Raw genomic sequence first — 72089 nt, 5'->3', positions numbered from 1 at the left:
TCAGCTTAATTAAAGTAAACATGGGCCCGGACAGCTATCATGCCGAGCTTCAAGGACCAAGGTCTAAGAGAGCTCTCTGAAGCCATCGCCATCAACACTAAGACAGCTTGTCCTTATGGATCTAAAATCCAGCACTAGATGCAAAGAAAAGAATCAGAAATGTATCCAGTTGGACTTGGGAAGCGGTGGACGATAGTTATTAGATAGATCAATAGAAAGATAAAAAGATATGAGATAGATAGAGAGATAGATAGATAGATAGATAGAGTTTCAAGAAAATGTATGTGAACCCTTTGGAATGATATGGATTTTTGCACAAATTGGTCATAAAATGTGATCTGATCTTTATCTAAGTCACAAAAATAAACAATCATAGTCTGCTTAAACTAATAATACACACAGAATTAAATGTTACCATGTTTTTATTGAACACACCATGTAAACATTCACAGTGCAGGTGGAAAAAGTATGTGAACCCCTAGACTAATGACATCTCCAAGAGCTAATTGGATTGAGGTGTCAGCCAACTGGAGTCCAATCAATGAGATGAGATTGGAGGTGTTGGTTACAGATGCCCTGCCCTATAAAAAACACACACCAGTTCTGGGTTTGCTTTTCACAAGAAGCATTGCCTGATGTAAATGATGCCTCGCACAAAAGAGCTCTCAGAAGAACTACAATTAAGAATTGTTGACTTGCATAAAGATGGAAAGGGTTATAAAAGTATCTCCAAAAGACTTGCTGTTCGTCAGTCCACGGTAAGACAAATTGTCTATAAATGGAGAAAGTTCAGCACTGCTTCTACTCTCCCTAGGAGTGGCCATCCTGTAAAGATGACTGCAAGAGCACAGCGCAGACTGCTCAATGAGGTGAAAAAGAATCCTAGAGTGTCAGCTAAAGACTTACAAAAGTCTCTGGCATATGCTAACATCCCTGTTAGCGAATCTACGATACGTAAAACACTAAACAAGAATGGATTTCATGGGAGGATACCACAGAGGAAGCCACTGCTGTCCAAAAAAAACATTGCTGCACGTTTAGTTTGCACAAGAGCACCTGGATGTTCCACAGCAGTACTGGCAAAATATTCTGTGGACAGATGAAACCAAAGTTGAGTTGTTTGGAAGAAACACACATGTCACGGATGATGTTGCAGATAGCTGGAACTTATGAATAAACATCCGACTGGCTTGATCCCAAACTAAGGAGCATATAGGTGAGCCCTATAAAACCCTAAGAGCTCTCCCTGACTGCTATGCCCATGCAAGGGTCTCAATGGTAGACGATTGCATGCCCACGTACCTAAGACTGTGCGACACCTGAAAACCCTATAATAGTGAGGGGACACGACCACCGGCTCCCTGCACTTAATACGGACAGAGTCAGGGTCACCTAGAATCAAGCCAGCAAGGAAACACAATACATGAAAAGACTTATCTGAGTAAACAGCAGCAGCAGCCTCCAGCAGTGAACACTTCATCCAGGAAGTAGTATAAACCGCAAAGTGAGGCAGTATGGAAGGGAATATAAAGGAAGACGATTAGTCTAAATAGGTGACACCTGGGAGAAGGAAAGGAGATGACAAAGTGAAACCAAAACAAAGAACATCATTCAAGAGGTAGAGAAGGACGTCTGCCAGACCTTCTCACAGAACCTGCGGTGACAGTACCCCTCCCTCTGCGGGTGGACTCCGGACACTCAGAGCCCACCTTCTCAGGATGAGACCTATGGAAAGCCCTGATGAGACGAGTGGCCTTAATGTCCGCCACTGGGACCCACATCCTCTCCTCAGGACCATAACCCTCCCAATGAACGAGGTACTGGAGAAAACCGCGGATAATGCGAGAATCCACAATCCTAGAGACCTGAAATTCAAGATTACCATCAACAACAATCGGAGGATGAGGCAAAGAGGAGGGTACAGTGGGTTGGACATAAGGTTTTAATAGGGACCTGTGAAAAACATTATGGATCTTCCAAGTCTGAGGAAGATCAAGACGGAAGGCAACGGGATTAATGACGGACAAGATCTTGTAAGGCCCAATAAACTTAGGACCCAACTTCCAGGAGGGAACCTTCAGTTTGATATTCTTTGTAGACAACCACACCAGATCACCCACATTCAGGTCCGGACCAGGCACACGTCTCTTATCCTCCACACGCTTATATCTCTCACTCATCCTCTTCAGATTAGCCTGAATCTTTAGCCAAATAAATGACAAAGACGAGGAAAATCTCTCCTCATCAGGTAAACCAGAGGACCCCTCTCCAGAGAATGTCCCAAACTGTGGATGAAACCCATATGCACCAAAAAATAGTGACTTATCAGAAGACTCCTGGCGACGGGTATTTAAATCAAACTCAGCAAGGGACAAAAAAGAATACCAATCCTCCTGATTCTCCGCCACAAAACAGCGCAGATATGTCTCCTGATTCTGATTGACACATTCGGTCTGACCATTCGACTGCAGGTGAAAAGCAGAAGAGAACGACAACCGAATCCCCAAGCGAGAACAGAAGGCCTTCCAGAATCTGGAAACAAATTGCGTGCCCCTATCAGAAACAATGTCTGAAGGAATGCCATGCAATTTAACAATGTGATCAACAAACGCTTGCGCCAACATCTTAGCATTGGGTAACCCAGGAAAGGGAATGAAATGCGCCATTTTGCTAAAACGGTCCACTACCACCAGAATCACAGTCTTCCCCGAGGAACGAGGCAGGTCCGTAATGAAGTCCATGGACAGATGCGTCAAAGGACGGGAAGGAATGGGTAACGGGAGGAGAGAACCCGATGGCCGTGAATGAGGGATCTTGGCACGAGCACAGGTCTCGCAGGCTGCCACAAAACCCTCAACCGTCTTACGAAGAGCCAACCACCAGAATCTCTGAGCAATGAGATCCACTGTGGCTCTACTCCCCGGGTGCCCAGCAAGGACAGTATCGCGGTGCTTCTTAAAAACCTTGTGTCGTAAAGCGAGAGGCACAAACAACCTCCCAGGAGGACAAAGATAAGGAGCCTCTGCCTGGGCTGCCTGAACCTCTGCCTCTAAATCAGGATAAAGAGCTGAGACGACCACCCCTTCAGCCAAAATTGGACCCGGGTCTTCAAAGTTCCCCCCTCCCGGAAAACAACGTGACAGGGCATACGCCTTCACATTTTTAACCCCAGGGCGGAACGTGACAACAAAATTAAACCTAGAAAAGAACAAAGACCATCTGGCGTGTCTCGGGTTCAGACGCTTGGCCGATTCCAAGTAGGCCAGATTCTTATGGTCGGTAAACACGGTAATAGGGTGTCTGGCTCCCTCTAACCAATGGCGCCATTCCTCAAAAGCTAATTTGATGGCCAACAACTCCCTATCTCCAACATCGTAATTTCTCTCTGCAGAGGAGAGTTTCCTTGAGAAAAAGGCACACGGTCGCCATTTGGCAGGAGAGGGACCCTGAGATAAGACCGCACCCACACCCACCTCAGAAGCGTCCACCTCAACAATAATAGGTAGAGAGACATCAGGTTGTACCAAAATGGGAGCGGAAGCAAAACTCTCTTTGATACTAGAAAAGGCTTTAAGCGCATCTACCGACCACGAGGAAAAATCTACCCCCTTTTTAGTCATATCAGTGAGTGGTTTAACAACAGAGGAATAATTCAAAATGAACTTACTGTAATAATTAGCAAAACCCAAAAACCACATCAGCGCCTTCTCATTCTCAGGAAGCTCCCAATCAAGCACAGCGCGGACCTTCTCAGGGTCCATGCGAAAACCAGAGGCGGAGAGGAGAAAACCAAGAAATTGAATCTCCGGAACCGCAAACACACATTTTTCCAGTTTAGCATGCAATTTATTCTCCCGCAGAATCAGCAAGATCGACGTAGGTGGTCCCGATGAGTCTTGAAATCAGGCGAAAAAATCTAAATGTCATCCTAGATACACCAGAACAAATTTCCCCATTAAATGATAAAAAATGCTGTTCACAAAATGTTGGAGGACGGCCTGAGCATTCATCAAACCAAAGGGCATAACCAAATTCTCGAAATGACCCTCAGGGGTATTGAAGGCCGTCTTTCATTCGTCCCCTTCCCTGACCCTGACTAGGTTGTATGCCCCTTTTTAAATCCAACTTAGAAAAAACTTTAGCCCCAACAATCTGGTTAAACAGGTCCTGGATCAGATTAAGCGGATATGGGTCACGAATAGTGATACAGTTCAGCTCCCTGAAATCCAGACAAGGTCTTAAAGAACCATCTTTTTTCTTAACAAATATAAAAACATCGGCAACAGGTGACTTCGAGGGTCGGATGTGTCCCTTTCTCAGGCTCTCAGAGATATAAGTACGCATAATGACTCTTTCAGGTTGGGAGATATTGTATAAACGTGATTTTGTCAGCTTGGCGCCTGGGATGAGATTAGTAGGGCAGTCGTACTCCCGGTGAGGGGGCAACTCCTGGACACCACTCTCGGAAAACACATCCGAAAATTCAGAGAGAAAAGATGGTACAGTCTTGGTGGAAACCTCTGAAAGAGACGCCGTGAGGCAATTCTCTCTGCAAAACTCACTCCAACCATTTATTTGCCTTGCTTGCCAATTAATGGTGGGGTTATGTTTAGTGAGCCAGGGTAGCCCCAACACTAAAGAAGTAGGTAATCCGCTTAGGACGAAACATGACATATCCTCACCCACAGTCAAACGGATATTGTGAACTATGCCCTTTAACGATCTTTGAGAAAGTGGAGCAGAATCGATAGCAAAAACAGGTATATCCTTTTCCAAAGTGCATACCTGGAAACCATTTGTTATTGCAAATTGATTATCAATGAGATTAACAGCTGCTCCACTATCTACAAAAATCTCACAAACAATGTTCTTGCTGTCTAGCGCCACCCTGGCAGGTAGGAGAAAACGGGAACTGCAAGCGAACGGTAAACCTTCAATTTCCGTATCAACCTTGCCAATAGTAGCAAATAGAAAGGTTTTAGAGGGTTTTTTTCTTTTTGTTTTTCTTCTATTACCCTCAGAAAACTCCATGAATCTCCTAGAGGGGCAAACATTAGCCAAATGATTTATACCCCCACAACAGAAACAAACCCTCCTCTGAGAGCTGAATCCTCTACTATCAGAGGTCAAGCAAACCCAGCTGCATTGCCTCCTCCTCAGAGGGGATTGAGAGAGACTGAGACCCCTGCGCACTGAATGAGACAGCCTCACTGTCCTTGGGCTGAATATGACAGGAAAGAGTCGTCTCCTCTCTCTATCTAAGACGCCTGTCAATACGAACAGCTAGAGACATGGCAGATTCTAACGAGGCTGGTCTCTCATGAAAAGCAAATGCATCTTTCAATCTTACCGAAAGACCATGGCAAAATTGACTTCGGAGTGCAGCATCATTCCAACCAGTATCAGCTGCCCATCTCCGAAATTCAGAACAATATATCTCTGTGGACTGTTTACCCTGGCATAAAAAACGCAGTTTAGATTCAGCCAGAGCAATACGATCCAGGTCATCATATATCTGCCCCAGAGCTACAAAAAATTCATCCACCGATCGGAGGGGCCGTGCCCCCACCGGCAGTGAAAAGGCCCAAGACTGAACATTATCCCTGAGCAGCGCGATGATGATCCCCACCCTCTGCTCCTCATCACCAGAGGAATGGGGAAGCAGGCGAAAATGGAGTTTGCAAGCCTCTCTAAAGCGAACAAAATTCTCACTACCCCCGGAGAACGTATCCAGAAGCGAGATCTTAGGCTCGGAACAAACTCCATGAACACCAGCAGAACCAGTCACCTGAAACTGAGACACAGTTTTACGGAGATCTGCTACCTCCAGCGAAAGACTTTGCATGCGGTCAATCAAGGAAGAAACCAAATCCATGCTTACGACGGTTACGGCGGTTTATAATGTCACGGATGAAGTTGCAGATAGCTGGAACTTATGAATAAACGTCCGACTGGCTTGATCCTAAACTAAGGAGCATATAGGTGAGCCCTATAAAACCCTAAGAGCTCTCCCTCAGTCTCTCTCAATCCCCTCTGAGCAGGAGGCCATGCAGCTGAGTTTGCTTGCCTCTGATAGTAGAGGATTCAGCTCTTCGTAAGACGGTTGAGGGTTTTGTGACAGCCTGCGAGACCTGCACTCGTGCCAAGGTCCCTCATTCGCGGCCATCGGGTTCTCTCCTCCCGTTACCCATTCCTTCCCGTCCTTGGACGCATCTGTCCATGGACTTCATTACGGACCTCCCTCGTTCCTTGGGGAAGACTGTGATTCTGGTAGTAGTGGACCGTTTTAGCAAAATGGCGCATTTCATTCCCTTTCCTGGGTTACCCAATGCTAAGACGCTGGCGCAAGCATTTGTTGATCACATTGTCAAATTGCATGGGATTCCTTCAGACATCGTTTCTGATAGGGGCACGCAATTTGTTTCCAGATTCTGGAAGGCCTTCTGTTCTCGCTTGGAGGTTCGGTTGTCGTTCTCTTCTGCTTTTCACCCGCAGTCGAATGGTCAGACCGAACGCGTCAATCAGAATCTGGAGACATATCTGCGCTGTTTTGTGGCGGAGAATCAGGAGGATTGGTATTCTTTTTTGTCCCTTGCTGAGTTTGCTTTAAATAACCGTCGCCATGAGTCCTCTGATAAGTCACCATTTTTTGGTGCATATGGGTTTCATCCGCAGTTTGGGACATTCTCTGGAGAGGGGTCTTCTGGTTTACCTGATGAGGAGAGATTTTCCTCGTCTTTGTCATTTATTTGGCAAAATATTCAGGGTAATCTGAAGAGGATGAGTGAGAGATATAAGCGTGTGGCGGATAAGAGACGTGTGCCTGGTCCGGACCTGAATGTGGGTGATCTGGTGTGGTTATCTACAAAGAATATCAAACTGAAGGTTCCCTCCTGGAAGTTGGGTCCTAAGTTTATTGGGCCTTACAAGATCTTGTCCGTCATTAATCCCGTTGCCTTCCGTCTTGATCTTCCTCAGACTTGGAAGATCCATAATGTTTTTCACAGGTCCCTATAAACCGTATGTCCAACCCACTGTACCCTCCTCTTTGCCTCCTCCTCCGATTGTTGTTGATGGTAATCTTGAATTTCAGGTCTCTAGGATTGTGGATTCTCGCATTATCCGCGGTTCTCTCCAGTACCTCGTTCATTGGGAGGGTTATGGTCCTGAGGAGAGGATGTGGGTCCCAGTGGCGGACATTAAGGCCACTCGTCTCATCAGGGCTTTCCATAGGTCCCATCCTGAGAAGGTGGGCTCTGAGTGTCCGGAGTCCACCCGTAGAGGGAGGAGTACTGTCACCGCCAGCTCTCTGACAAGGTCTGGCAGACGTTCTTCTGTACCTCTTGCATGATGTTCTTTGCTTTGGTTTCACTTTGTCATCTCCTTTCCTTCTCCCAGCTGTCACCTATTTACACTAATTGCCTCCCTTTATATTCCCTCCCATACTGCCTCACTTTGCGGTTTATACTACTTCCTGGATTGAAGTTTTCACTGCTGGAGTCTTCTGCTGCTGCTTGTTCAGATAAGTCCTTTCATGTATTGTGTTTCCTCTCTGGCTTGATTCTAGGTGACCCTGACTCCCTCCGTATTAAGTGCAGGGAGCCGGTGGTCATGTCCCCTCACTATTATAGGGTTTTCAGGTGTCACACAGTCTAAGTACGAGGGCATGCAATCGTCTACCTCTGGGACCCTTGTATGTGCTTAGCAGTCAGGGTGAGCTCTTAGGGTTTTAGAGGGGTCACCTTTATGCTCCTTAGTTTGGGATCAAGCCAGTCGGATGTTTATCCATAACTTTCAACTATCTGCAACATCATCCGTGACACCATGCAAGGGTCTCAATGGTAGACAATTGCATGCCCACGTACCTAAGACTGTGCGACACCTGAAAACCCTATAATAGTGAGGGGACACGACCACTGGCTCCCTGCACTTAATACGGACAGTCAGGGTCACCTAGAATCAAGCCAGCAAGGAAACACAATACATGAAAAGACTTATCTGAGTAAACAGCAGCAGCAGACTCCAGCAGTGAACACTTCATCCAGGGAGTAGTATAAACCGCAAAGTGAGGCAGTATGGGAGGGAATATAAAGGAACACGATTAGTCTAAATAGGTGACACCTGGGAGAAGGAAAGGAGATGACAAAGTGAAACCAAAACAAAGAACATCATGCAAGAGGTAGAGAAGGACGTCTGCCAGACCTTCTCACAGAACTGGAGGTGACAACACAACACTATGTGTGGAGAAAAAGAGGCACAGCACTCCAACATCAAAACCTTATCCCAACTGTGAAGTATGGTGGTGGGGGCCTCATGGTTTGGGGCTGCATTGCTGCATCAGGGCCTGGACAGATTGCTATTGTCGAAGGAAAAATGAATTCCCAAGTTTATCAAGACATTTTGCAGGAGAACTTAAGGCCATCTGTCCACCAGCTGAAGCTCAACAGAAGATGGGTGTTGCAACAGGACAACGACCCAAAGCATAGAAGTAAATCAACAACAGAATGGCTTAAACAGAAGAAAATACGCCTTCTGGAGTGGCCCAGTCAGAGTCCTGACCTCAACCCGATTGAGATGCTGTGGCATGACATCAAGAAATCGATTCACACCAGACATCCCAAGAATATTGCTGAACTGGAACAGTTCTGTAAAGAGGAATGGTCAAGAATTACTCCTGACCGTTGTGCACGTCTGATCTGCAACTGCAGGAAACATTTGGTTGAAGTTATTGCTGCCAAAGGAGGTTCAACCAGTTATTAACCGCCTCCGGACCACCTAATGCACGGATGCGTCCTGGAGGCGGTCAATTCATTCCTCCTGGACGCATCCGTGCGTCATCTGGCGAGACGCGAGATTTCCTGTGAACGCGCGCACACAGGCTCGCGCGTTCACAGGATCGGAAGGTAAGCGAGTGAATCTGCAGCCTGCCAGCGGCGATCATTCGCTGGCAGGCTGTAGATGCGATTTTTTTAACCCCTAACAGGTATATTAGACGCTGTTTTGATAACAGCGTCTAATATACCTGCTACCTGGTCCTCTGGTGGTCCCTTTTGCTTGGATCGACCACCAGAGGACACAGGCAGCTCTGTATAAGTAGCACCAAGCACCACACTACACTACCCCCCCCCCCCCCGTCACTTATTAACCCCTTATGAACCCCTGATCACCCCATATAGACTCCCTGATCACCCCCCTGCCATTGATCACCCCCCTGTCATTGATCACCCCCCTGTAAGGCTCCATTTAGAGGTCCATATTTTTTTTTACGGATCCACGGATACATGGATCGGATCCGCAAAACACATACGGACGTCTGAATGGAGCCTTACAGGGGGGTGATCAATGACAGGGGGGTGATCAGGGAGTCTATATGGGGTGATCACCCCCCTGTAAGGCTCCATTCAGACGTCCGTATGTGTTTTACGGATCCACGCATCCATGGATCTGATCCGCAAAACACATACGGACGTCTGAATGGAGCCTTACAGGGGGGTGATCAATGACAGGGGGGTGATCACCCCATATACACTCCATGATCACCCCCCTGTCATTGATCACCCCCCTGTAAGGCTCCATTCAGACATCCGTATGTGTTTTGCGGATCCACGCATCCATGGATCAGATCCGCAAAACACATACGGACGTCTGATTGGAGCCTTACAGGGGGGTGATCAATGACAGGGGGGTGATCACCCCATATAGACTCCCTGATCACCCCCCTGTCATTGATCACCCCCCTGTCATTGATTACCCCCCTGTAAGGCTCCATTCAGACGTCCGTATGTGTTTTGCGGATCCACGCATCCATGGATCGGATCTGCAAAACACATACGGACGTCTGAATGGAGCCTTACAGGGGGGAGATCAATGACAGGGGGGTGATCACCCCATATAGACTCCCTGATCACCCCCCTGTCATTGATCACCCCCCTGTCATTGATCACCCCCTGTAAGGCTCCATTCAGACGTCCGTATGTGTTTTGCGGATCCACGCATCCATGGATCGGATCCGCAAAACACATACGGACGACTGAATGGAGCCTTACAGGGGGGTGATTAATGACAGGGTGGTGATCACCCCATATAGACTCCCTGATCACCCCCCTGTCATTAATCACACACCTGTAAGGCTCCATTCAGACATTTTTTTGGCACAAGTTAGCGGAAATTGATTTATTTTATTTTATTTTTTGTTTTTGTTTTTTCTTACAAAGTCTCATATTCCACTAACTTGTGTCAAAAAATAAAATCTCACATGAACTCACCATACCCCTCACGGAATCCGTAAAAATGTTGACATTTATATTCCAGACTTCTTCTCACGCTTTAGGGCCCCTAAAATGCCAGGGCAGTATAAATACCCCACATGTGACCCCATTTTGGAAAGAAGACACCCCAAGGTATTCCGTGAGGGGCATATTGAGTCCATTAAAGATTGAAATTTTTGTCCCAAGTTAGAGGAAAGGGAGACTTTGTGAGAAAAAAAAATAAAAAATTAATTTCCGCTAACTTGTGCCCAAATTTTTTTTTTTATATGAACTCGCCATGCCCCTCATTGAATACCTTGGGGTGTCTTCTTTCCAAAATAGGGTCACATGTGGGGTATTTATACTGCCCTGGCATTTTAGGGGCCCTAAAGCGTGAGAAGAAGTCTGGGATCCAAATGTCTAAAAATGCCCTCCTAAAAGGAATTTGGGCCCCTTTGCGCATCTAGGCTGCAAAAAAGTGTCACACATCTGGTATCGCTGTACTCAGGAGAAGTTGGGCAATGTGCTTTGGGGTGTCATTTTACATATACCCATGCTGGGTGAGATAAATATCTTGGTCAAATGCCTACTTTGTATAAAAAAATGGGAAAAGTTGTCTTTTGCCGAGATATTTCTCTCACCCAGCATGGGTATATGTAAAATGACACCCCAAAACACATTGCCTAGAATTCCTAGAATTTTTTATTTTTTGTCACAAGTTAGCGGAAAATGATGATTTTTTATAATTTTTTTTTTCTTACAAAGTCTCATATTCCCCTAACTTGTGACAAAAAAGAAACTTTTCCCATTTTTTTTTATACAAAATTGGCATTTGACCAAGATATTTATCTCACCCAGCATGGTTACATGTAAAATGACACCCCAAAACACATTCCCCAACTTCTCCTGAGTACGGCGATACCACATGTGTGACACTTTTTTGCAGCCTAGGTGGGCAAAGGGGCCCACATTCCAAAGAGCACCTTTCGGATTTCACCGGCTATTTTTTACAGATTTTGATTTCAAACTACTTCGCACGCATTTGGGCCCCTAAAATACCAGGGCAGTATAACTACCCCACAAGTGACCCCATTTTGGAAAGAAGACACCCCAAGGTATTTCATGATGGGCATAGTGAGTTCATGGAAGTTTTTATTTTTTGTCACAAGTTAGTGGAATATGAGACTTTGTAAGGAAAAAAATTAAATACAAAAATTCATCATTTTCCGCTAACTTGTGACAAAAAATAAAAAGTTCTATGAACTCACTATGCCCATCAGCGAATACCTTAGGGTGTCTACTTTCCGAAATGGGGTCATTTGTGGGGTGTTTGTACTGTCTGGGCATTGTAGAACCTCAGGAAACATGACAGGTGCTCAGAAAGTCAGAGCTGCTTCAAAAAGCAGAAATTCACATTTTTGTACCATAGTTTGTAAACGCTATAACTTTTACCCAAACCATTTTTTTTTTACCCAAACATTTTTTTTTATCAAAGACATGTAGAACAATAAATTTAGAGAAAAATTTATATATGGATGTTGTTTTTTTTGTTTTTTTTTACAACTGAAAGTGAAAAAGTTTATTAAATTAAATTTCGATTAATAACAAAAAAAGTAAAAATGTCAGCAGCAATGAAATACCACCAAATGAAAGCTCTATTAGTGAGAAGAAAAGTAGGTACAATTTATTTGGGTGGTAAGTTGCATGACCCAGCAATAAACGGTGAAAGTAGTGTAGTGCAGAAGTGTAAAAAGTGGCCTGGTCATTAAGGGTGTTTAAGCTAGGGGGGCTGAGGTGGCTAAATCCAAGGGTTCACATACTTTTTCCACCTGCACTGTGAATATTTACATGGTGTGTTCAATAAAAACATGGTAACATTTAATTCTTTGTGTGTTATTAGTTTAAGCAGACTGTGATTGTCTATTGTTGTGACTTAGATGAAGATCACAATTTATGACCAATTTGTGCAGAAATCCATATCATTCCAAAGGGTTCACATACTTTTTCTTGCAACTGCAGACAGATAGATAGATAGATAGATAGATAGATAGATAGATAGATAGATAGATATAGAAAGATGGAGACAGATAGAGACATAGATAGTGACATAGATTTGTATGAAGTAATGGATTATCGATTACAGAATACAAAGATTGGTATTTTCCAATGCAGTTCTGCCACCTGCAGGCCTGAATTGGAATATACCAGTAATAGGCCTAGAAGCCTATTACAGGCTCTGGTCTATTACTTCAATGGAACGCCTTCCCCGATCTCAGTCAGGGGGAGGCGTTTCTGACCTGCCTCCACCACAGCATCTGAGGGGGTTGAATGTCTGTGAATGGCATTACCGCATCATAGACGTTAGCTCTGGGTGTCTGCTGTGTCAAAGAGCAGGCACCAAGCAGCTATGGTGCTAGCTCGACATCCCCTTCACATTTACGGTGGGTGCCAGAAATGGGTTAAGAGAGTATATGATCGAATATGAAAGAATTTGTACATGAAGCTCTGATGCTTCCTGCATGTTAATACTTGGTATTACCAATGACATTGTGTCGTTAATCGCCTGAACGATTATTTACTCGTATAAATGAGCCCTAAGACTCCTACATTAAAGGAACTATTTTTATTATTATCTATTGCGTTGTCTTCTCTTCTTCCGGTTATCCAGTGGGTTAGGTCACACAGGACAATACAGGGAGCATTATACTACAGAAGGCATTATGATACAAGGGGCAATACAGATGACATTATAATACGGGGCGGGGGGGGGGGAATTATTATACAGGGACACCAAAGTGGGCATTACAATACAGAGGGCACTACAGGGGGGAATTATACATACAGGCACTATAGATGGCACTTTATAAGTATTGGAACTACAGGGGGCACTATAATACAGGGGGTCAATATAACTATAAATATTGTGTCTACTACAGAGAGCTTTATAAATCTGCAGTGGGGCTCAGCCTTTTCTCGTTGCACCCCTGGAGAGATAGAAGATAGATGTACATACACATGTTCATATCTTTCTCGAGTTGCGGATAATCCAGGATTTCACATAAATTAAGAGCACTGTCAATTATTGTTTTTGCTCCTTGTATCTCTGTTTCTCTCTGAACTTCTCGCTCTCTGACATGATTTGCTCTCGGTATCTGGTCCTCTTGCTGCTCCCTATGGCCTCCTGTGTACACTGCTCGAGGCGCTCTTGTCCTTTGTAATTGGTTCACCCAGTATTATGGACAGGCTGTGGTTGAACTTGATAAGACGTCTTCCCATCACATCCTCAACCAGCCACATGCCCAGGAGCGAGATAACCAACACGGAGGGTCTGCTGACATGTGGCGACTTATTACAGAGGAGTCAAGAAGCTCGGGCCCCACAAGCCACGAGGAGGATTCATAATACAACACAATGTTACATTGATGCAAGAAAGAGACATATTGTAAGCGTGGAGAACGGTGTGAAGACGACTGGAATAAGAGTGGCCCCCGAAATCCCTTAGAGAATCCGTATGATATTCCAGGAAGATTGTAATGTAGGTCACCGCCGTGATTAATACGACCAGTCAGTTGGTATTTTACAGGAAGATTTTATAAGCTAGAGCCGCCGTGTCTACAGCAGCCACGTGAAAAATGGAAAGGTTAGGAGATGAGCCTTTAACAATGTGTTCCGTCTGCACAGCACTGCGAACAATGAATGTGAAAATGATCTCGGGTGAAATATTGGAATATTTTGTGATATTTTTGCAGCCGTCATAAATGATTGAAAAATATAATATAGTGGAAGAAGTCACAAGTCCACCCAGCTCAGCCTGTTCTCCTACCATGTTGATCCAGAAGAAGCAGAAGACAAATTTCCACATCAGTCCTTCAGAATAGATCAACCATGTCCATGGATCTCCATGGATCCAGCACGCCGCACTTGTAATATTATACCTCCCCAAAATGGCTACCGGTTTCACAGGCATAATATTTAGTAGCTTTTAGGCCTCATGCACACAACCGTTTTTTTTGCGGTCCGCAAAACGGATTTCCGTTGTTCCGTGATCCGTGACCGTTTTTTCTTCCGTGGGTCTTCCTTAATTTTTGGAGGATCCACGGACATGAAAAGTGAAAAAAAAAAACGAAGTCAAGTTTGCATTGAAAATGATAGGAAAAACGGACACGGATCACGGACGCAGATGACTATCTTGTGTGCATCCGTGATTTTTCACGGACCCATTGACTTGAATGGGTCCGTGAACCGTTGTCCGTGAAAAAAATAGGACAGGTCTTATTTTTTTCACGGACTGGAAAAACGGATCACGGACGCGGAAGCCAAACTGTGCATTTTGCGATTTTTCCACGGACCCATTGAAAGTCAATGGGTCCGCGAAAAAAAACGGAACAACGGCCGCGGATGCACACAACGGTCGTGTGCATGAGGCCTCAGACACATAAAATCTTATCTGTATAACAGTGCAGTTATACACTGCGTGCAGAATTATTAGGCAAATGAGTATTTTGACCACATCATCCTCTTTATGCATGTTGTCTTACTCCAAGCTGTATAGGCTCGAAAGCCTACTACCAATTAAGCATATTAGGTGATGTGCATCTCTGTAATGAGAAGGGGTGTGGTCTAATGACATCAACACCCTATATCAGGTGTGCATAATTATTAGGCAACTTCCTTTCCTTTGGCAAAATGGGTCAAAAGAAGGACTTGACAGGCTCAGAAAAGTCAAAAATAGTGAGATATCTTGCAGAGGGATGCAGCACTCTTAAAATTGCAAAGCTTCTGAAGCGTGATCATCGAACAATCAAGCGTTTCATTCAAAATAGTCAACAGGGTCGCAAGAAGCGTGTGGAAAAACCAAGGCGCAAAATAACTGCCCATGAACTGAGAAAAGTCAAGCGTGCAGCTGCCAAGATGCCACTTGCCACCAGTTTGGCCATATTTCAGAGCTGCAACATCACTGGAGTGCCCAAAAGCACAAGGTGTGCAATACTCAGAGACATGGACAAGGTAAGAAAGGCTGAAAGACGACCACCACTGAACAAGACACACAAGCTGAAACGTCAAAACTGGGCCAAGAAATATCTCAAGACTGATTTTTCTAAGGTTTTATGGACTGATGAAATGAGAGTGAGTCTTGATGGGCCAGATGGATGGGCCCGTGGCTGGATTGGTAAAGGGCAGAGAGCTCCAGTCCGACTCAGACGCCAGCAAGGTGGAGGTGGAGTACTGGTTTGGGCTGGTATCATCAAAGATGAGCTTGTGGGGCCTTTTCGGGTTGAGGATGGAGTCAAGCTCAACTCCCAGTCCTACTGCTAGTTTCTGGAAGACACCTTCTTCAAGCAGTGGTACAGGAAGAAGTCTGCATCCTTCAAGAAAAACATGATTTTCATGCAGGACAATGCTCCATCACACGCGTCCAAGTACTTCACATCGTGGCTGGCAAGAAAGGGTATAAAAGAAGAAAATCTAATGATATGGCCTCCTTGTTCACCTGATCTGAACCCCATTGAGAACCTGTGGTCCATCATCAAATGTGAGATTTACAAGGAGGGAAAACAGTACACCTCTCTGAACAGTGTCTGGGAGGCTGTGGTTGCTGCTGCACACAATGTTGATGGTGAACAGATCAAAACACTGACAGAATCCATGGATGGCAGGCTTTTGAGTGTCCTTGCAAAGAAAGGTGGCTATATTGGTCACTGATTTGTTTTTGTTTTGTTTTTGAATGTCAGAAATGTATATTTGTGAATGTTGAGATGTTATATTGGTTGCACTGGTAAAAATAGTTAATTGAAATGGGTATATATTTGTTTTTTGTTAAGTTGCCTAATAATTATGCACAGTAATAGTCACCTGCACACACAGATATCCCCCTAAAATAGCTAAAACTAAAAACAAACTAAAAACTACTTCCAAAAATATTCAGCTTTGATATTAATGAGTTTTTTGGGTTCATTGAGAACATGGTTGTTGTTCAATAATAAAATTAATCCTCAAAAATACAACTTGCCTAATAATTCTGCACTCCCTGTATAATGTAGCGGTAAGGCGATATTCACACTACAGTGAAAAAATGGTAATGAAAAAACCGACTCACTGTCAGTTTTTCATGGCAATTTTGCATCAGTGTCTGCATCCATTTTCTCTCTCTCTTTATCCGTTTTTAATGGACGTTTTGCGGACATTAACCCCATGCCATTTTTTTTTGCAAATCTGACATGTGTCACTCTATGTGGTGATAACTTTAAAGCGCTTTTACTTATCCACGCCATTCTGAGATAGTTTTCTCGTCACATATTGTACTTTATGACAGTGGTAAATTTGAGTAAAAATATTTCATTTAGAATTTTCAAAATTTCTATTTCTCTGCTTTTAAAACAGATGGTGATACCTCCTAAAATAGTTATTACTTTATATTTCCCTATATGTCTACTTCATGTTTGGATTATTTTGTAAATTACATTTTCTTTTTTTGGAGACGTTAGAAGGCTTAGAAGTTTAAAAGCAAATCTTGAAATTTTTCCGAAAATTTCCAAAACCCACTTTTTCAGGACCAGCTCAGGTCTGAAGTCACTTTGTGAGGCTTACATAATAGAAACCATCCATAAATGGCCCCATTTTAGAAACTACTAAACTTCAAAACGGATTTTACAAACTTTCTTAACCCTTTAGGTGTTCCAAGAATTAAGGAAAAATGTAGATGAAATTTCAGAATTTCCCTTTTTTGGCAGATTTTCCATTTGAATAAAAAAAAATCTGCTAACAAAGCAAGGGTTAACAGCTAAACAAAACTGAATATTTATTGCCCTGATTCTGTAGTTTACAGAAACACCCAATATGTGGTCGTAAACTGCTGTACGGGCACACGGCAGGGCGCAGAAGGAAAGGAGCGCATATGGTTTTTGAAGGGCAAATTTCACTGGGATCATTTTTAGCTGCCATGTCACATTTGAAGACCCCCTGATGCACCCCTATAGTAGAAACTCCCAATAAATAACCCCATTTTGAAAACTATGGGATAAGGTGGCAGTTTTGGTGGTACTATTTTAGGGTTCATAGGATTTTTGGTTGCTTTATATTATACTTTTTGTGAGACAAGGTAACAAAAAATAGCTGTTTTGGCACCGTTTTTATTTTTTGTTATTTACAATGTACATCTGACAGGTTAGGTTAGATCATGTGGTATTTTTATAGACCAGGTTGTTATGGACGCGACAATACCAAATACTGACCGCGGCAGTGTGAGGGTTAATGGCCGGCATCGGTGTTTTCACTGATGCCGTTGCATACAGCAGGGGTCCGGCTATCAGTGACTGCCGAACCCCTGCCGCTGATCAGGGGGGGCACAGCTCCTGCACCTGCCCGATCAGCCTGCCGTACATGTACGGCGCTGGTCCTTAAGGGGTTAACAAGGATGTAGTTCATTAGCTTTTTTTTAACAAACACAACCCCTGCAGAGCACTCAGTATACCTAATGTCCCCCAACAGTGCCCTCTGGGCATCAAATGCTCCCCTTAGTGCCCCCCAGTATGAATAATATCCCTCAGTGGCCTCAGTATATATAATGCTCCTCTTAGTGTCCCCAGTATAGTTAATGACAATCTTAGTGGCCCCCAGTATATATAATGCTCCTCTTTGTGGTCCCCAGCATAGTTAACACTCCTCTTAGTGGCCCCAGTATATATAATGCTCTTCTTAGTGGCCCCCACTAAGAATGGGAATGGTTGGTGATATTAACTTCCTGTTTGTGGCACATTAGTATATGTGAGGGGGGAAACTTTTCAAGATGGGTAATGACCATGGCGACCATTTTGAAGTCGGCCATTTTGAATCCAACTTTTGTTTTTTCAATAGGAAGAGGGTCATGTGACACATCAAACTTATTGGGAATTTCACACGAAAAACAATGGTGTGCTTGGTTTTAACGTAACTTTATTCTTTCATGAGTTATTTACAAGTTTCTCTTTGTTTACAGCCATTGACATGTCGCCGAGGTTAACACGTGAGGAGCGGATAGAAATTGTGTTGATGTCTGGTGAACGCAGTAACCGGGTCATTGCAGCAGATTTCAATGCAGGACACCCTACGAGACCACCCATCTCCCATGCTACAGTTAGCAAACTGCTTGCTAAGTTTCGTGAAACTGGTTCAGTGTTGGATTTGCCAAAATGTGGACGCATGAAATCTGTCTCTAATGAAGAAACATCAGTGGCTGTCCTAGCTTCATTCAGCAAGAGCCCACAGCGTAGCACTCGCCGCATGTCACTGGAGAGTGGCATTAGTCGAACATCCCTTCGGCGGATATTAGCTACTCACAAATGGCACCCTTACAAACTCCAGCTACTGCAGCATCTCAACCAGGATGACCCAGATCGGCGCACCGAATTTGCAGAATGGGCAAAACAAAAATTGGAACAGGACCCTCAGTTTACGCAGAAGATTTTGTTCAGTGATGAGGCAAACTTTTATGTGAATTGTGAAGTTAACAAACAAAACCACCGCTATTGGTCTGACACTAACCCACATTGGATAGATCCCTCCAAGACTGTTGGAACAAAAAAAATGATAGTATAGTGTGGTATATGGGGTACAAAGATAGTGGGGCCATTCTTCATCAATGGAAACCTCAAGGCCACTGGATATGCGAAATTGCTACATGATGATGTGTTTCCCTCTTTATGCACTGAAGCTGGCACGTTCCCCGAGTTTTTCCAGCAAGATGGTGCACCACCACATTATGGGTGTCAGGTCTGAGCATTCCTAGATGAACAGTTTCCTGGAAAGTGGATTGGTCGTCGTGGGCCAGTTGAATGTCCCCCAAGGTCTCCCGATCTGACCCCTTTAGACTTTTATCTTTGGGGTCATCTGAAGGCAATTGTCTATGCTGTGAAGATACGAGATGTGCAGCACCTGAAACTACGGATACTGGAAGCCTGTGCTAGCATTTCTCCTGTGGTGTTGCTATCAGTGTGTGAAGAGTGGGAGAAGAGGGTTGCATTAACAATCCAACACAATGAGCAGCACATTGAACACATTTTATAAGTGGTCAGAAACTTGTAAATAACTCATGAAAGAATAAAGTTACGTTAAAACCAAGAACACTATTGTTTTTCTTGTGAAATTCCCAATAAGTTTGATGTGTCACATGACCCTCTTCCTATTGAAAAAACAAAAGTTGGATTCAAAATGGCCAACTTCAAAATGGCCGCTATGGTCACCACCCATCTTGAAATGTTCCCCCCCTCACATATACTAATGTGTCACAAACAGGAAGTTAATATCACCAACCATTCCCATTTTATTAAGGTCTATCCATATAAATGGCCCACCCTGTACATTGCTCCTCTTAGTAGCCTGCAGTATGGTTAATGTTCCTCGTAGTGGCACCAGTATATATACTTCTTCTCTTAGTGGCCTGCAGAATAGTTAATGCTCTTCTTAGTGGCCCATACTATAGTGCCAACCCCCCCCCTGCAGAATAGTTAATACTCACTTCATCCTCTTGCACGTGCTGGAGCACACACTCCTCACTGGGGACAACAGGACCCAGCACGATCATGTGACGTCATCACACTGGGAGTGTCGGGTCCTGCTGCCTCTAATAAGAAGCTAATGTCCCTGCACATGCAACTGGATGAGATATTATTTTTATTTTAACCCCTAAAAGGCCCTTTTGTCACAGTGTGCCCTTTTTTAACACCGGTTAGACAGGTGCACTCTTGTGTAAACGGCCTCTAAAACTGGTCCCATTTATTTGTGAAAATTATCAAAAATAGGACATGTCATATTTTCTCATCACCGCTATTCAAAGACCATGTGAACAGCCCCATGGTCTTCAGTTAGTTCTAAAAATGGCTTTGTGACCGCCGTTACTTTAATGCCCATCACATGGCCAATGTGTGAAAGTAGTTTGAACCTGATACCTGCCGTACAGAGGGTCTGGGGTTCAATTCCCAAAAGAGACCTGTAGTCATTTGGTTAGTAAAGGTTATGACAGAAAAATGGACCTGTTACTTTTATGCTTTTCTTCCATAATCAAAATGTACATTTTTTTTTCTATCATAACCTGTAAAATAATGTGTGTCGGGAGAGAAGCCTCACTTGTGTTCTTTATAGGGTGATTCGTTTGTTACAATGTATTGTGTCCGACTAGTGATATAGATGTAGCGCCCTGGAGCAAGGGTATTTTGGACTACTGACGCTTGTGGGCATTTACCCTTATTGCTACTATGCAAAGCCATCAACTCATTACTTTATTGAACTTTAAAGGGTTAACTTGCACTGTGACTTTTGCTGTTTCGTGTTACTGAACTGCGTTTTATATGTTTATTATAGTATATCCTGTTCATTCGCATTGTTATTATGTTTATATAGCTGCACTGCACTGGAATAAGGGTTAATGCAGCTAAGGCTACTTTCACACTGGCGTTTTTGCTGGATCCGTCATGGATCAGCAAAAACGCTTCCGTTACTGATAATACAACCATCTGTATCTGGTTGTATTATCTTTAACATTGCCAAGACGGATCCGTCATGAACTCCATTGATCCGTTTTCTATTGTGTAAGAGAAAACGGATCTGTCCCCATTAATTTACATTGTGTGCCAGGGCGGATCCATCTTGCTCCGCATCTCATGACGGACAGGAAAACGCTGCTTGCAGCGTTATTCTGTCTGCGGTGGGGACGCAACCAAACGGAACGGGATGCATTTTGGTGCATTCTGTTTTGTTCAGTTCAGTTTTGTCCCCATTGACAATGAATAGGTACAAAACGGAAACGTTTTCCCCCTGCTATTGAGATCCTAAGACGGATCTCAATAGCGGAAAGCGCAAATGTGAAAGTAGCCTAATACTGAGAGATTTTATGACGTTCTACACACTGATCTTCTGACTGTCTGGTTTAGCGTTGTTGTTTATGTTTGGAAAAGCTACTTAGTCATTACCATAGGCTTGCATTGAACTCTATACAAGTCTATGACAGAAATTGCAAAACAATGCTTCTGTTTAGGCTGTATTTCTCAACTCCTCCCACTAGAAGGTTCTAATTGAGTTAGAAATTATATATAAAGAGAGCCTTCAGAGCCTCTAGATATCTGAAGATAGGTACCAGTGTTTAATAGGAGAGACTCTGCATGAGTTACAAGAAGAAGACACTGAGATGGGGATGCTGAGCCACAGATGCTGGGTCACCAGCCCTGTGATCAGGGAGCCAGCCAAACGACCGAGCTGCAGACCCTGGGCCACCATCCTATGGCCAGGGCTGAGAGAGAGAGTGCTCAAGCCTTTCCTCAGCACAAAACCTTCTTCTGCCAGGGAAGAGACTGGAGAAACCAACTCAGTCCAGTAAAGAAGCACACTGGTTCACTGCAGACCCTGACTCTCTGAACTTTTTTCTCTTTGGGGTGCACCGTGCCTTACCATCACTTCTGGAGAGCAGCAACACACGATGATACCTCAACAGTGTCTGGGGGCCCCAGCGTAGTGTTGGGGGCCACCAGATATAGATTGTGATGAATCACATGATCTTATCTGACTTGGCAGCAGCCTCCTGGCACTAGTTGCTACAGTTTAGTCTACTCTCATCACCAGTAATGTCCCATTTAGAACAAATGAAAGAATATTTTGTAACTTTTTTTCTATAAAAAAAATCTCCAGGCTTTGGGTGTGGACTTGGGCATGTATTGGCTTATGTTCTACTAAAGCATATGAACCTATGGGGGAATCTCAGTTACACTAAAGCAACCACAGAGGATCTCTAAAGGCTAAAGGAAAAGTGGAGGTCACTGAGAAGACCTCGGTCAGGGTTGATGTTCCTCAACATTGAGCCCTAGATGTCACATAGTAGAGGCTATAGCTCCATCTGCCCGACTACTCCTTCCAGGGTTAACTTGGGTAACAGTTAACAGGATCCTTTGTCCAAGCATGTCTGCTAGAGCGTGGAAATTGGTAAGTGAACAGGCTGTATGAAACAAGCGCTTGTGAAACGGCCTCCAGTCTCTCTATTTTTCCCTGGAAAAGTTCAATCGAAATTATTAATATCCTACCCGCATGAGATCAGCAGGAATGTGTATCACATCAAGACTATGGGGTCAGAGCGGGAAGCACACAATGTCTCCCTTCACTTGTAGGTTGTAGTTCTCATAAAACAGAAGAAAGGAGGAAATCACAAAAGAAGAAGATGGTCTGATAGAAAAGGACGTGGAAATGCGGGTTCTGGGCGTGAGGAACTGAAATGGTTAATAAAGGGGGAATTTATCAAATTGGTGCAAAGTAATCACCAAGCATCAATCAACTGTTGTCTCACCCCCACTTTCTCATTGATTGTAAGCTCTTGTGAGCAGGGCCATCACTCCTAGTGTATCACATGCACAGGGTGAGTCAAAAGTCGCAGGACACCCTTTTATTTCAGAAATGAAAGGGGAAATGAAATATAAGAATACCCCAGCCAGTAAAAGGTGATTTGGCATATCTTTTAGTCTATGTCTGGGACACGGCCGCCATCTTGAAAGCTGCCATATTGGATCAAGGGCAAATTTTTCCAATGGTAAGGCGGTAATGCAGCCTATCAAAGAAAACCTATATTTTCTCAGAAATCGATTGCCTCAGTCAGGTTTACAATATCTCTTGTGGTTCAAAGGTCAACACAGAAAGTTCAAATGTCAAACTTCTGTATTCAGTACCAGAGACCACACATTGAACATTTCAAATAGATGCGCATCACAGGGAACATTCCCGGTTGTTGTTGCAACTTTCTTTGCTGATAACTTTTGAACCACAAGAGATATTGCAAATCTGATTGGGGCAATTGATCTCTGAGAAAATCATTTCAAATCTGATTGGGGCAATTGATCTCTGAGAAAATTTTGGTCTTCTTTGAAATGTTACATTACCCATTTTCCCATTGGAAAAATTTGATCCAATTTGCTTTCCAGATGGCGGCCATAATCCAGACTAAGCCTAATATACAGCAGGCCCCTCACCCATTACTTACTGGGTTATTCAGATATTTAATTTTCCCTTTCATTTCTGAAATAAAAGGGGGTCCTAAGACTTTTGACCCTGTATATTAGCCTGTAAGTTTGCGATGTCTTTTGATTTATACATGTACCCTCTGAATTGTAAAGCGCTGGGGGAGGATGCGATGCCTCATGGAGGCTGGAGCCCCTATGGCTCATAAATCAAACTCGAATGGTTTCCATGTACGATCACTAGGCTGGTTTCACACATAGGGGGAGATTTATCAAGCATTTTACGCCACTTTTGTAGCTTAACCCCTTCCTGACATTTTTGCATTTTCATTTTTTACTCCCTACCTTCCTGGAGCCATCATTTTTCTTTTTCATTTTTCAGTTCACATAGCCGTATGAGGGCTCGTTTTTTGCGATATCGTTTGCACTTTCCAATGGCACAATTTAATATTGCATATGATGTAGTGGGAAGCTGGAACAAAAAAAATCCAAATGGGGTGCAATTGGAAACAAAAATGCTAATCTGGGTGTGTCTTTTTTACAGGGTTTCCTATGCGGTAATACTGACCTGTGCCCCTTCATTCTCTGGGTCAGTACAATTATAATGATAGTTTTTCTTGTGTTTTAATACTGAGAAAAATGGGAAAACCTTGGAAAAAATGTATTTTTCTTTGCATCGCCATATTCTGACCCCATAACTTTTTTATATTTAAGAAGCTGTGGGAGGGCTGTTTTTCAGGGCCATATGCTTTTTTTATTGATATAATTGTAGAGTGTACATGTTTTTTTTAATCACATTTAATTTTTGGGGGAGGTGAAGCAATGAAAAAATACAAATATAAATCATATATACAAAAATAATAGATAATAAATAATATATAATAAAAATATAAATACGGTAAGTTTATATTTCAATAGAATGGGTGTTTTGGGATGCAGCTGTGCCTATGATCTTCATTTCTTTTTTCTATTGTTTATCGATTATTATTTTTATTATTGGGAAAGGGTTGAATTTTTATATATATTTTTTTCAAACTTTTTTTACTTTTACTTTCACTTACATTAAGTCCCCTTAGGGAACTTGAACATGCGATGTTGGATCCCTTCTCTCATTGACTGCAATCAGTTTCCATTGCAGTCTATGGAAGATTTGCTATGTTCCTATGGAGCCCGTGTAAAACATCCATGCGCCAGGTATGGTTTCCCCAAGCCGACTCGAGGCTGCCACAGCGAATGAATGGCTTCCCCGATCTCTGCGCGAGGGTGCCGCTCCAGTCCTGTGCTAAGCCGCTTCAGATTCTGTGATCACAATTGACCACGGCATTTTAGGGCTTAAATGTCTGTGATCGGCATTGTCGCCGATCATAGACATAAGCTCCGGGTGTCTGCTGTGTAAAACAATATCAATATCAGAATAGCAGGTGTCGGACAGTCGGGGCCAGAACTCCACAGCTCCGTCCACTGTGTAGTGGATGGAGCTGGTAACTGCAGCGCCTCTCCCATTGAGATGAATGGTAACCAGCTCCATCCACTACACAGGGGACTGAGGTGTAGTCCCAGCACCGACTTCCAGTGCTGATGCTACCACAAATCTGCTGATTGGCAGAGGAGATATTGATGGCCTATCTTAAGAATGGCCTATCAATGATAAAATCCTGGACAACCCCTTTAAGACTCAATGCAGACAGCACATGCATTACTCCTTATTATGGGTCTCTCCCTATTTTGCACGTGTGTATAATATTGTCCCATGAACACGCAGTGGATTTATGGATCTGACTAACAGCCCTGTTCATTAACTCTTGAATACCCACGTACAAATGTCTTTGATCAATATGATGCTTTTTTCACCGAGCTGCAATCGGCATTCACATAATCCACAATTACAGGGAGTGCAGAATTATTAGGCAAATGAGTATTTTGACCACATCATCCTCTTTATGCATGTTGTCTTACTCCAAGCTGTATAGGCTCGAAAGCCTACTACCAATTAAGCATATTAGGTGATGTGCATCTCTGTAATGAGAAGGGGTGTGGTCTAATGACATCAACACCCTATATTAGGTGTGCATAATTATTAGGCAACTTCCTTTCCTTTGGCAAAATGGGTCAAAAGAAGGACTTGACAGGCTCAGAAAAGTCAAAAATAGTGAGATATCTTGCAGAGGGATGCAGCACTCTTAAAATTGAAAAGCTTCTGAAGCGTGATCATCGAACAATCAAGCGTTTCATTCAAAATAGTCAACAGGGTCGCAAGAAGCGTGTGGAAAAACCAAGGCGCAAAATAACTGCCCATGAACTGAGAAAAGTCAAGCGTGCAGCTGCCAAGATGCCACTTGCCACCAGTTTGGCCATATTTCAGAGCTGCAACATCACTGGAGTGCCCAAAAGCACAAGGTGTGCAATACTCAGAGACAAGGCCAAGGTAAGAAAGGCTGAAAGACGACCACCACTGAACAAGACACACAAGCTGAAACGTCAAGACTGGGCCAAGAAATATCTCAAGACTGATTTTTCTAAGGTTTTATGGACTGATGAAATGAGAGTGAGTCTTGATGGGCCAGATGGATGGGCCCGTGGCTGGATTGGTAAAGGGCAGAGAGCTCCAGTCCGACTCAGACGCCAGCAAGGTGGAGGGGGAGTACTGGTTTGGGCTGGTATAATCAAAGATAAGCTTGTGGGGCCTTTTCGGGTTGAGGATGGAGTCAAGCTCAACTCCCAGTCCTACTGCCAGTTTCTGGAAGACACCTTCTTCAAGCAGTGGTACAGGAAGAAGTCTGCATCCTTCAAGAAAAACATGATTTTCATGCAGGACAATGCTCCATCACACGCGTCCAAGTACTCCACAGCGTGGCTGGCAAGAAAGGGTATAAAAGAAGAAAATCTAATGACATGGCCTCCTTGTTCACCTGATCTGAACCCCATTGAGAACCTGTGGTCCCTCATCAAATGTGAGATTTACAAGGAGGGAAAACAGTACACCTCTCTGAACAGTGTCTGGGAGGCTGTGGTTGCTGCTGCACGCAATGTTGATGGTGAACAGATCAAAACACTGACAGAATCCATGGATGGCAGGCTTTTGAGTGTCCTTGCAAAGAAAGGTGGCTATATTGGTCACTGATTTGTTTTTGTTTTGTTTTTGAATGTCAGAAATGTATATTTGTGAATGTTGAGATGTTATATTGGTTTCACTGGTAAAAATAAATAATTGAAATGGGTATATATTTGTTTTTTGTTAAGTTGCCTAATAATTATGCACAGTAATAGTCACCTGCACACACAGATATCCCCCTAAAATAGCTAAAACTAAAAACAAACTAAAAACTACTTCCAAAAATATTCAGCTTTGATATTAATGAGTTTTTTGGGTTCATTGAGAACATGGTTGTTGTTCAATAATAAAATTAATCCTCAAAAATACAACTTGCCTAATAATTCTGCACTCCCTGTAAAATGATAAACACGTGTCACCGCCAGTTCTGTGAGAAGGTCTGTTAGACGTTCTTCTCTACCTCTTGCATGACGTTCTTTGTTTTGGTTTCACTTTGTCATCTCCTTTCCTTCTCCCAGCTGTCACCTATTTACACAAATTGTCTCCCTTTATATTCCCTCCCATACTGCCTCACTTTGCGGTTTATACTTCTTCCTGGATGAGTTGTTCACTGCTGGAGGCTGCTACTGCTGAATCCTCAGATAAGTCTTTTTTCTTTATTTGTGTTTCCTTGCTGGCTTGATTCTAGGTGACCCTGACTCCATCCGTCTTAAATGCAGGGAGCCGGTGGTCGTGTCCCCTCAATATTATAGGGTTTTCAGGTGTCACACAGTATAAGGTACGTGGGCATGCAATCGTCTACCATAAAGACCTTTGCATGGGCATAGCAGTCAGGGAGAGCTCTAGGGGTTTTATAGGGCTCACCCATATGCTCCTTAGTTTGTGATCAAGCCAGTCGGATGTTTATTTATAAGTTCCAGCTTTCTGCAACACCATCCGTGACATTACGATGATAAGATCCATCACCTGCTTGTTGATGGTTTCCAAGTTGGAGATATTTTTTTTTTATTATGTTGAATAATTTAGTAACAAGGAAATTATAAATTTGTGAACATGGCAAAAAATAGTAAAGATGTATTATAATGATACTGGATGAGCTGACAACATAACCACATGACCAAAGTAGTCAGCTGTCATGTACCATGGCCAGAAAGTGGAAATCTATTTCTGTATTTGCATTGAATCCTTATCATCTTTTCCTGAATTCTTAAGACGCTCCATACGTTTAATGTCTCAGAACTTTCTTTATGGGGATTTTCTTCAGAACTGGAAAAAAATGTCGCAAGATTAGATGAATCTACAAAGATGTCAAAATTATTCCAGAGAGTAAAAGGTAGATAAAAGACGCCGGGAACACAGAGACCAGAGCCATACAGAGTCTCGAGTCACTAATGTAATGAATGAATAGGGGGACGATCATCAAAGTGCTGACTGATGTGTGGAGATGAGAGCCGAGGAGGAGGAGGCCGCGTGGTGATTTCTATAGGTGGCATTTCTTCAAGGGGAACCATCACCTCTCCTCATATATCACTACTTACATTCCTCATATTATAACAATTCTGGAGCATTTATTCTTATGACTCTATGTTGGCCGGTTCCTCTATTATTCCTATCAGAAGCTCATAAATGAATTACTAGCAGTCTGCAATAAAAGCCCAGCGGGGTGTTACCATTTGTGGGCGTGTCCCTACACACTCTCACACTATCCAAACAGTGCTCCCAGTGTGCAAGGAGGGACACACCCACAACTGGTAACACCCAGTCGGATCTTTATTGCAGACTGCTGGCAATTCCTTCATACTGTAAACTTCTAGGAGGAATAATAAAGTATTTACAAATGGTCCATAAGACCAATAATCGCCCTATTATTTCATGTGCCAATTACTAAAACATAACGTTTAATAAATCTATTATTAAAAGTATGCAAAAGAAAAATGAGAAATATTTAAAACTATCAGCTGTGTCGCATGGTTTTTATATATCTCATTATCACTATATGTAGCTTTTCCAGTACCGCCAGCTATTAGAGCAGGGAGCCGGTATCTGCGCGCTGATTGACGGCTCACTGCCGGCTATTCCTGCGCTGTAGAGCTTCTTATCTCATTCTACATACTCAGTGAATACCTATGTGCACACACTGTGTAAATACTCTCAAACACTGCCCCCCGACATGTTTCACCAGTTACTCTGAGGTCTTCAGGGGAATTGGGCAGAGTATGTTTGAAGGGGGCGGTGATGACTCTATAAACCCTCCGCTGATGACATCATTGGTTTGGCTAGTGAATCGCTAGTCTCAGTATTGCCATGTAGGCATTAGACTTCAACTAGACGGGCTCCAGCCTATCCCCTCCTCTTTTGACCTGGCTGTGACGCTACGCACGCCTCCTATTGCTTCTATGCGCTACTGCACATGAGCGCGGACTTAGTCTTCATATCGCCAGCATATGTCCTCTGCGCATGTCAGAGGACTTAGTCTCTCATCCCCATGGTTCGGCCGGACTCTCATCACATATTGTGGAACTTAGTCTCTTTTCCGTCTCTCAACTGTGTTCTTTGCGCATGTCCTAGCGCTTCATTTCCTACTAGTCTATTTTATGGAGAAGAGGGATTACTTGGATCTATTTTTTTCTCTATTTATTTTATTTAAGGTTCATTAAATTATTTTAGCTACTAGATATCCCCTTATTTAACCCCTTAAGGACTCAGTCCTATTTCACCTTAAGGACTTGGCCATTTTTTGCAAATCTGACCAGTGTCACTTTAAGTGCTGATAACTTTAAAACGCTTTGACTTATCCAGGCCGTTCTGAGACTTTTTTTTTTATCACATATTGTACTTCATGACACTGCTAAAATTCAGTCAAAAAAGAAAAATTTTTTGCATAAAAAAATACCATATTTACCAACATTTTTGAAAAATTTGCAAATTTTAAAGTTTCAGTTTCTCTACTTCTGTAATACATAGTAATACCCCCAAAAATTGTGATGACTTTACATTCCCCATATGTCTACTTCATGTTTTTAGCATTTTGGGAATGCTATTTTATTTTTTGGGGATGTTACAAGGCTTAGAAGTTTAGAAGCAAATCTTGAAATTTTTCAGAAATTTACAAAAACCAAATTTTTAGGGACCACTACAGCTCTGAAGTCACTTTGCGAGGCTTACATAATAGAAACCACCAAAAAATGACCCCATTCTATAAACTACACCCCTCAAGGTATTCAAAACTGATTTTACAAACTTTGTTAACCCTTTAGGTGTTGCGCAAGAGTTATTGGCAAATGGGGATGAAATTTGAGAATTTCATTTTTTTGCCTAATTTGGAAAAAAAACGATTTGATACATATGCAAATTAACCTGAGATGAGTCCTGTACGTGAGATGAGTCAGGGACAGGACTCATCTCAGGTTAATTTGCATATGTATCAAATCGGGTTTTCTGACACAATAAAAGCACACAGAGCTATGGGGACTGGATATTGCGGATGTGCTAGCGGCCATCTAGCAACCCATGTCCTCAGCTCTATACCCAAAATCCCGGTGACAGGTTCCCTTTAATAGCATTTGGCCGCATTTCTTCTTGATAGTATTCATCATATATGTTGCATCATGTTCATAAATTATTTAGGTTATTAAGATGATCATATTTCTTTCACCCTTGATTCTTAGATATAAATTAATCTCACTGTTAATACTGTCCTTCATTGATAATCTTCTCAAATTAATGATTTGGACCTTCTCACGGTGATTCTTGCAGCCTATCTTTCTTATATTATCTCTATTTTACATGATTCATATAATATTTGTAATTTTGTTATTATCATTATTACTCTTGATCATGATTGTTTGTAATCATGATCCTGTCGGAGAATTACTACAGCATTCTTATTACTTTTATCTCTTATTTTATTATTTTTAATCTTTTGATTCTTGATCCTAATTATTTGCCCTTTCCTATACAGATCATAAGAAAATATCCTGACATTATAGGGCGCTACATGGGAGAGACATTTTTAGGGGGGGAGGGGAAGGATTAATTGTTATTTAAGGTGATACCCCTACCATCAGTTATACTTATTCTTTCTCTTTAATCTGTAGTAGTATTTCCATCTGTATACCTCCTATTTTAGACACTAGAGTCGGAGGAATGACACATATGTGAATCCTTCATTAAGTCCCAACAGAGATCGGCTTTTAAGGCGATATATCTATTTTGTTTCTTCTTCTTGTAACTTTCTGTCAATGTCTCCTTGTCTACGACCCATTTTCATTTTCTTAATGCCCCAAAACTTCAGATTTTAGTATCGCCTCGATGTTTATCCTGAAAGTGTCTTGCAAGGGCTGTATCAGAGATTGTATTCATACAGTTCAGGCTACTTTCACATTAGCGTTTTTTTGCGGATCTGTCATGGATCTGCAAAAACACTTCCGTTACAATAATACAACCGCATGTATTCGTCATGAACGGATCCGGTTGTATTACGGATGGAGTAGAGTTAACACACTTGCTTTATGAGACGTGTTATCTAAACTAAATGCCTTAAGCAAACACCTGCAATTGCTTTTCAATGGCTTTTGTCTCAAGGTAATGCGATGAGTTAAGAAATTTGAGGTAAGAGTTTGTGTGTTAACCCTGCTACATCTGTACGTCTTCTATAGCCATGACGGATCCGTCATGAACACCATTGAAAAGTCAATGGAGGACGGATCCGTTTTCTATTGTGTCAGAGAAAACGGATCCGTCCCCATTGACTTACATTGTGTGCCAGGACGGATCCGTCTTGCTCCGGACAGAAAAGCGCAGCAGGTGTCCGCCTCCAGAGCGGAATGGAGACAGAACGGAGGCAAACGGATGCATTCTGAGCCTTTTCCATTCAGAATGCATTAGGGCAAAACTGATCCGTTTTGGACCGCGTGTGAGAGCCCTGAACGGATCTCACAAACGGAAAGCCAAAAAGCCAGTGTGAAAGTAGCCTTAAATGTTTTGAGATGCGTCTTCTCAATTGTTGCATGGTCTTTCCTATATAGAGCTTAGGACATCCACACTCAATAGCATAGATCACTCCTGTGGATTTACAATTATTGTACTCCTTAATCTGATACTTTTTTATTATCCACTGGATCGGTAAAATCTTTCTTGGGGACCATCTTGTTGCAGAATATACAGTCTTTACAGGGGTATGAGCCCCTCATAGATAGCCACGTGGTTTTCTGCTGTTTTCGATTCTGCTGATAGTGAATATGTACTAGACTTTCTTTAAGATTTTTGCCCCTTTTATATGCGATTGTTGGATTAGTGGAAATGACTTCTTTTAGATCATCAACATGTGCCATACGATGTATGTTCCAATACATCGTATTATTTTCTTATCTTCTCTTACTTGCTTTTGATTCTGTAATAAAGTGGTTCTTTCAATGTTTTTAGCTCTATTATATGCCTTGTGCAGGACCTTTTTAGGATAGCCTCTGGCTCTAAATCTTCCATACAAGAGCATACTGTCCTCCTCTAAACCTTCTTTAGTGGAGCAGTTTCTTCTTGCTCGTAGGTATTGGCCTATCGGAATACCTTTCTTCAAAGCTGGTGGATGATAGCTCTCCCAATGGAGAAGATTATTAGTTGAAGTGGCCTTCCTGTATACTTCTGGCTTGATACTCCCGTCAGGCTCAAGGGCAATCTTCAGGTCTAGGAAATTTAGATTTTTCTTATGTATTTCAGCAGTAAACTTAAAGATGACCTTTCACCCATTATTACAATGTGAACTAACTATACAGACATGGAGAGCGGCGCCCGGTGATCTCACTGCACTTACTATTATCCCCGGGCGCCGCTCCGTTCTCCCGCTATGCCCTCCGGTATTTTCGTTCACAAAGTTATGGTAGGCGGAGTCTGCCCTTGTTCTTCTGTAGCGCTGGCCAATCGCATTGCAGAGCTCACAGCCTGGGAGAAAAGAACCTCCCAGGCTGTGAGCACTGCGCTGCGATTGGCCAGCGCTAGAGCAGAACAAGGGCAGACTCCGCCTACCATAACTTAGTGACTGAAATCTCCGCCTTCTATAACTTAGTGAGCGGAGATACCGGAGGGCATAGCGGGAGAACGGAGCGGCGCCCGGGGATAATAGTAAGTGCAGTGAGATCCCCGGGCGCCGCTCTCCATGTCTGTATAGTTAGTTCACATTGTCATAATGGGTGAAAGGTCCTCTTTAAGACCTATCGTGTTCTTATAGAGTGTGTCCACAAACTGAAGAAAGTGTTTCTCAGTGCTTTCCCATAAAATCTAAATATCATCAATGTATCGTCTCCAAAATAATACGTGTTTGGTGAAATCAATGTGTTTGTCCGTGAAAACTAATAATCTCTCCTCCCACCGCCCTAAAAACAAATTAGCAAAACTCAGTGATCTGTAAATAATAATTACCATTAAAAATAAAGTAATTATGTGTAAGCAAAAATTGTAAACGTGACAAAATAAAATTCATTGTGTTTGTAATAATGTGTCCCCTTAGTGCTCAAAAATATTGGATTGCTTCTAATCCGAGATCGTGCTGAATGCTTGTGTACCACGCTTCTACATCAAGAGTGGCGGTCATAGTCGTTTCATTTACCTGTACACCCTGGAGCCTGACGAGGGTATGCTTAGTATCTTTCAAATAGGAAGATAACCCGGGCACAAATGGGGATATCAGCTGGTCTACATAGCTACTGATCCCCTCGCATAAACTCGGATTCCCTGACACAATTGGTCGTCCTGGGATGGGAATTCTTTTTTTGTGAACTTTCGGATGTCTTGGGTTATAAAGTATTTTATATTCTTCTTTTGTTATTAGCGTGGGACCCGCACCTATTACACAATGAGGGCATATCCTCTCGATATGACCCCATTGTCTGAGATGGGAATACCCCTTTAAATTGCTTATGTAATGCAAGTTTTCTAGCGAATAACTTTACATCTTTGACCCACGTAAAACAGTCAAAGTATGTTGCTGGTGTGAACGACTAGCCCTTTCGTATGAGGGTTTCATGTTCTGGTTTGAGAGTAATTTTGGATAGATTCATTATCTGCGTCTCCATATCTGTTGATCAGCAGCTATGTTCTCTGCCGATATCCCCACTTGTCTCTGTCCCGCAATTGAATTCCGGGCACTAAAAAATGCGTCATTGGTACTGTGGTGGCATTGGGTTGTAGTAAGCTGCGAGAATGAGAGGATGATGAACAGGAGGGCGGTGACTGTGACGGTAGCTGTTCGCCTTCTCCCTGCTGTACTCTCAATTCTCCTTGTTTTTTCAATTGATCTGACTGACACTTTGCATTGCTATTTAGATTGTTATTTGGATTATAAGTGTTTATAAGAGTTTATTTTTAGCTTTACGCTTTGTTCCGACTTTCTGATTGGATGCACTCCCCTCTTATTCCGATACTTCGGACTCTGATATTAGTATACTGGGTACGATTTCTTGTATAGTTATTTGGGAATCTAGTCCCTGTATTTTTTATGTAAATGCATCCTGTCTCAAAGTCCCTTTTATCTCTGTTAGGCCTCTTTCACACTTGCGTTGTCCGGATCCGTCGTGTACTCCACTTGCCGGAATTACACTCCGGATCCGGAAAAACGCAAGTGTACTGAAAGCATTTGAAGACGGAACCGTCTTCAAAATGCGTTCAGTGTTACTATGGCAGCCAGGACGCTATTAAAGTCCTGGTTGCCATAGTAGGAGCGGGGAGCGGGGGAGCAGTATACTTACAGTCCGTGCGGCTCCCGGGGCGCTCCAGAATGACGTCAGAGCGCCCCATGCGCATGGATGACGTGTCCAATGCGATCACATGATCCATGCGCTTGGGGCGCTCTGACGTCACTCTGGAGCGCCCGGGGAGCCGCACGGACAGTAAGTACACTGCTCCCCCGCTCCCCGCTACACTTTACCATGGCAAACAGGACTTTAGCGTCCCGGCAGCCATGGTAACCACTCTGAAAAAGCTAAATGTCGGCTCCGGCAATGCGCCAAAACGACGTTTAGCTTAAGGCCGGATCCGGATCAATGCCTTTCAATGGGCATTAATTCCGGATCCGGCCTTGCAGCAAGTCTTCAGGATTTTTGGCCGGAGCAAAAAGCGCAGCATGCTGCGGTATTTTCTCCGGCCAAAAAATGTTCCGTTCCGAAAATGAAGACATCCTGATGCATCCTGAACGGATTACTCTCCATTCAGAATGCATTAGGATAATCCTGATCAGGATTCTTCCGGCATAGAGCCCCGACGACGGAACTCTATGCCGGAAGACAAGAACGCAGGTGTGAAAGAGCCCTTAGGCTACTTTCACACTAGCGTTTTTGCTGGATCTGGCAGGGTTCAGCAAAAACGCTTCCGTTACTGATAATACAACCGTCTGCATCCGTTATGAACCGATCCAGTTGTATTATCTGTAACATTGCCAAGACAAATCCGTCATGAACTCCATTGAAAGTCAATGTGGGACAGATCCGTTTTCTATTGTGGCAGAGAAAACGGATCCATCCCCATTGACTTACATTGGGGGTCATGACGGATCCGTCTTGCTTCGCATACCAGGACGGAAAGCAAAATACAACATGTTGCGGTATGGGAACGCAACTAAACGGAACGGAATGCATTTTGGAGCATTCCGTTGTGTTCAATTCAGTTTCGTCCCCATTGTCAATGAAACGTTTTTTTCCGGTATTGAGCCCCTATGACAGATCTCAATACAGGAAAACCTAAACGCTAGTGTGAAAGTAGCCTTATATTTGCGATGCTTTCTCTCTCTGATTTCACTTTGTAGATTTTCTATATTTTTCTAGAGTTTGCTTTTAAGGCTTCCGAACTCTGTTTAAGTGCGAAATCTCTGTATGTCGTTAATCTCTTTTTCTAGCTGCGTAGAGACTTTCACTAATATTCTTTTTCGTATTCTAACAAGTACGCCTGCGTCCGCAAGGAGCTCTCTGTCAATAGTGCTTCCCAACCTCTTAGAAAATAAGGGTCTTCTCAATGTGAATTGGTGTTATACGTATTCGCATGCCCCTATACGCTATATTTTGTTATAAATAGGTCTCAAGACTCGGAAGGTACCCAGAGGGGCGTCACTCTTGCAGGAAGGAGCCCAGGAACCCCCCCCCCCCCCCCCCAATGTGTCCCCCCTCCCCTCCTCATCAGCTTAAAGGGGTTTGTTACACATATAGATGGGCTGCTCCGGAGAACGCAGTACCAGACGCAACCTGTGACCAAGAGTGGCGCTGCTTCTGTCCTGTAATCTCAAACATGTCCTTTAATGGGTTACGATACCATCATATTAAGGTGACTGGGGTCCATAAAAAGAGTCTGTGGAGTTTGACATGGAAAAAGATGACACAGCAAAGTTCTGACCTCGACTGACCTTGACTACGAGATAGGAAGAGATGTAGCAGAGTTGTGTTTGTCAGTGCCCGTACTCCAAGTCTCTGTACAGCACCCTCACAGTACACATGCATGACCCTTACAGCAATGACATAGTACTAACAGCGGTGTACTTTCAATGGAGGCATACCATGCAACTGCTACGGGGGTCGGAGAAAAGAGGGGCCCGGCACTGAACTACTTCTTTCTATTCCCGACAAGAAAACGCTGCGTTTTCATGTAGCCTAGGGGAAAATCAGTACAAAGAGATTATTACAGCTTCCATTCTAGTAAGTTGTAACTGTATTAACTCCTATGCACAGAGCTCCCCCTAGTGGTGGCTGCAGGCAGTCAGGTTTGTAATAGAAGGGCAGCAGGAGATTTATCAGTGTATTTGTGGCAGTTCTCTCGGGTAAACACAATGAGAAATATGGGGTTCAGGATGAGCCCCATTTTTTGAAGCACCTGTTTCCCTTTTTATGACATAGAAGTCGGATAAAGTGGGAGAGGTGGAGAGTGACTTTTATTATAATTTTTTAAAATCAAAATTTCTTTCGCTTATTAAGAAATAACGTAAATTTGTTTGAAATCTGGGCTGTTGCCCTTTGCGTTGTCTGGGAGCGCATGCGTACTGGGAAACTGGGTGAGGCAGGAGGAGCCACACTATGTTTTGCTATGGAGCCCTATGAGATCTGTGTACATCCCTGATAGTACACCTATAGGACCTTCAGACATAAAGCACCCACACAGGACCCCCACAGTACACATACAACACCCACACAGCAATGAAACAGTACTCATATAGGATCCTCATATCGCACATATAGGGCCCACACAGGACCCCCACAGTACACATACAACACCCACACAGCAATGAAACAGTACTCATATAGGACCCTCATATCGCACATATAGGGCCCACACAGGACCCCCACAGTACACATACAACACCCACACAGCAATGAAACAGTACTCATATAGGATCCTCATATCGCACATATAGGGCCCACACAGGACCCCCACAGTACACATACAACACCCACACAGCAATGAAACAGTACTCATATAGGACCCTCACATCACACATATAGGGCCCACACAGGACCCCCACAGTACACATACAACACCCACACAGCAATGAAACAGTACTCATATAGTACCTACATAGAACCATTACACCACACAGGACCACCACTCACAGATACCACCAATACAATTGACCCACATGTAGCACCTATAGAGGATCTTCCCAGCACACATACCGCACTGACATGCTTTGCATTCATCACCAGAGGATCTATCAAAAACATGGCAGCCCCGACTCCACCCAGCAAGTGGATGAGGACCGTATCTTATGAAGCCTCATAGCAAAGGCCACCACTTTCTATCATCTTCCATTGAACATCTACCAGCCCAGTGATGTCACATCAGGCAACAATCATTTCGATAAAAATGTATGAGTTAACACAAAGGAGAAGATTCCTGTCAGCGAGCGGATACAAGAATAGTTTCCCTTTCATCTGTCACTTTCTTATTCCTTATGATCATGTTAAGGGACATGAAAATTGCCCACCGCACATCACTGACAATGTTTGACCAGATAAAGGTGGCTTTTATGTCACAGTCTGTCACCTCTGGGAACATTTCTCAGCCCTGGGATACTGAAGGTGGAATATTACTTATCTTGAGCCATGGGAATGAGAGATCGGCATCAAGTGCATTCTTCTACGTTGGTTACATCTTTTAGAATCTCATTTTGTGTTTTTGGTTCCTCTACCTTTCTCTGGTGAGATCCCTCAGGGTTGGATCTCTGTTCACCTTCTGCATGAAGCCCACTCCAAAGCCCAATACCCTAGTTCCTATCTGCCTCTTTGACTCCCCTTCCCGGGTCCTACTTGATGTTGGGTGTTGTTGGTGTTAATGTTGGATATTTGGACAACTTCTGCGCGAGAACTAATCTTCAATTAATTTGTTTGTTTCTTCTTTAGTGTTTCTGGTCCTATTGTGTCTCCACCAACTTTCTCTGTCGAGATCTCCCAGGGTTGGATTTTGGGCCACCTTCAATCTGCATGAAGAATGAATACAGCACCCTTTTTCCTATTTATCATATTAAAATAATAAGAATTGGTATTGATACTTCTGTCAAATGTCAAAAAAATTTTAATATCACAATGTTTATTTCAGACAGTGAATGCTATAAGAAAAAAATCCAATGGCCAGAACTTTCCTAAAAAATGGGGAGAAGAAATTATCAAAGCATCATCTTGAACCCAAGGTAGCAATAAAAACTACAACTAATCTTCAAAAAAAAAAAAAGTAATGAAAGAAAAAAAAAGTTATGTATCAGAAGATGGTGACACATTCAATAAAAAAGTTTTTGATTTTTTTTAAAGTAGAAAAACATTTAAACAAATATTAATTTATTATTGGCATAATTTATAGTGACCGAAAGAATAAAGTTCTTACGTCATTTTTACTGCACCATGGACACTTCAGATATAAAACCCAAACTACAATTATGGAACTGCATTTTTTTTTTATTCCATCCCACAAATATTTTTACTTAGAGATCCTCAAAAGATTATAGATGATTCCATTAAAAATGCAAATTGTCTTGTAAAAAAAAAAAAAAAAAATTATATATGACCACGTTGCGCATTAAAAAATTAAGGCTCTTTGAGGGCAGGGAAAAAAAAGCTGCCTTAAAAATTGGCTTCATCATTAGGGAGTTAAATAGTTTTCATTTGCTACAGTCACCGCAGGCACAATGGTGACTGGAGTGAAGGGACAGAGATGTGAACCACAGTAGAATAGCAAATACGTAATAATCCTAAATGGTAGGACATTTAGGCCCCGCCCAGGAGGAACCTCAAATATGTATAGAAGTGCATTTTTTATGAAAATTAGCATGAAACCTGCCCGTTTTCAATCTAATTACTAAGGGCAATCCCTGAAAAAACTGGACTTTATACAAGTATGCAAAAATGTTCTGCACTTCAGTTACTACTGCAGTAAATTCATTCCGAGTCCAGTCATAAATCACGCCAGCGGCAGTTCCCTCATCCTTCCTATTATAACTGCATTACTTATATCTCCATTGTTTTCAGTTATAGTGGAGAGAACCGATAAGAAATACATTTATAAACCTTGCCCTGGAGTTTCTCATTACCCAAGTTACAAAGTCTATGTAAATGTCCTTCTCTGGCAGCTGCGCTTCACCAAAACGTGGCCCATAAATAACAAACCCCATCAATGCAAATTTGATAATATTCCCATTTACCAACATTAGATTCTGTAAAGTATAATTTAAGCAATGTGTTTGCAACATTTTATGTAGTGTAGTTGAAAGCTTCCCTGCAATATGCTGTTCATTTACATTTCAATTTGATATAATGTATTCCGTTACTAAAAATGATGCCGTTCATAGAGACTTGTCAATAGGGGATGAATGGTTCGCTTAATCTATTCCAAACATTAGGCAAATGGGAAGGAAGGAAGTGCGGGCGTAAGAAGGACATCCTGAGAAATTTCATGGGAATTAGAGCAAACTATTGCAGATTCCAAATCATCCCAACAACAGTCTAGGGCCACAGCGGCTGCAGAAATGTAGAGTCCAAAATACACCTGTTCCAGCTCCCTGTATTACCCATAGGTCTGTGATGGCTAACCACCGGCTGTGGTAAAACTACAACTCCCAATATGTACACTTGCTTGGCTGTTCTCAGAACTCCATAGAAATGAATGGAGCATGCTGGGAGTTGTAGTTTTCACCACAGCTGGAGTGCCGGAGGTTAACCATCACTGCGCCCAGGTAATCAATTTCCCCTGCTGAATCAATGGAAATAGAAAAGTGTTGGCCCTCTTGCACCACCTATTGGCAGTTAACCCATAAGTCAATGTCTTCCTCCTGCTGATGAGGTCCAAAATCCTGAAACAGATCTGTCCATAGGTGGTTGTCTCATGGTCAAGTAAGTCGAGACAGCCTTCTTCATTACCTTCTGCAATTGCATTGCTCCAAATCTCGGACAGTGCACTCAGGTAGAAAGCCATGATCAGTTATGCTAGTAATAATTGCATGCACAGACATGGGCGCCGTGTACAGTGCTAAATATCTCTCAATACCTTTATAATGTGGAGATAAGCACCCGAGCAGTAAAATAACTCTAGAAGGAGATTATTCAGCCCATTACAGTTCAGGAATGTATCCAGAGATTTGACTCAAACTTATGAGAGCAAATCCATACAAAGTTTCCATAAAATTGTGCATAGTACCTCCTGCATCATCATGTATCTCCTGTATCGTCCTGTATCTCCTGTATCTCCTGTATCGTCCTGTATCATCATGTATCTCCTGTATCGTCCTGTATCATCATGTATCTCCTGTATCGTCCTGTATCATCATGTATCTCCTCTATCGTCTTGTATCTCCTCTATCGTCTTGTATCTCCTGTATCGTCATGTATCTTCTGTATCATCATGTATCTCCTCTATTGTCTTGTATCATCATGTATCTCCTGTCTCATCTTATTTCTTCTGTATCTCCTGTATCATCCTGTATCGTCCTGTATCTCCTGTATCTCCTCTATCGTCATGTATCTTCTGTATCTCCTCTATCGTCATGTATCTTCTGTATCATCCTGTATCGTCCTGTATCTCCTGTATCTCCTCTATCGTCATGTATCTTCTGTATCTCCTCTATCGTCATGTATCTTCTGTATCATCATGTATCTCCTGTATCTCCTGTATCATCATGTATCTGCTCTATAGTCTTGTATCTCCTGTATCATCATGTATCTGCTCTATAGTCTTGTATCTCCTGTATCATCATGTATCTGCTCTATAGTCTTGTATCTCTTGTATCGTCCTGTATCATCCTGGAACTCCTGTATCGTCTTGTATCTCATGTATCTCCTCTATCATCCTGTATCTCCTGTATCGTCCTGTATCATCCTGTATCTCCTGTATCTTCTCTATCATCCTGTATCTCCTGTATCTCCTGTATCTCCTGTATCATCATGTATCTCATGTATCATCATGTATCTCCTCTATCATCCTGTATCTCCTGTATCATCATGTATCTCCTCTATCGTCATGTATCTCCTCTATCATCCTGTATCTCCTGTATCACCATGTATCTCCTGTATCATCCTGTATCTCCTGTATCATCATGTATCTCATGTATCTCATGTATCATCCTGTATCTCCTGTATCATCATGTATCTCTTGTATCGTCCTGTATCATCCTGGAACTCCTGTATCTCCTCTATCATCCTGTATCTCCTGTATCTCCTGTATCATCATGTATCTCCTGTCTCATCTTATTTCTCCTGTATCTCCTGTATCTCCTCTATCATCATGTATCTCCTGTCTCATCTTATTTCTCCTGTATCTCCTATATCATCATGTATCTCCTGTATCTCCTGTATTATTATGTATCGTCTGGGTTATAATATTTTTCCTGTATCACCATGTATCTCCTTTATTATCATGTATCTCTTGTATTACACTGTATCTCCTGTATCATACTATATCCTCTGTATCATCATGTATCTTAGTAAAGATAGGGTTAGTGAGTTCAGGTTAGTAGGTTCGGTAGAGTTAGGGTTCGTCCACATGATCAGGTTTCTGGATGCAGTTTTGGAAGTCAATATCAGGAGTGGATCAAAAAGGATAGAGAGTATAAAGGACAGACACAAGTCCTCTTTTTTGAATTCACTCCTGGTTTTGGCTTCCAAAACTGCCCCAGGAAAGCTGACCGTGTGGTCGTGCCCCTAAGGTTGATGTTAGTGGGATTAGTATTAGTAGGCGTAGGATGATTAGTAAGGGTTAAAGGATTAGGGGTAGTGGGTTAGGATTTGACACAAGAACGGGCTGTTATCAACCCGATTGGTGTCCAGTATCTGGGGAACAGACCGCCAAGATGAACTGCTTTAGGGTGGTCCCACCACCTGAGAAGGTTGTCCACATCCGACAAAGCTCCAGACTGGAGGTAAATGGAACAATAAGACTTTACTGAATTATTACAATTTGAAAATGTTCCCATTTTCTATCGCTGCAGATTTTCATAAAATCCAGGTTCTCCAAAGCCGAGTGTAAAACCCATAAAACAACCACTTGTACTAAAGCCATCAAAAGCCAAGCAAGAGTGACCACCGAGATTTATGGTCCCATTAAGGTCTCCTACCAGTGTGAAGAAGGGTCATTTACCAACCGCGAGAAAACATTAGTAGACTAAGTAGAGAAATGCATCAGCGTGCCAGCCTAATGCATTTCATGGTCTGGGTCCATATCACAATCATATGTCACCCGGTGCCCAGCGCTGTGCAGTGAAGAGGGCACCAGAGCAATGGATGCTGCCAGAGGAGCCCCCAAAATAGTGCAGAGGTGGACTGTGATCTATGTATGTTCTATATGGGGGGGGGGATGATATAATAGTACATTGTCCTTACAGCAGATCTATACAAGTCCAATCTTTGATTACACGTCTGTACTCCATTCACATCCAGAGCAGCACTCAAAAGGATTTCTAATGCCACACAGAGTCCATAGGCTCTGGTCCCCTGTTTTCCATTGTGGGGTATTGTATTATGCAAAATGTCTTCTCTAGTTACATCCAGAGCTGCATTAAGAAGTTTGGATGGCTGCCATTACTGGCGGAACTAAGCGCCAAAGTTACGTAGAGGCCAAGCAAATTGCCGGTCTTAATAAAAGAACCCCCCCTGCATATGTTTGGACTAAAAGTTGCAATGGAAAGCAGACACGTGAGGCCCTGCAACCTGCTGGCCAACAAGAAGCGAGCAGAATTCCAAATGCAGCTCTGGAGGTGATTGGAGCACAAGACATATGGTAACTCAATGACCACTACAGTCCAAGTGATTTATACATGGAATTCCCATCGATGTAACCAGAACATAGAAACACAAAGCCCTCCAGTCTGTTCTGCACGCAGTCTATTGCCTTATGAGGACGGGACTCCGCTTTCCTGAAGGTGTGTGTATGAGGTTGCACTTTGAGACGTTACCGTTCCTAAGGGTTAATTCGCACAAGGCAGAAATTTCTGCATATCGTCCCATTCATTGGAATGGCTCTTTCAGAAATCCACGTATTTGCCTTCAAAACAACCCCATTCAGATGCAACAAATCTTCCATGTGTGACTCTACCCCTAATGGTGCAGCATTCAGCTAGAGCAGGGATGCATGCGGCCCTCCAGCTGTTGCAAAACTACAACTCCCAGCATGCCTGGGCAGCTTACAGCTATTAGGGCATGTCGAGAGCTGTAGTTTTGCAACAGCTGGAGGGCCGCAGGTTGAGCATCCCTGAGCTAGAGGAAGTGGCTTCTTGTGATGACCACTTACATCTCCACAGAGAGAAGACTTGAGCTCCTGGAGAAGAATTCACATTACTGACAGCAAGCAGTATCTGAGGCGCGTGGTGAGAGCTGTGGAGGTCGGATATACTGTACATACGTCCAGCATTTCCTGTAGGTGCCCATCCCCATTGACTGGATATAACCATGCACAGCCGAGCCACGCAGAAAATACTAGCTAAGCGAGGAGAGGATTGACTACATGACTATGTCAGTGCTGGGACTTCCTGCTGGGAGAGAGGGAGAGAGAGCTTCTTCCTTGGCTGCCTTAGCACAAAGCTGTTCAAACAACTATCCAAACACTGTGAAATGCACTAAAAGTTCAGCACTGCACACAAGTATTCTTTTCTTTTCTTGCTGTCTTTTTGACTATAACACCTTAAAAAACTTGACAAATTTTTTCCTTGTGGTCGAATCCTGCCATTGAACCTGATCAACCATAATCACCATCACCGGCCCCATGTTCTACCATCGCCACAGTTGACTTGACCCCTGATCATCCTCCCTTGGGTCTTCATTCAACTAGATTTACATTTTAGGACCTGAAAGCTTGGAAAGCCTTGACCCTAGTGCTAATGAATCAATTAGATCACAAGTGGATAATGTAGCAGCCAATTTTCAGAATCCATGAGGCTGAGGTTCATTGTGGCAGCACGGTCAACTGGCCTTCCAGAAGCATCTTTAACAAGAATTGATCTTGAAGGTTGTTTCTAAGGTTGTCTCCTTAGATGTTATTCCAGTTGACCTCTTCTTACAATTTGGTACAGTAGGTCCAGCAGGTCAACTGAGCAAGAATCTAGCATCTACTAAGCGTTGTTATCGCACTTTACATTTCAGGAGCAGCTAAGAACAGAAGGCTTTGATTGAATCCATTGAATCAAATCAGTGGCATGATGAATGGAGAAGACTTTCAGAATTCAAAAGGTTGAGAGTCAACCAGCATTCCAGCAGGGTCTTCAACAAGCATGGATCTTGAAGAATCTTCTAGCCTGTAGGTTTTTTCTAAGGTTGCCTCCTTAGATCTTGCTCCAGTTGACCTATTCTAAGAATCTGGTTTGTCCAGCAGGTCAACTAAGTAAGAAAGTAGCATCTACTAAGTAATGTTATCACACTACCCAATTTCCATTTCAGAACAGGGCAGGCATAGAAGACTTTGACCAAAGTAATAATATATTCATAGAATCACATCCAAAGTGGAGAACCTAAGAGTCGAAACAATGACCTAATAAATGGAGAAGACTTTCAGAATTCAAAAGGTTAAGAGTCAATCAGCCTATCAGCAGGGTCTTCAACAAGCATGGATCCTCTAGAGCCTCCTACCCTGTGGGTTCTTTCTAAGGTTTTCTCCTTGTTGCCAGTTGAGCTTTTTGGAGAACCAAGATGGCCACCGTGCTACTTAATAAAGGAACTAGCATCTGTGAAGCACTTCCATTGCTTCCTGTCTTTGAGAGATATTCAAGGGCTTGTCAAAAAAGTTTAGCAGATCCACAACACCATATATTAAGAGTTAAGCCTCTGTGAAGTCAATCTCTTAGCAGCTGAGGGAACGTGGAGGTTATTTAGGATCCGGATCTTGTATTTTGAACCCTTCTATGTTTCTGAGCCGCCCGTTCCATTGAGTGGGATTGTGTGAGGATTCCTCTCTAATCTCTGATCACATTTCTCTAATAGATAGGATTATGTCCTGATGTAAACGCGGCATCTGCCCAATGACGCTATCGATTTTGTGATGTCACACATCGACTTATGGAAGATCATCAGGACCTCAATGTGGATCTCATTAAAAGGGTCGAGGCAAATTTTTTTATGTATGTAACACTCTGGAGTAAATCTCTCTCAACACCAGCAATTTCTTTCTGTTTCATTAGATGAAGTGTATTGACCCTTGGCTGCACTGAAATAAGAAGAAAGCTCCACTATGACTAATTATGGGCGTAATACAGATACATTTTAGGGTCTGACTCAGATTTTCCATTGATTTAAACTTAGATCCCCAGGAGAACCATGCATGTTAAAAAAAATGCATCTTTTATAACATGAATGCATAGTGAGTCCACTCCAGTAGAATGCATATCATGTCAGACCAAATAGAACTCCCAGTGAGTGCAATCCAGTAGAATGCCTATCAGGACAGATCCCATATAGTGCATAGTCAGTCTACTTCAGTAGAATGCCTATCAAGACAGATCCAATAGAATGCATAGTGAGTCCGCTCCAGTAGAATGCAGATCATGTCAGACCCAATACAACTCATAGTGAGTGTGATCCAGTAGAATGCTTTTCAAGACAGACCCAATAGAATGCATAGTGAGACCGCTCCAGTAGAATGCCTATCAAGACAGATCCAATAGAATGCACAGTGAGTCCGCTCCAGTAGAATGCCTATCATGTCAGACCCAATACATCTCATAATGAGTGTGATCCAGTAGAATAAATGTGGGGAATTGGGTCAGCACAACCTGTATGTGGTGCACATCACTATGGCGAAATACATATACAAACGAAAAATACAAATGTGATCGCACTCTACATCCAGCAATTTGCCTCCATGCTGGATGAGGCATTGGTGTACATTTTGGCCAAAGCGTAATAAGCCACTCACCACGTCAAGGTCGCCTCTATTTGAGTGGTCCCTAACACTAGTTCCTACCTGTTTGTGGGCCATGACAGCCACACAAAATCCAGGGAATGCAGGTCAGCGTGCACGCCAAGCACACTCTGCTTTTAACCCCGTCCGGTGCCATTACAGCTTTCATCGGATGCAGGGATGCAAGTACCAACATGCACGCTGAGCCCACCATATACTTCTCCTGGGGCCAAATGGCTACTGGTAGGTTCTATATAAGCAGACTCATTCCCTGGATTTTGTGTGGCTGTCATGGCCCATAAACAGGTAGGAACTAGTGTTAGGGACCACTCAAATAGAGGCGACCTTGACGTGGTGAGTGGCTTATTACGCTTTGGCCAAAATGTACACCAATGCCTCATCCAGCATGGAGGCAAATTGCTGGATGCAGAGTGCTATCACATTTGTATTTTTCGTTTGTATATGTATTTCGCCATAGTGATGTGCACCACATACAGGTTGTGCTGACCCAATTCCCCACATTTTATCTTTGTAGTATATATTGGAGGCGTGGCGATCTCCTTGGAGTCAAGCACACCTGACCAGTCAATCTGTCCTGGAGGCTGGTTTTAAAGTCAGTATAAAACTGAGTCTGCTTATATAGAACCTACCAGTAGCCATTTGGCTCCAGGAGAAGTATATGGTGGGCTCAGCGTGCATGTTGGTACTTGCATCCCTGGATCCGATGAAAGCTGTAATGGCACCGGACGGGGTTAAAAGCAGAGTGTGCTTGGCGTGCACGCTGACCTGCATTCCCTGGATTTTGTGTGGCTGTCATGGCCCATAAACAGGTAGGAACTAGTGTTAGGGACCACTCAAATAGAGGCGACCTTGACGTGGTGAGTGGCTTACTACGCTTTGGCCAAAATGTACACCAATGTCTCATCCAGCATGGAGGCAAATTGCTGGATGTAGAGTGCGATCACATTTGTATTTTTCGTTTGATCCAGTAGAATGCCTGGCAGTACAGATCCAGTAGAGTGCACAGTGAGTCTGCTCCAGTAGAATGCCTATCAAGACAGATCCAGTAGTGCATAGTAAGTCCGCTCCAGTAGAATGCATATCATGTCAGACCTAATACAACTCATAGTGAGTGCGATCCAGTAGAATGCCTATCAAGACAGACCCAGTAGAATGCATAATGAGTCCATTCAAGTAGAATGCCTATCATGTCAGACCCAGTAGAATGCATAGTGAGTCTGCTCCAGTAGAATGCCTATCAAGGCAGATCCAGTAGAGTGCATAGTGAGTCCACTTCAGTAGAATGCATAATGAGTCCTCTCCAGTAGAAAGCTTTACAAATTAGTCTAAATTAGGTAACCATCATGAAAGAAGAACATTTCTGGGATTTGACTGGAGAGCGTTGCAGGTGTTGCCTACATATTTATCTTTAAGTGAACCCTTTCACCGCCAAGAATGTCACAAATGGTTACATCACATGGCAGAGGCAGGTAGAATAGTTCTGGTGTGGGTAGTACTGAACCAGAGGACTGACCTCAGATGACTAATGGATTCCGACTGGTTTACAAGTCGATCCCAAAGGCCCTGAAGAAGACAACCATGTTTGAAGCAAATCTGACACGGATTTGGTGCTCCATCCTCAACATGCAGAGGTCTGGACATAGCAGAACATGTCCATGTGCCAAAGCAATCTCAGCCTGACGTGAACCTCGGTCCTGGCGGGTTATTTAAAGGAGAATTACCATGTAACATGTTCCCTCCATACTTGCTCCTTGTTCCTGCTCATATGTTACTGCTCCTGTTCCTGATCTTGGCCTTTTTTCCTACTATTGTATAACAGGTAATATTTCCTTTGATCAATTCATTACATGCAGTTACGTGGGCTCACACAGTAGTCACCCAGGCAGAAACAGAAGTGGTTGCTAGGGAACCAGAGCTGAAATACTGTAAGATTAAGATTCAATAAAAGTATATACTAAGTATATGATGTGTATCCAGTGACTGGTGAAGCACAGGCCCAGCACGTCTGCGGTATGAATCAGGTGACAGCGGAGGAGTCCGGAAAGTTCCATATACATTACATAATTAATCCCTGAATATAGAAAGAAGAAACACACATTTAGATAATTGCCTCCACTCGCTGCCTAATGATCATTACCGGGATGGATTTCCTACAGAATCTCCATAGCCTTTTACACAAATTAAACGCCGCAGATTGGACTTTTTTTTTTTTTTCTCTCTGAGACATTTACTCTGTGGACGGGAAAGTGTCTGGTGCCGGGCATTTCTGGGACCGGCAGATCTGTAATGATCAAAGACGGTAGGAAAATGATTAATTTAGACAAGAGCTGGAGCTGATCTATGAAGGGAGACTGTGGAAAATGTATATGAGAACAATCACATGTAGCAGAGTCTACACGGTGACACCGCCACCACCGGAATTCCTCTGCAACCCTGTTTTATACTTTGAATCCTACATTATATCAGAGAGTTGTGTCTAGTGTCAAACTCAGCTCTGCTACACCGACAAGCCCCCCCCCTCTGATAAGTAATGTATGTGCACAGTGACTCCACCAGCAGAATAGTGAGTGCAGCTCTGGAGTAAAATGCAGGATGTAACTAAGGATCAGTACAGGATAAGTTATGTAATGTATGTACACAGTGACTCCACCAGCAGAATAGTGAGTGCAGCTCTGGAGTATAATACAGGATGTAACTCAGGATCAGTACAGGATAAGTAATGTATGTACACAGTGACTGCACCAGCAGAATAGTGAGTGCAGCTCTGGGGTATAATACAGGATGTAAATCAGGATCAGTACAGGATAAGTAATGTAATGTATGTACACAGTGACTCCACCAGCAGAATAGTGAGTGCAGCTCTGGAGTATAATACAGGATGTAACTCAGGATCAGTACAGGATAAGTAATGTAATGAATGTACACAGTGACTCCACCAGCAGAATAGTGAGTGCAGCTCTGGAGTATAATACAGGATGTAACTCAGGATCAGTAAAGGATAAGTAATGTAATGCATGTACACAGTGACTGCACCGGCAGAATAGTGAGTGCAGCTCTGGAGTATAATACAGAAGAATCTATAGCAGGCATGCCCATCCTGCGGCCATCCAGCTGTTGCAAAACTACAGCTCCTAGCATGCCTTAATAGCTGTAGGCTTTTCACTTATGTTGGGAGTTGCAGTTTGGCAACAGCTGGAGGGCCGCAGGTTGGGCATCTCTGACCTATAGTAATGTTAAATATTTAGATGTAATTTAATTTTAAGACTTAACTTATCTTAAAAATGAGTATTAATAGTAGATGTGCCTTTTGTAGGATTTACTTTGTAATAGATGGGCAATTAATTACATGAGATTACAAATTATGAGTAAATTCCCCTCCGTGTGTCCAGACCCTTAATCAATTGCATATATATGGCATTAAGAAAAAATTCTGATCAGAACTGCTGTAGGTAATGAGGGAGGATGCATGGATAATGAGATGTCGGGTCCCTGTTGTTTCTACGGTTTTGTTCCTGACACAGACCTACGCTGAGAAGCAATGAGTAGATCTGTGAGAATGTGAACGCTCAGCATTCTCCGCAGTCATATTTCCCCCGTATATAAGACAATGAAGGCTGAAATGCTGAAATACGGCTCTGTAATAGGAAATTTTCAGGAAGGCGAAATGTCTGCAAGAGAGTTTTCACATAATCACTTTTCTGTAGTGCTGAGCCTGGATGTGCAGCATAGAAATGCATCCCTGTATCCCCTGCATCACTCGTATCTGCTAATCCTCATAGACCAAGGACTGGTTGCTGGTCCTGACTGGAGGTAATCCGGACATGGCCTTCCAGCCTCTCAGCCGAGCTCCACCCTTACATAATGCTGCCATATACTGCAGTCGAGCTCCTTTTAATATGTTTCCATTTGCTGGCCAAGAACATTATCTTCACCAGGGTAAATTCAGAAATTCATGATAACCTTCTTAGTTATGGTAATTCAGCGGGATTGCTTGTGTGGTACCCTGGAGTAGGGCCACTACCATTTCAACACCTAGCTACTGTTTCTAATTAGTGATGAGCGGCAGGGGCAATATTCAAAGTCGCGATTTTTCCGCGAATATTTGGTAGAATATTCGTCATATGTTTGCGAATCTGAGATTATTTTCTTGATCGTGAAAAATCGGCAATGTAATATTCGCGTAATGCGCGCGAAATACAGGCGTGGGTCACTATAGCTACATTTTTCAAGCTGCTAGAAGTTTCCTGAGACTGGAGAAAATAATTGGCACGGCAGAACATTACAATCGCTTTATATGCAGATAGAGTGCTCCAGTATATTCGCGATTGTGAAATCGGCACTAATGATGCGAATATTTTGGCGCAATACGTGATAACTTCACATTTTAATAGGTCTGACTACTTATTAGTGATTGGTGCACTAAGTATTGTTGTGAACTTGTGACATCACTATGTATGTATGGACAGCAGAACCTATCAGCTACACTATATCACTATCTAACCTACACTGACTATCTGCCACTAACTAACTAACTAACTAACTATCTAATGTAATGACACAGGAAAGCGTAGAGCACAGCAATAACACTGCTCTCTCTCTCAGATCTGCAAAATACTGCATACAAGGGCGGCTGGGGAGGTTCTTATATAGTAAGGGGTAGGCAACTTTCCTATTGGTTGCTAGGGATGTTGCTAAGCTCTGACAAAGACATTGCAGCCCTCTCATTGGCCCACAAGCAAAAAGGGAGGTTACTGATGAAAAGAAAATCTAGAATATTAGAAATTCCGAATATATATAGCTACAGTTGTGTTCAAAATTATTCAACCCCCACTGAAATTGAGTGTTTTGCCCAGTTTGACATTGATTTTGATCATTTCAGTCATCTTGTAAGTCAGACAAATATAACATTTATAATGAAATAACCACAAATGTCTTTTCTGTGCTCACATCATTATCAGTTTTATTCAACCCCCAAGTGACATTCAATCTTAGTACTTAGTACAACATCCTTTTCCAGTTATAACAGCTTTTAAACGTGAAGCATAGCTTGACACAAGTGTCTTGCAGCGATCTACGGGTATCTTCGCCCATTCTTCATGGGCAAAAGCCTCCAGTTCAGTCACGTTCTTAGGCTTGCGCGCTGCAACTGCTTTCTTTAAGTCCCACCAGAGGTTCTCAATCGGATTTAAGTCTGGTGACTGCGATGGCCACTTCAAAATGTTCCAGCCTTTAATCTGCAGCCATGCTCTAGTGGACTTGGAGGTATGCTTGGGATCATTGTCCTGTTGAAAGGTCCAACGTCTCCCAAGCCTCAGGTTTGTGACGGACTGCATCACATTTTCATCCAATATCTCCTGGTACTGAAGAGAATTCATGGTACCTTGCACACGCTGAAGCTTCCCTGTACCTGTAGAAGCAAAACAGCCCCAAAGCATGATTGACCCCCCCGCCATGCTTCACAGTAGGCAAGGTGTTCTTTTCTTCATAGGCCTTGTTCTTCCTCCTCCAAACATAGCGCTGATCCATGGGCCCACAGTTCTAATTTTGTTTCATCAGTCCACAGAACACTTTTGTGGTTTGTCCACATGACTTTTGGCATACTGCAGTCGACTCTTCTTATTCTTTGGAGACAGCAAGGGGGTGCGCCTGGGAGTTCTGGCATGGAGGCCTTCATTACGCAGTGTGCACCCTATTGTCTGAGCTGAAACTTCAGGACCCACATCTGACAAATCTTTTTTCAGTTCCTCAGCAGTCACACAGGGACTTTTCTCCACTTTGCGCTTCAGGTAGCGCACAGCAGTCGAAGTCAGCATCTTCTTTCTGCCACGACCAGGTAGCGTTTCAACAGTGCCCTTTGCCTTGAATTTGCGAATGATGCTTCCTATGGTGTCTCTTGGTATGTTTAACATCTTTGCAATCTTCTTATAGCCATTGCCCTTCCTGTGAAGAGAAATCACCTCTTCTCTTGTCTTCCTGGACCATTCTCTTGACTTCACCATGTTTGTAAACACACCAGTAAATGTCTAGAAGGAGCTGAGTATCACAGTCCTTTTACATCGGCCTAATTGGTGCTTATTATGCTTGATTGCTGCTCCTTGACATCCACAGGTGTTTTCAATACCTGATCGAAAACACTTGAATGAACCTCTGTTCTTGAGAGTGGTAGTCTTTAAGGGGTTGAATAATTGTGTCAATGAAGAAATCACAAAAAAAACATTTAATACTGTATTACAAAAACAATTGATGTCATTTTAGTTGCATTTGGTTCTTTAAAAAGTCCTTGAAAGATTTCATTCTGAACACAATTACAAATGTACACTAAATTCCCTAAAACCCTTTACAGCATTGGGGGTTGAATAATTTTGAGCACAACTGTATATTCTAAATATTCGCGAATTATCGAAGTGCCAATATTCACGATTAATATTCGCTATTCAAATATTCGCGACTATTTCAAATGTCTAGCAGAGAATGCCATCTTTGTATTCTTTTCCAGGTCCTCTCATACTGTGCCTTGGTGATGTGCTTATGCAGCGTTATGTGACATGTAATGTGCATGGTTTTACAGCAGGTGGCATGTGCTCTGGCGAAGCCTTAGGCAAGAATGGAACTAACCATTCAATTCTTTTCTCCCCTTTGGGCAAAAGTTGGCCAGTCCCGCTTCCCGCCAAGGGAGGGGTTGCCGAGGAAGTAGTTAGTTGGAGGTAGACTGTGAAAAAGACCAGACAGCATAGTGCAGTGAGGAAGTATTTCTCCCTCCTGCTACAAGAGCCCCGGGAAGCAGCTTGGAGAGCAACCCAACTCCTTGAATTTGCAAGGGGGTCAACGGCCAATGGCACCCCAATCAACAGTATCAGAACCTCTAGAACAGGCATGGCCAACCTGAGGCTCTCCAGCTGTTGTAAAACTGCAACTCCCACCATGACCTGCTGTAGGCTGATAGCTGTAGGTAGCCTGGGCATGATGGGAGTTGTAGTTTTGCAACAGCTGGAGAGCCTCAGGTTGGCCATCCCTGCTCTAGAAAGTCCAGTAACCAGCCTAAAGCCTGAGATTAGCACAGCAGAGAGAGCACTAAGGCCTGCCACCATATTGCATCCTGCTGTAACCAAGTGAAGGAGAATTGCACTAAACCCTTTGAAATCAATTTTATTGTCAAACACGATTGAAACGTTCAGGACTTCACTTTATTCTTCAACTTAATCTCTGCAATGGAGACTGACCCCCAGAAAGCAACAGCCTGAAAGTAGGACCACCGTGACACAAACATTAGCCACAGTACACCACTCACATCCTAGACTCCGGGACTACTCCACCTGAGGAGGCAGCTCGCTGCACTTGCAGTCCTATGTAAAACAAAACAGCGTAGTTTCAGAATTCTGCAGCTACCTTAACTCTGCTACATCTTATTAAATACCTCATGATACTGATAAGGCAATTTCATACTGGCTCATTCTGTGTTTCCTAAGCAGAAAAACCCTTTAGACCCTTGGACCAGATTAGTGGATCGCCAGAAGACTGAGGAATCAAGAACTGCTGCAGTTAACAAAAAATAGATCTTCTCAACCAAAAGATATGAGGTGCTTTATCCATCCACAAAACAGAGCTTCTTTGAGTTAGAAGTTGGGGTTTCTCAAAAGATGGTAAAAACGTTTGGCTAATGTGATACTATCATGAAGATCTGGTGGGATGTAGTAAATCATGCGATGTGGTCATGGAGATCTAATGTGATCAGGAAGACCTAATATGATGTTATCTGGAAGATGTAATGTGATGTCACCAGCAAAATAGGATGTCATTGAGAAGATATAAAGTGATGTATTCTTGAAGAGTTAATATAATGTAGTCATGAAGATCTGATGTGATCTGGGAGGTATAATGCAATGTGATCAGGAAAACGTAATTTCATGTAGTTATGATTGATGACCTAATTTGATGTAATCAGGAAAATCCAATGTTATGTGGAAATGAAGATCTAATGTGATGTGGTCCATGAGGGTTTAATGTGATGTCATCATAAAGAACTAATGTTATGTGATCTGGAAGACCTAATGTGATGTGGTCACGAAGCTCTAATGTAATGTCGTCATGAAAAACTAATGTGATGTGGTCATGAGGATCTAATGTGATGTAATCATGAAGATCTAATGTCATGTGATTGGGGAGATCTATTGTGGTGCGATCAGGAAGATCTAATGTCATGTGGGTATGAAGACTTAATGTGATGTGGTCATGGAGATCAAATGTTGTGTGGTCGGAAAGATCTAAGGTGATGCAATCAGGAAGACCTAATGTGATGTGGTCATGGAGATCTAATGTTGTGTGGTCGGAAAGATCTAAGGTGATGCAATCAGGAAGACCTAATGTGATGTGGTCATGGAGATCTAATGTTGTGTGGTCGGAAAGATCTAAGGTGATGCAATCAGGAAGACCTAATGTGATGTGGTCATGGAGATCTAATGTTGTGTGGTCGGAAAGATCTAAGGTGATGCAATCAGGAAGACCTAATGTGATGTGGTCATGGAGATCTAATGTTGTGTGGTCGGAAAGATCTAAGGTGATGCAATCAGGAAGACCTAATGTGATGTGGTCATGGAGATCTAATGTTGTGTGGTCGGAAAGATCTAAGGTGATGCAATCAGGAAGACCTAATGTGATGTGGTCATGGAGATCTAATGTTGTGTGTGTGGTTGGAAAGATCTAAGGTGATGCAATCAGGAAGACCTAATGTGATGTGGTCATGGAGATCTAATGTTGTGTGGTCGGAAAGATCTAAGGTGATGCAATCAGGAAGACCTAATGTGATGTGGTCATGGAGATCTAATGTTGTGTGGTCGGAAAGATCTAATGTGATGTGGTCATGAATATCTAATGCGATGTGGTAATAATGATCTAGTGTGATATAGTCATTAGAGATGAGCGAATCGAATTCCACGAAATTAAATTCGATCCGAATTTCAGGATATATTAGATTCGCCTCAAAACTGAATTTTCTTGTGCTTCGTGGTAGCAAATTGATTTAACTTGAAATAGTGTAAAAAATAAATAAATCATACTTATCTCCTCCATTTGCCCGCGATGGGGTGCCAGGCGCCATCTTGATTGAAGATCTCGGACGAAATCCCGTGAGTGGCGGCGACCAGCCCGTCGCAAGCAAATGGAGGATATAAGTTAGATTTAATATTTTTTTTAATGTTAATTGTGCACTGTTTTTACACTAAGATGCCGCGGTCATGTATGAATGTGGCATCTGAGGGGTACAATGACTAGGGGCGGCGCTATTGCACATAGCGAATTATTTTGTAAAGCTGAATCGAACTTTTCATAAATTCGCTCACCTCTAATAGTCATGATGATCTAGTGATGTGGTGATGAGAATCTAAATCTCATGCAATCTGGAAGACCTAATGTGGTACTGAAGATGTAATATCATGCAATATGGAAGATGTAATATGATGTCACCAGGAAAATCTAATTTGAAGAGGTCATGAAGATACTATGAAATGTACTCTGAAAAGAACGCCAAAGACATACTGATAGGGAGCTCAGATCGTGAGCCCCATTGGGGACAGTGTGCTGCTAATGTCTGTAAAGCGCTGCAGAATATAGTAGCGCCATATAAGTGCATAAAATAAATAAATGAACTAATGTGATAAGTTCACGAGGATCTAATGTGGTGGGTTTGGAAGGTCTAACGTCATGTGGTCGTAAAGATCTAAGGTGATGCAATCAGGGAGATCTAATGTGAAGTGGTCATTGTGATATATTGTGACGGTCTTGGTGAGTTGTATTGATCCATAAGTTGCAGGTGAGTTCTCTAAGGTTACTTTCACACTTGCGGCAGAGGATTTCGGCAGGCAGCTCCGTCGCTGGAACTGAATGCCGGATCCGGGAATCTGGACGCAAACGTATGCATTCGCGAGACGGATCCAGATGCGGATCCGTCTAACAAATGCATTGCAATACCGGATCCGTCTTTCCGGTTGTCAACCAGAAAAACAGATCTGGTATTTATTTATTTTTCCACAGATTTAATGGTCTGCGCATGCGCGGACTGAAAGAACGGATCCGTTTTGTCGGAACACTTGGGGCATTAATGCATTTCAATGGAAATTAATGCCGGATACGGGATTCCGGCAAGTGTTCAGGATTTTTGGCCGGAGAAAAAACTACAGCATGCGGCGGTATTTTCTCCGGCCAAAAAAACGTAAGAGGGACTGAACTGATGAATCCTGAACGGATTGCTCTCCATTCAGAATTCATTAGGGTACAACTTTTTTCCGGTATTGAGCCCCTAGGACGGAACTCAATACCGGAAAACAAAAACGCTAGTGTGAAAGTACCCGAAGAGTCCCGAAGAAATGTCAGTTGTATTGAGTTCTGTCCATGGTGCTGAAATTGGGGACCAGCTAAGCTCCGCTGATGATCAGATCCCCTATAGTGATGAATACCCTGCGCAGCAGCAGCCGGTATGTGACGGACTACACTGAGAATACGCCTCAGACACATGAGCCATAAGTACATTACATACATCAAAAGCGACATCTCACCCCAAACAGCAGCTGAGATAATATCACAAGTGGCAGTCATGACCCGTCTTAGTGGAGATACAATAGACCTCAGACTGCTCTTCAGCTCTCTTTGCTTTACTCTCTGCTTTACGGAGGTGAACATTAAGTCGCTTTATTGCTCATTCGGCCTCAATAAAAACTCCATCCCTTATTTTGACTCACTGCCTCCATTTATATTGCAGTTCTCTTCTCAATGAGGAAAAGTCAAGTGCAGATAAAAGCGAAGTGTCTGGAGAAGAACCAGGGGAGCAGTCGAGTCCTTGGGTCTAATTTAGAGTCTCATTGACTATTTTTCTCTCCGTCTATAGCAGCTGTAGTAAACCTCAACTTTTTGGACAATGTCCCCAAAAATGTCTCTAGCTCTAAAAAAAAAAAGGTGACCAATGTCCCTCAAAAGTGATGATTGCAGACCGTGCTGCCTATGGGCACCGTGTCTGTACCCTCTGGAGACATGGCATGTACCCCCTGGTCTATATATACATAGGTTAAAAAAGGATGTATGCAATTTATTAGGGCTCGTAAATGGAGATCTTTATGGCTAACCCTTCACAATCGGTAGTGCATAGTAGTGTTGAGCGCAAATATTCAAATCGCAAATTTTAATCGCGAATATCGCCAATTCGAGAATTTGCGAATATTTAGAATATAGTGCTATGTATTCGTATTCACGAATATTCTAATCACGAATTTGTAGCAAATTTATTGCAAATTTATCGGCAACATCCCTAGCAACCAATAGGAAAGTTGCCTATAGTAGTGTTGATTGAAAATTTTCGTATCGCAAATTTTCCCGATTGGCGATTTTCACAATCAAGAAAATAATGAATGGAGATCACGAATTCTCGATTTCGCGAATATATGACGAATATTTGCCCAAATATTCGCAAAATATCGCAAATTCGAATATTGCCCCTGCCGCTCATCACTGGTGCATAGGAACTCTTCACCAAAAAAATCTAGTAACCCTCCAAAAAAGTGGATATGAATCCAAATCCAAACCCATGCCAACCCTAAGGGACCTTGGAGATGACTCGACTTACATTGTGGAAATCTGCATCTACTATATTAGGTATCATCCATAGCACAGTGGGAGTCACTCTCTGCTGTTGCGCAAAGCGTGTACAGTATGTAACTTTTTGCGGGCACTAAATGGCGGTATGGCTTGGATACTGTATGCTGATACCGTACTGTACTACACTGTACTGTGTTACTGTCACGGATGGTGTTGCAGAAAGCTGGAACTTATAAATAAACATCCGACTGGCTTGATCCAAAACTAAGGAGCATATGGGTGAGCCCTATAAAACCCCTAGAGCTCTCCCTGACTGCTATGCCCATGCTAAGATCTTTATGGTAGACGATTGTATGCCCACGTACCTTATACTGTGTGACACCTGAAAACCCTATAATAGTGAGGGGACACGACCACCGGCTCCCTGCACATAATATGGACGGAAAACGTATCTTAGCTTGTCACTGTGGGGTGATCAAGCTGGTAGACGATCATAAGGCGCATTACCACGACCCGGTACAGGATACAATAAAGTTTATTTTGAGACAACGCGTTTCGGGGTCTCGACGGCCCCTTTATCAAGTCTGTGTCACCCTAGTTTTTTGTGCAGCTGGGTGTGTACTGCCTGGTTTCTTCTAAAAAAGGCGCATGTCCGTACCTTAGTTTTGTTCTTGTTACACTTTGAGTGAGAGCAGCGGTTCACCACTACAGTCCTATGTGTGGCACGTGTAGAAAGGGCGCGCAGGCAAAAAAAAAAAAAAAAAAAAAAAAAAAAAAAAGGACTGTAGTGGTGAACCGCTGCTCTCACTCAAAGTGTAACAAGAACAAAACTAAGGTAGAAGAAACCAGGCAGTACACACCCAGCTGCACAAAAAACTAGGGTGACACAGACTTGATAAAGGGGCCGTCGAGACCCCGAAACGCGTTGTCTCAAAATAAACTTTATTGTATCCTGTACCGGGTCGTGGTAATGCGCCTTATGATCGTCTACCAGCTTGATCACCCCACAGTGACAAGCTAAGATACGTTTTCCAATATATACCCGAGTGGCGACTTGGCCTTCGTCCCAAGGGGCTTCTTGACGCATCTGGCAGCACTGACCTGCACCTTTTATACTTCACTGCTCACCTACAATACGGTTGCACTTAACTTCGGTGCAACCATAACAGGTGAGTCTATCGCATCCACCAGCTCTCTGAAAGAAGCTGTTGCACCTCGACTTACTTACCCTATGAGCGCCTTTCTCACCCTTTGGCTGTTACCTTATAATATGGACGGAGTCAGGGTCACCTACAATCAAGCCAGCAAGAAACACAAATAAAGGAAACAGACTTATCTGAGGAATCAGGAGAAGCAGCCTCCAGCAGTTAACACAATCCAGGAAGAAGTATAAACCGCAAAGTGAGGCAGTATGGGAGGGAATATAAAGGGAGACAATCAGTGCAAATAGGTGACAGCTGGGAGAAGGAAAGGAGATGACAAAGTGAAACCAAAACAAAGAACATCATACAACAGGTAGAGAAGAACGTCTGCCAGATCTTCTCACAGAGCTGGCGGTGACAGTTACTGGAGCACTAAATGGCGGTAATATTTTTGAATGATGGTATTATTGAGGCTTCTACATGGGGGTATTGTTTTAAAGCAGATGGAAAACAGGAAGATAAACAATCTTAAAACTATCTAATAAATTGGAGTTGGTTAAAGAACCTACAGCAATGAGGGCGTAAAAGCTTCTTGGGACAACTGGTTGTTGCACTAGGCTGACATTCATGAGTGCAAATATCTGAAAATAGAGTGAAAAGCTGTTCAAGAATTGGGGAAATAATTAACAGAAATGAGGCACGCTTCAGTCAAAAAAAGTACATGGTGCCCCCCTCCCCCATAAAATATAATACAGCAAAACAGAATTTTCCGTTATTGTCCGGGGCCGGTTCTAATTCTTACATATAACGGTATCCCACCTGCCCGGCCTCCCCTGAGAGGAGGATCCTGCATCATTTCATTCTAATCAAATCTGACAGTTACACTGCATTTGTCTGCCTCTATGGTGTCGGGGAAATAACTAGTAGATGCCAGTCACAATCTCACATAGAGATGCAGAGTCCGAGCTGTCATGTCCAATCGTCAGCAACACTAATCATATTGTAGAAGAAGGGAAAGCTCAATGCTATGTTTGCCGTCACAAGGCTGAGAGATGAACAAAAAAGAACACGAGAATATAAACTCATATGGTAAAGACAGGTCCAAATACCATTGTCACATCTCTTCAGTGCTGGGGAAGGCGCTCAATGGGGGAAGGAAAATTACCAATGCTCTGACCATATATTCTGGCTTACAAATTTGGTTGCCATTTTTAAAGTTTATTTACCCAAAACCCACAGAATTCTTCTGCAGCACATTTATCAAAGTACTCATTATATGCTGGAATTAAACTGCAGTTCTATTCCCAACCTCGTGTACAAGAAAGACACAATTATGCTATATCTACAAGAATATAACTACTATAATACTGCCTCCTATGTACAGGAATATAACTGCTATAGTACAAGAATATAACTACTATAATACTGCCTCATATGTACAAGAATATAACTACTAAAATACTGCTCCTAGGTACAAGAATATAACTACTATAATACTGCATCCTATGTACAAGAATATAACTGCTATAGTACTGCTCCTATGTACAAGAATATAACTACTATAATACTGCTCCTATGTACAAGAATATAACTACTATAATACTGCTCCTATGTACAAGAATATAACTACTATAATACTACTCCTATTTGCAAGAATATAACTACTATAATACTGCTCCTATGTACAAGAATATAACTACTATAATACTGCCTCCTATGTACAAGAATATAACTACTATAATACTGCTCCTATGTACAAGAATATATCTACTATAATACTGCCTCCTCTGTACAAGAATATAACTGCTATAATACTGCCTCCTATGTACAAGAATATAACTGCTATAATACTGCCTCCTCTGTACAAGAATATAACTACTATAATACTGCTCCGATGTACAAGAATATAACTACTATAATACTGCCTCCTATGTACAAAAATATAACCACTATAATACTGAATCCCATGGACACGAATATAACTACTATAATACTGCCCCTATGTACAAGAATATAATTTCTATAATAATGCTCCTATGTATAAGAATATAACTACTATAATACTGCCTCCTATGTACAAGAATATAACTACTATAATACTGCCTCCTATGTACAAGAATATAACTACTATAATACTGCTCCTGTGTACAAAAATATAACTACTATAATACTGCCTCCTATGTACAAGAATATAACTACTATAATACTGCCTCCTATGTACAAGAATATAACTACTATAATACCGCTCCTGTGTACAAGAATATAACTACTATAATACTGCCTCCTATGTGCAAGAATATAACTGCTATAATACTGCTCCTATATACAAGAATATAACTACTATAATACTGCCTCCTATGTACAAGAATATAACTACTATAATACTGCCTCATATGTACAAGAATATAACTACTATAATACTGCCTCATATGTACAATAATATAACTACTATAATACTGCTCCTATGTACAAGAATATAACTACTATAATACTGCTCCTATGTACAAGAATATAACTACTATAATACTGCTCCTATATACAAGAATATAACTACTATAATACTGCTCCTATATACAAGAATATAACTACTATAATACTGCTCCTGTGTACAAGAATATAACTACTATAATACTGCCTCCTATGTACAAGAATATAACTACTATAATACTGCCTCCTATGTACAAGAATATAACTACTATAATACTGCCTCCTATGTACAAGAATATAACTACTATAATACTGCTCCTATGTACAAGAATATAACTACTATAATACTGCTCCTATGTACAAGAAGATAACTACTATAATACTGCTCCTATTTACAAGAATATAACTACTATAATACTGCTCCTATGTACAAGAATATAACTACTATAATACTGCTCCTATGTACAAGACTATAACTACTATAATACTGCTGCTATGTACAAGAATATAACTACTATAATACTGCTCCTATTTACAAGAATATACTATAATACTGCTTAGGTGACTACATTTCTAGGTTAGGGTAGGTGTAAGTTGGTGGGGTTCGCTGTTGGCGGTTAATTTCGGTGTTTAGCTTTAATATGACTTAGTTACGATATAATAATCCTATTGAACATTTTCTTTTATGACATTGTTATTTCCAGTGCTGGATGTATGGATCGGCCTCTTGATCGTTTCCTCCTTGTTCTCGTCCTCATCTTGGTAATTACGTTGTGTCATTGAATAATAGCTGAAATGTAAATGACACTTTTTCAGTAATTGGTTTTAAAATTAATGTCGGAATATCAATTAATCTGGGCAGTAATTGATGTCCCCCCCGGCTGCTCCGTCTAATGTTTAACATTTATAACCAATTACTGTTTGTCGTAGCCCCCGACTCCTAATATCAATTCATGGACAGCACTAGGTGATATCTGATCGTGTACCGAGCACTGAATATTCTGCCGGGCAGTCTGTCCCAATCTTCATAAGCCAATGACTGGCAGCCTGAGGATATTTAAGGCACCTTCTCCGGTAGGAAAGTGCCTGAGTAATATTGTGTTTGTTTCTGTTGTCTGACCATGTACTGACCTCTGCCTGTTTTCCGTTTTGACCCTGTGCTGCTTGCTTTGACATGAGACCTGTTTCATGTATTTGCAGGTAAACTGCCTGCCCTTGACCTGTTACCATATTGCATGTTCTCTGCCTGCCCTGACCTTGGCCTGTTACTGACTATAAGTTTGCCTAATCCCACCAGTGTTTTGGGTCAGCTGTCAACCACACCGGGACTACTCCAGGAGGTATCGGTCTGGTGGCTCCCCTGCAGTAAAGTGCCGATCCGTGCACAGAGGTAAAAGTGTGAATACCAAGAGACATCCAGGATAACCCCCTAAGGAATTGCCCAAAGTCAAACTGGTTGGTTGACACAGTGTTTCCACACCGACTGCCGTAACACTGTGCAGGGAACTGTAGTACTCCTTTTCTAATTTATGGGGTTGTGCTGCAATTCTTTGCATAGCTGAGTGACCATGTCCCACTGTAAACTATATAAGATGGGTGACTCTTCTTTAAGAAGAGCTCAACTGACAACAAAAGATTGACAAAAAAAATCGTTGTGGATTTTAAAGGTGAAATCGCTGCAAAGTAGCTAGCCACAAAATCTATAACATTTACCTGTAGCTGCCAATAGAGGGAGCACACTGCATAGAGAGTTTTCCACTTCCCCTTACATCGAATACTTGCTGTGAGCTCCCCCTAGTGGTAGCCACTGGAAGTCAGAATTTTTCTCGTGTATGGCTGTGTGCAGAGGCGTATTCTGTATGTAGCAGTATAGTATATACTATAGTCAAAATGGACTTGCTGCGGATGCAGATATGACAGTGAATATTTCAGAAATAAATTAACCTACTCAATTAGCACACATCTCCGATTTACAAGAAACAATTAGATTTGCATTTTTACAATTACCAGAAATTCTGGGAGCAGATCTCTTCCAGGAGCTATGGAGGTGAGAGTCCGGCCGCGCGGCGCTGAAAGGCTGCAGTGAATGGTCATGACTTTGATTTAAAAATGTGCATTTTAATCCCATTGTTTTCTAAGCTCCAGTGAACACTCAACTTTTTTTTTTTTCACTTTTTTGTTAGTTTTGGCCAATGGAGGCTCAAGGTCTGGATGTCACATAAGAAAGAAAGCATCGAGACGATGGCTGACAGGGCAGGACATCGAGGAATTGTTTTAGTTCTGGTCACTTTTTAGGGTGCAGTTCTATTATGGGATGCCCCTAGCTAAAGAATGCCCCCTTTGCCCACTCGAGGATTTACCACCTCCATGTTAATGTTATAGTCACAACTTTTGTAAAAATTTCCAGTGTGACCTGTTAAATGATGGGAGCATGAGGGGGAAAATACTACTACCTAAACTGCCGTAGTAAGTAGAAAATGCAAGATGAGGATGGAAGTAGTAAATATCAGACCCAAGAAAAGACACCAAAATGAATTCAGACCCCAGACCAGACTCTTAATGTAGACTCCAGACCAGAGCCCAAAGTAAATTCTGATCTCAGAGTCACAAATTAATGCAGATCATAGACCTGACCCCAAAATAAATCCAAACCCGAGACCAGGCTCCTAAATTAATGCATACCCAAAACCTTGCCCCAAAATAAATTCAAACCAGACTCGTAAATGAATGCACACCCCAGACCTGACTCCTAAATTAATGCAGACCTCAGACCTGACACCAAAATAATGTAAAACCAAACCGGACTCCTAAACTAATGCAGAGTTCAGACAAGACCCCAAAATGAATTCAGACCCCAGGCCAGACTCCTGGTTTAATGCAGACCCAAAACCTTACCCCAAAATAAATTCAAACCAGACTCGTAAATGAATGCACACCCCAGACCTGACTCCTAAATTAATGCAGAGCTCAGACCTGACACCAAAATAAAGTAAAGCGAAACCAGACTCCTAAACTAATGCAGAGTTCAGACAAGACCCCAAAATGAATTCAGACCCCAGGCCAGACTCCTGGTTTAATGCAGACCCAAAACCTTACCCCAAAATAAATTCAAACCAGACTCGTAAATGAATGCACACCCCAGACCTGACTCCTAAATTAATGCAGAGCTCAGACCTGACACCAAAATAAAGTAAAACCAAACCGGACTCCTAAACTAATGCAGAGTTCAGACAAGACCCCAAAATGAATTCAGACCCCAGACCAGACTCCTGGTTTAATGCAGACCCAAAAACTAACCCCAAAATAAATTCAGACCCGAGACCCGATCCCTAAAATTAATAAAGACCCAAAACCTGACCCCCCAAAAAAAATTCAAATCAGACTCCTAAATGAATGCACACCCCAGACCTGACTCCAAAATAAATACAGACCCCTAAATTAATGCAGACACAACACCTGACCCCAAAATAAATTCAGACCCCAGACCAGGCTCCTGAATTCATGCAGACTCCAGTCCAGAGCGAAAACAAATTCAGACCCCAGATTAGGCTCCTAAATTAATGCAGAACCCAAACCAAACCCTTAAATAAATTCAGACCTCAGACCGACCTCTAAAATTAAATTAGAGCCCAGAATTTTAAAGGGGTTATCCCACAAATATTAGTTATCACCTACCCACAAGATTGGTGATAAAAGAGAGGAACCTACATTCTTGTTTATCCTTGGCTTCCTGGTTTATGAATAGAATGTCAGAACTTCAGTTAAGATGGACACACGGACAAGACAGTCAGGACTCTGAGGGAGGCAGGGACAGAGCTCTCTGTACGTCTGCCCCAGAGAATGCACTGTGCACTAGTGCTCCATTCAGACAGCGGTCTTGGAGACCCCACATTCTTGAGATCCCCAGGTGTCCCAGCAGTAGGACCCCCAAAATATGACCTTTTTCAGGTATCCTGTAGATAGGTGATAAATACTTTTTGTGCGCTAATCCTTTTAAACTACGGACCCTAGATCAGAACCCAGACCAGATCCGTGAAGAAGACTCCATTAGTAATCAGACACCAGACAAACGACCCCCCAGGCATTTATTACGTCTCCTGGCTGATCTACAGGACGCTCTTGTCCTTGGAGCCGGACATACAAGGGGCTGGGCCTGATGCCCCTGTGGACCTGCCTGGAAAATGTTGAGGACCCTTTCCCATTTTGGAGTGGACCTATTGACTGCGTTCTTGTCTGACACATAACTTGAGGCCACAGTACAGAATCTGTTACAGCCCCCCACCTACCACGTGCCCTTTATAAGTTGAGACGTGAGGCACTGTAATACCTCACTTGTACCACAAGTCATCAGCATCACCCCAGCCATTATAGAGTAATTAGGAAATGACCACTAATTCTCTACCATGGTGTCAGTGATGCTGAGGTTGGCCTCATCCGCCGGGTGCCGCCGCCGCGGTTTTATCGGGTTACCCATCATGCAATGAATCTTCGTCAGTTAATGGGAAATAAATCTCCACGAGTAATTAGCGGATGTGACATTATTGACAATCTAATCCTGTGTTAATTAGCTTCTGTACGGATGCCGCGGGATATATGTGACCTGGCGGCAGCCACCGCGCTGCTGTGATGGGGGTACATGGGGGGGAAGTGGTGAAGGTTACAGTATAATTTCTTGCAATTACTAACGGTGACTCAGAGCCAGTCATTAATGTAAAGGCAATTAACGCAAAGGGGATTAATTGGTTTCAATTCCCAGAGACCAAACAAATCCGATTGGCCGCTGACATGGATAAGTTCAATATTTATGGACCATAAAGTCTCCCAGTCACCGATATCTAAGCCATGGTTATACCTTACTTACCGTACTGAATGGAACATGCATCTGTCTGCAAAGTTACAGTGATTCACTGTCCTGTCACTGTGTCAGTCTAAACTGCAGTTCTGGAATTTTAATCATGAACAAAGATGTTAAGATGTTCAGGATAAACAAAAATATTGGTTACTCTAGTAAAAGAGAGTGCAGCATAATACAGTCAGTGGACACAAAAAATTATTATATAATTATAATAATTATGTATTATTACAGAATAGTGAGTGCAGCTCTGGAGTATAATACAGGATGTAACTCAGGGTCAGTACAGGATAAGTAATGTAATGTATACACAGTGACTGCACCAGCAGAATAGTGAGTGCAGATCTGAAGTATAATACAGGATGTAACTCAGGATCAGTACAGGATAAGTAATATAATGTATGTACACAGTGACTGCACCAGCAGAATAGTGAGTGCAGCTCTGGAGTATAATACAGGATGTAACTCAGGATCAGTACAGGATAAGTAATGTATGTACACAGTGACTGCACCAGCAGAATAGTGAGTGCAGCTCTGGAGTATAATACAGGATGTAACTCAGGATCAGTACAGGATAAGTAATGTATGTACACAGTGACTGCACCAGCAGAATAGTGAGTGCAGCTCTGGAGTATAATACAGGATGTAACTCAGGATCAGTACAGGATAAGTAATGTAATGTATGTACACAGTGACTCCACCAGCAGAATAGTGAGTGCAGCTCTGGAGTATTATACAGGATGTAACTCAGGATCAGTACAGGATAAGTAATGTAATGTATGTACACAGTGACTGCACCAGCAGAATAGTGAGTGCAGCTCTGGAGTATAATACAGGAGGTAACTCAGGATCAGTACAGGATAAGTAATGTAATGCATGTACACAGTGACTCCACCAGCAGAATAGTGAGTGCAGCTCTGGAGTATGATACAGGATGTAACTCAGGATCAGTACAGGATAAGTAATATATGTATGTACACAGTGACTGCACCAGCAGAATAGTGAGTGCAGCTCTGGAGTATAATACAGGATGTCACTCAGGATCAGTACAGGAAAAGTAATGTAATGTATGTACACAGTGACTCCATCAGCAGAATAGTGAGTGCAGCTCTGGAGTATAATACAGGATGTCACTCAGGATCAGTACAGGATAAGTAATGTAATGTATGTACACAGTGACTCCACCAGCAGAATAGTGAGTGCAGCTCTGGAGTACAATACAGAATGTAACTCAGGATCAGTACAGAATAAGTAATGTAATGTATGTACACAGTGACTGCACCAGCAGAATAGTGAGTGCAGCTCTGGAGTATAATACAGGATGTCACTCAGGATCAGTACAGGATAAGTAATGTAATGTATGCACACAGTGACTCCACCAGCAGAATAGTGAGTGCAGCTCTGGAGTATAATACAGGATGTAACTCAGGATCAGTACAGGATAAGTAATGTATGTACACAGTGACTGCACCAGCAGAATAGTGAGTGCAGCTCTGGAGTATAATACAGGATGTAACTCAGGATCAGTACAGGATAAGTAATGTAATGTATGTACACAGTGACTCCACCAGCAGAATAGTGAGTGCAGCTCTGGAGTATTATACAGGATGTAACTCAGGATCAGTACAGGATAAGTAATGTAATGTATGTACACAGTGACTCCACCAGCAGAATAGTGAGTGCAGCTCTGGAGTATGATACAGGATGTAACTCAGGATCAGTACAGGATAAGTAATATATGTATGTACACAGTGACTGCACCAGCAGAATAGTGAGTGCAGCTCTGGAGTATAATACAGGATGTCACTCAGGATCAGTACAGGATAAGTAATGTAATGTATGTACACAGTGACTCCATCAGCAGAATAGTGAGTGCAGCTCTGGAGTATAATACAGGATGTCACTCAGGATCAGTACAGGATAAGTAATGTAATGTATGTACACAGTGACTCCACCAGCAGAATAGTGAGTGCAGCTCTGGAGTACAATACAGAATGTAACTCAGGATCAGTACAGAATAAGTAATGTAATGTATGTACACAGTGACTGCACCAGCAGAATAGTGAGTGCAGCTCTGGAGTATAATACAGGATGTCACTCAGGATCAGTACAGGATAAGTAATGTAATGTATGCACACAGTGACTCCACCAGCAGAATAGTGAGTGCAGCTCTGGAGTATGATACAGGATGTCACTCAGGATCAGTATAGGATAAGTAATGTAATGTATGTACACAGTGACTCCACCAGCAGAATAGTGAGTGCAGCTCTGGAGTATAATACAGGATGTCACTCAGGATCAGTACAGGATAAGTAATGTAATGTATGTACACAGTGACTCCATCAGCAGAATAGTGAGTGCAGCTCTGGAGTATAATACAGGATGTCACTCAGGATCAGTACAGGATAAGTAATGTAATGTATGTACACAGTGACTCCACCAGCAGAATAGTGAGTGCAGCTCTGGAGTATAATACAGAATGTAACTCAGGATCAGTGCAGGATAAGTAATGTAATGTATGTACACAGTGACTCCACCAGCAGAATAGTGAGTGCAACTCTGGAGTATAATACAGGATGTCACTCAGGATCAGTACAGGATAAGTAATGTATGTACACAGTGACTGCACCAGCAGAATAGTGAGTGCAGCTCTGGAGTATTATACAGGATATAACTCAGAATCAGTACAGGATAAGTAATGTAATGTATGTACACAGTGACTCCACCAGCAGAATAGCGAGTGCAGCTCTGGAGTATAATACAGGATGTAACTCAGGATCAGTACAGAATAAGTAATGTACTGTATGTACACAGTGACTGCACCAGCAGAATAGTGAGTGCAGCTCTGGAATATAATACAGGATGTAACTCAGGATCAGTACAGGATAAGTAATGTAATGTATGTACACAGTGACTCCACCAGCAGAATAGTGAGTGCAGCTCTGGAGTATGATACAGGATGTCACTCAGGATCAGTACAGGATAAGTAATGTAAGGTATGTACACAGTGACTCCACCAGCAGAATAGTGAGTGCAGCTCTGGAGTAAAATGCACGATGTAACTCAGGATCAGTACAGGATAAGTAATGTAATGTATGTACACAGTGACTCCACCAGCAGAATAGTGAGTGCAGCTCTGGAGTATAATACAGGATGTCACTCAGGATCAGTACAGGATAAGTAATGTAATGTATGTACACATTGACTCCACCAGCAGAATAGTGAGTGCAGCTCTGGAGTATGATACAGGATGTCACTCAGGATCAGTACAGGATAAGTAATGTAATGTATGTACACAGTGTCTGCACCAGCAGAATAGTGAGTGCAGCTCTGGAGTATAATACAGGATGTAACTCAGGATCAGTACAGGATAAGTAATGTACTGTATGTACACAGTGACTCCACCAGCAGAATAGTGAGTGCAGCTCTGGAGTATAATACAGGATGTAACTCAGGATCAGTACAGGATAAGTCATGTAACAAACCCTCAACTGTGTAAAGCGTGACAGCTTCTGGATATAATTAAAAAGGTTTCAGGGCTTTACTGGTGTTGGTTTGTCCATGATTTTTATATTGATGGCCGATCCTCAGCACAGTTCGATCATCTGTTTGAAGAGGCTTCGGCTGTGCCCGTGACTCGTGACAGAGGATGATGGCAATGCGCAGAACATGACGATGGGAGTCACAGTCACAATCTCATGAGTATAACACACGGATAATATCTCTAAAAAGATCACATTAGCTAAATTAACTTTCTTAGCTCTCCTTTCACACAGCTGAACCTTTGTTACAGTGTAGCAGTGCTGTAACAGTTGTTACAATTGTAACAAAGGCTGCAACCGATATCAACCTCAAATCCAGGACATGGGAGAGATTATGCAGCTGTGTTTTGCTCACACAGGATTACATACATAGATACATTGTAAGAAAACCCTTAGTTTCGAGGCTGGAAATGTAAATGACAGAACATATACACTCACCTAAAGAATTATTAGGAACACCTGTTCTATTTCTCATTAATGCAATTATCTAGTCAACCAATCACATGGCAGTTGTTTCAATGCATTTAGGGGGGTGGTCCTGGTCAAGACAATCTCCTGAACTCCAAACTGAATGTCAGAATGGGAAAGAAAGGTGATTTAAGCAATTTTGAGCGTGGCATGGTTGTTGGTGCCAGACGGGCCGGTCTGAGTATTTCACAATCTGCTCAGTTACTGGGATTTTCACGCACAACCATTTCTAGGGTTTACAAAGAATGGTGTGAAAAGGGAAAAACATCCAGTATGCGGCAGTCCTGTGGGTGAAAATGCCTTGTGGATGCTAGAGGTCAGAGGAGAATGGGCCGACTGATTCAAGCTGATAGAAGAGCAACGTTGACTGAAATAACCACTCGTTACAACCGAGGTCTGCAGCAAAGCATTTGTGAAGCCACAACACGCACAACCTTGAGGCGGATGGGCTACAACAGCAGAAGACCCCACCGGGTACCATCTCCACTATAAATAGGAAAAAGAGGCTACAATTTGCACGAGCTCACCAAAATTGGACTGTTGAAGACTGGAAAAATGTTGCCTGGTCTGATGAGTCTCGATTTCTGTTGAGACATTCAAATGGTAGAGTCCGAATTTGGCGTAAACAGAATGAGAACATGTATCCATCCTCTGATGGCTACTTCCAGCAGGATAATGCACCATGTCACAAAGCTCCAATCATTTCACATTGGTTTCTTGAACATGACAATGAGTTCACTGTACTAAAATGGCCCCCACAGTCACCAGATCTCAACCCAATAGAGCATCTTTGGGATGTGGTGGAACGGGAGCTTCGTGCCCTGGATGTGCATCCCTCAAATCTCCATCAACTGCAAGATGCTATCCTATCAATATGGGCCAACATTTCTAAAGAATGCTATCAGCACCTTGTGGAATCAATGCCACGTAGAATTAAGGCAGTTCTGAAGGCAAAAGGGGATCCAACACCGTATTAGTATGGTGTTCCTAATAATTCTTTAGGTGAGTGTATATATATGTGTCACAGGTGCTCACCCTTGAAATTTCACTCTTAGGCCTCCTGCACACGACCGTATGGCTTTTTTAGTATTTTGCAGTCCGTTTTTCACGGATCAGTTTTTCAGTTTTTTGTTTCAGCTTCCATTCCGTTTTGCCGTTCCGTTTTTCTGTTTGGTTTCCGTTTTTGATCCTTTTTTTGTAGGGTCCATTCACACGTCCGTGCGGTATTGGGCCGGCACCCCGTATAGAAATGCCTATTCTTGTCCGTTAATGTGGACAAGAATAGGACATATTCTATTTTTTTCGGGAGCCGCGGACCGGAAATGCGGATGCGGACAGCACAATGTGTGCTGTCCGCATCCTTTCAGTCCCCATTGAGAATAAATGGGTCCGCACCTGTTCCGCAGAATTGCGGAACGGATGCGGACTTATTCTACGGATGTGGGAATGGACCTTTATGTTTAAATAGTAAGTACATAAAAAAATTGGGCTGGGCATAACATTTTCAATAGACGGTTCCGCAAAAAAACGGATACGGAAGACATACGGATGCATTCCGGATGCATTCCGTATTTTTTGGCGTACCCATTGACTTGAATGGAGCCACCGATCGTTATTTGTGGGCAATAATAGGACATGTAGGAAATAGGTAATACGAAAACGGAAGGCATACGGAGTACCTTCCGTTTTTTTGCAGATCCATTGAAATTAATGGTTCTGTATACGGTCTGTATACGGAACGGAAAAAACTGAATGTAAACGGAAAAAAATATTTCATGTGCAGGAAGCCCCTTTCACACGAGCGAGTTTTCCGCGCGGGTGAAATGAGTGACGTGAACGCATAGCCACCCGCACTGAATCTTAATCCATTCATTTCAATGGGTCTGTGTACATGAGCGTTGTTTTTCACGCATCAGTTCTGCGTTGAGTGAAAAACGCAGCATGTTCTATATATACGCTTTTCACGCAGCCCTGGCCCCATAGAAGTGAATGGGGCTTCAGTGAAAAACACATGTGTGGATGCGATGCGTTTTTCACTGTCGGTTGCTTGGAGATGTTGTTTGTAAACCTTCAGTTTTTTATCACGCGCGTGAAAAACGCATCAAAACACATTGCACCCGCGCGGAAAAAAACTGACTGAACTGGTGCGAGTTTTACTAAACGCGCCCTGAACGCATCCGTACCTAATCCGTCACGCTCGTGTGAAAGAGGCCTTAGAAAAGGAACAAAGTGTACCCCAGGGCAAGACATAATATAATATAATGAAGCTCACACGCCCTGATGTCTATTGATCGCCTCCACCTCAATGTGTGAGGACAATGGAGATCACAACAGAAAATCTATCAAAAATACATGTATTTAAAGCTTGAAGAAACAACATAAGTGGAGATAAGCCATGAAACTGAAGATTAGCAGCAATGTGCACAATGTGGCTACAACAACACTGGGGACATTT

The sequence above is a fragment of the Bufo bufo genome, chromosome 4 (assembly GCF_905171765.1).
Source record: "Bufo bufo chromosome 4, aBufBuf1.1, whole genome shotgun sequence".
NCBI classification, from domain to species: Eukaryota; Metazoa; Chordata; class Amphibia; order Anura; family Bufonidae; genus Bufo; species Bufo bufo.
Note: the sequence above shows the minus strand (reverse complement) of the source record.